Below are 72089 nucleotides of genomic sequence, written 5' to 3'. Positions count from 1 at the left end.
ACAGCTGTCCAGACCTGCATCCCACCACAACAACCACTTCGGAGTAATCCCTGGCGAATGCTATCCTCCTCAGTAACACAGTGACTGGCTACGCGCCCCCTTCTGCTCTGAGGATATGTACTCTTCTAAGAGTGATGCTCAAACTGTTGGGGTGCAGCTGTGGGACCCTATTTTCAGAGATGATGTCCTCCACCCAAGTCTCAATAGCTGAAAGGGTCTTCAGGAGAGGTGGGTAGTCGAACTAGGCTATCAGACGGTCACCTCTGTAGCTGTAGTGTCATCCTTCCTATGGTTCCATTCAGGGGTGGACAGGGGCGGACATGTTGTTGTTACAACTTGTGCAACTGCACACGGGCCAAGAGTTAAGGGTACCAATTTCCACTTCCAAAGCTGATGAAGCTGTGCGTTATGATGAGTCATTGGGCTGATCATTAGCATAAAGACAGAATCTAAAATTTATCCACAACAAGACCATTAATATGAGGCATACAGGTAGGACTAGCTTAACATTTCTATTACCTGTATGCTCATATTAATAGGCCATATGCGTCTCGCGGGGGGGTGACAGATTCTATTTAAAGCATAAACAGACATATATAAATTCTTATCTATCTAATTGGATGACGACAGCTGTCCAGACCTGCATCCCACCACAACAACCACTCCGGAGTAATCCCTGGCGAATGCTATCCTCCTCAGTAACACAGTGACTGGCTACGCGCCCCCTTCTGCTCTGAGGGTATGTACTCATCTAAAAGTGATGCTAAAACTGTTGGGGTGCAGCTGTGGGACCCTATTTTCAGAGATGATGTCCTCCACCCAAGTCTCAAAAGCTGAAAGGGTCTTCAGGAGAGGTGGGTAGTCGAGCTAGGCTATCAGACGGTCACCTCTGTAGCTGTAGTGTCATCCTTCCTATGGTTCCATTCAGGGGTGGACAGGGGCGGACATGTTGTTGGTACAACTTGTGCAACTGCACACGGGCGATGTGGTACATATATTAATCCTTATCTATCTAATAGGATGACGACAGCTGTCCAGACCTGCATCCCACCACAACCACCACTCCGGAGTAATCCCTGGCGAATGCTATCCTCCTCAGTGACACAGTGAGAGGCTACGCGCCCCCTTCTGCTCTGAGGGTATGTACTCATCTAAAAGTGATGCTCAAACTGTTGGGGTGCAGCTGTGGGACCCTATTTTCAGAGATGATGTCCTCCACCCAAGTCTCAAAAGCTGAAAGGGTCTTCAGGAGAGGTGGGTAGTCGAGCTAGGCTATCAGACGGTCACCTCTGTAGCTGTAGTGTCATCCTTCCTATGGTTCCATTCAGGGGTTGACAGGGGCGGACATGTTGTTGGTACAACTTGTGCAACTGCACACGGGCGATGAGGTACATATATTAATTCTTATCTATCTATCTAATAGGATGACGACAGCTGTCCAGACCTGCATCCCACCACAACCACCACTCCGGAGTAATCCCTGGCGAATGCTATGCTCCTCAGTGACACAGTGAGGGGCTACGCGCCCCCTTCTGCTCTGAGGGTATGTACTCATCTAAAAGTGATGGTCAAACTGTTGGGGTGCAGCTGTTGGACCCTATTTTCAGAGATGATGTCCTCCACCCAAGTCTCAAAAGCTGAAAGGGTCTTCAGGAGAGGTGGGTAGTCGAGCTAGGCTATCAGACGGTCACCTCTGTAGCTGTAGTGTCATCCTTCCTATGGTTCCATTCAGGGGTGGACAGGGGCGGACATGTTGTTGGTACAACTTGTGCAACTGCACACGGGCCAAGAGTTAAGGTTACCAATTTCCACTTCCAAAGCTGAAGAAGCTTTGCGTTATGATGAGTCATTGGGCTGATCATTAGCATAAAGACAGAATCTAAAATTTATCCACAACAAGACCATTAATATGAGGCATACAGGTAGGACTAGCTTAACATTTCTATTACCTGTATGCTCATATTAATAGGCCATATACGTCTCGCGGGGGGGGGGGGTGACAGATTCTATTTAAAGCATAAACAGACATATATAAATTCTTATCTATCTAATTGGATGACGACAGCTGTCCAGACCTGCATCCCACCACAACAACCACTCCGGAGTAATCCCTGGCGAATGCTATCCTCCTCAGTAACACAGTGACTGGCTACGCGCCCCCTTCTGCTCTGAGGGTATGTACTCATCTAAGAGTGATGCTAAAACTGTTGGGGTGCAGCTGTGGGACCCTATTTTCAGAGATGATGTCCTCCACCCAAGTCTCAAAAGCTGAAAGGGTCTACAGGAGAGGTGGGTAGTCGAGCTACGCTATAAGACGGTCACCTCTGTAGCTGTAGTGTCATCCTTCCTATGGTTCCATTCAGGGGTGGACAGGGGCGGACATGTTGTTGGTACAACTTGTGCAACTGCACACGGGCGATGAGGTACATATATTAATCCTTATCTATCTATCTAATAGGATGACGACAGCTGTCCAGACCTGCATCCCACCACAACAACCACTCCGGAGTAATCCCTGGCGAATGCTATCCTCCTCAGTGAGACAGTAAATGGCTACGCACCCCCTTCTGCTCTGAGGGTATGTACTCATCTAAGAGTGATGCTCAAACTGTTGGGGTGCAGCTGTGGGACCCTATTTTCAGAGATGATGTCCTCCACCCAAGTCTCAAAAGCTGAAAGGGTCTTCAGGAGTGGTGCGTAGTCGAGCTAGGCTATCAGACGGTCACCTCTGTAGCTGTAGTGTCATCCTTCCTATGGTTCCATTCAGGGGTGGACAGGGGCGGACATGTTGTTGGTACAACTTGTGCAACTGCACACGGGCGATGAGGTACATATATTAATCCTTATCTATCTATCTAATAGGATGACGACAGCTGTCCAGACCTGCATCCCACCACAACAACCACTCCGGAGTAATCCCTGGCGAATGCTATCCTCCTCAGTGAGACAGTAAATGGCTACGCGCCCCCTTCTGCTCTGAGGGTATGTACTCATCTAAGAGTGATGCTCAAACTGTTGGGGTGCAGCTGTGGGACCCTATTTTCAGAGATGATGTCCTCCACCCAAGTCTCAAAAGCTGAAAGGGTCTTCAGGAGAGGTGGGTAGTCGAGCTAGGCTATCAGACGGTCACCTCTGTAGCTGTAGTGTAATCCTTCCTATGGTTCCATTCAGGGGTGGACAGGGGTGGACATGTTGTTTTTACAACTTGTGCAACTGCACACGGGCGATGAGGTACATATATTAATCCTTATCTATCTATCTAATAGGATGATGACAGCTGTCCAGACCTGCATCCCACCACAACAACCACTCTGGAGTAATCCCTGGCGAATGCTATCCTCCTCAGTGAGACAGTAAATGGCTACGCGCCCCCTTCTGCTCTGAGGATATGTACTCTTCTAAGAGTGATGCTCAAACTGTTGGGGTGCAGCTGTGGGACCCTATTTTCAGAGATGATGTCCTCCACCCAAGTCTCAAAAGCTGAAAGGGTCTTCAGGAGAGGTGGGTAGTCGAGCTAGGCTATCAAACGGTCACCTCTGTAGCTGTAGTGTCATCCTTCCTATGGTTCCATTCAGGGGTGGACAGGGGCGGACATGTTATTGGTACAACTTGTGGAACTGCACACGGGCGATGAGGTACATATATTAATCCTTATCTATCTATCTAAAAGGATAACGACAGCTGTCCAGACCTGCATCCCACCACAACCACCACTCCGGAGTAATCCCTGGCGAATGCTATCCTCCTCAGTGACACAGTGAGGGGCTACGTGCCCCCTTCTGCTCTGAGGGTATGTACTCATCTAAGAGTGATGCTCAAACTGTTGGGGTGCAGCTGTGGGACCCTATTTTCAGAGATGATGTCCTCCACCCAAGTCTCAAAAGCTGAAAGGGTCTTCAGGAGAGGTGGGTAGTCGAGCTAGGCTATCAGACGGTCACCTCTGTAGCTGTAGTGTCATCCTTCCTATGGTTCCATTCAGGGGTGGACAGGGGCGGACATGTTTTGGTACAACTTGTGCAACTGCACACGGGCCAAGAGTTAAGGGTACCAATTTCCACTTCCAAAGCTGATGAAGCTGTGCGTTATGATGAGTCATTGGGCTGATCATTAGCATAAAGACAGAATCTAAAATTTATCCACAACAAGACCATTAATATGAGGCATACAGGTAGGACTAGCTTAACATTTCTATTACCTGTATGCTCATATTAATAGGCCATATACGTCTCGCGGGGAGGGTGACAGATTCTATTTAAAGCATAAACAGACATATATAAATTCTTATCTATCTAATTGGATGACGACAGCTGTCCAGACCTGCATCCCACCACAACAACCACTCCGGAGTAATCCCTGGCGAATGCTATCCTCCTCAGTAACACAGTGACTGACTACGCTCCCCCTTCTGCTCTGAGGGTATGTACTCATCTAAGAGTGATGCTAAAACTGTTGGGGTGCAGCTGTGGGACCCTATTTTCAGAGATGATGTCCTCCACCCTAGTCTCAAAAGCTGAAAGGGTCTTCAAGAGTGGTGGGTAGTCGAGCTAGGCTATCAGACGGTCACCTCTGTAGCTGTAGTGTCATCCTTCCTATGGTTCCATTCAGGGGTGGACAGGGGCGGACATGTTGTTGGTACAACTTGTGCAACTGCACACGGGCGATGAGGTACATATATTAATCCTTATCTATCTATCTAATAGGATGACGACAGCTGTCCAGACCTGCATCCCACCACAACAACCACTCCGGAGTAATCCCTGGCGAATGCTATCCTCCTCAGTGAGACAGTAAATGGCTACGCGCCCCCTTCTGCTCTGAGGGTATGTACTCATCTAAGAGTGATGCTCAAACTGTTGGGGTGCAGCTGTGGGACCCTATTTTCAGAGATGATGTCCTCCACCCAAGTCTCAAAAGCTGAAAGGGTCTTCAGGAGAGGTGGGTAGTCGAGCTAGGCTATCAGACGGTCACCTCTGTAGCTGTAGTGTCATCCTTCCTATGGTTCCATTCAGGGGTGGACAGGGGTGGACATGTTGTTTTTACAACTTGTGCAACTGCACACGGGCGATGAGGTACATATATTAATCCTTATCTATCTATCTATCTATCTAATAGGATGACGACAGCTGTCCAGACATGCATCCCACCACAACAACCACTCCGGAGTAATCCCTGGCGAATGCTATCCTCCTCAGTAACACAGTGACTGGCTACGCGCCCCCTTCTGCTCTGAGGGTATGTACTCATCTAAGAGTGATGCTCAAACTGTTGGGGTGCAGCTGTGGGACCCTATTTTCAGAGATGATGTCCTCCACCCAAGTCTCAAAAGCTGAAAGGGTCTTCAGGAGAGGAGGGTAGTCGAGCTAGGCTATCAGACGGTCACCTCTGTAGCTGTAGTGTCATCCTTCCTATGGTTCCATTCAGGAGTGGACAGGGGTGGACATGTTGTTTTTACAACTTGTGCAACTGCACAAGGGCGATGAGGTACATATATTAATTATTATCTATCTATCTAATAGGATGACGACAGCTGTCCAGACCTGCATCCCACCACAACCACCACTCCGGAAAAATCCCTGGCGAATGCTTTCCTCCTCAGTGACACAGTGAGGGGCTACGCGCCCCCTTCTGCTCTGAGGGTATGTACTCTTCTAAAAGTGATGCTCAAACTGTTGGGGTGCAGCTGTGGGACCCTATTTTCAGAGATGATGTCCTCCACCCAAGTCTCAAAAGCTGAAAGGGTCTTCACGAGAGGTGGGTAGTCGAGCTAGGCTATCAGACGGTCACCTCTGTAGCTGTAGTGTCATCCTTCCTATGGTTCCATTCAGGGGTGGACAGGGGCGGACATTTTGTTGGTATAACTTGTGCAACTGCACACGGGCGATGAGGTACATATATTAATCCTCATCTATCTATCTAATAGGATGACGACAGCTGTCCAGACCTGCATCCCACCACAACAACCACTCCGGAGTAATCCATGGCGAATGCTATCCTCCTCAGTGAGACAGCAAATGGCTACGCACCCCCTTCTGCTCTGAGGGTATGTACTCATCTAAGAGTGATGCTCAAACTGTTGGGGTGCAGCTGTGGGACCCTATTTTCAGAGATGATGTCCTCCACCCAAGTCTCAAAAGCTGAAAGGGTCTTCAGGAGAGGTGGGTAGTCGAGCTAGGCAATCAGACGGTCACCTCTGTAGCTGTAGTGTCATCCTTCCTATGGTTCCATTCAGGAGTGGACAGGGGTGGACATGTTGTTTTTACAACTTGTGCAACTGCACAAGGGCGATGAGGTACATATATTAATTATTATCTATCTATCTAATAGGATGACGACAGCTGTCCAGACCTGCATCCCACCACAACCACCACTCCGGAAAAATCCCTGGCGAATGCTTTCCTCCTCAGTGACACAGTGAGGGGCTACGCGCCCCCTTCTGCTCTGAGGGTATGTACTCTTCTAAAAGTGATGCTCAAACTGTTGGGGTGCAGCTGTGGGACCCTATTTTCAGAGATGATGTCCTCCACCCAAGTCTCAAAAGCTGAAAGGGTCTTCACGAGAGGTGGGTAGTCGAGCTAGGCTATCAGACGGTCACCTCTGTAGCTGTAGTGTCATCCTTCCTATGGTTCCATTCAGGGGTGGACAGGGGCGGACATTTTGTTGGTATAACTTGTGCAACTGCACACGGGCGATGAGGTACATATATTAATCCTCATCTATCTATCTAATAGGATGACGACAGCTGTCCAGACCTGCATCCCACCACAACAACCACTCCGGAGTAATCCATGGCGAATGCTATCCTCCTCAGTGAGACAGCAAATGGCTACGCACCCCCTTCTGCTCTGAGGGTATGTACTCATCTAAGAGTGATGCTCAAACTGTTGGGGTGCAGCTGTGGGACCCTATTTTCAGAGATGATGTCCTCCACCCAAGTCTCAAAAGCTGAAAGGGTCTTCAGGAGAGGTGGGTAGTCGAGCTAGGCAATCAGACGGTCACCTCTGTAGCTGTAGTGTCATCCTTCCTATGGTTCCATTCAGGAGTGGACAGGGGTGGACATGTTGTTTTTACAACTTGTGCAACTGCACAAGGGCGATGAGGTACATATATTAATCCTTATCTATCTATCTAATAGGATGACGACAGCTGTCCAGACCTGCATCCCACCACAACAACCACTCCAGAGTAATCCCTGGCGAATCCTATCCTCCTCAGTAACACAGTGACTGGCTACGCGCCCCCTTCTGCTCTGAGGGTATGTACTCTTCTAAGAGTGATGCTCAAACTATTGGGGTGCAGCTGTGGGACCCTATTTTCAGAGATGATGTCCTCCACCCAAGTCTCAAAAGCTTAAATGGTCTTAAGGAGAGGTGAGTAGTCGAGCTAGGCTATCAGACGGTCACCTCTGTAGCTGTAGTGTCATCCTTCCTATGGTTCCATTCAGGGGTGGACATGTTGTTGGTACAACTTGTGCAACTGCACACGGGCGATGAGGTACATATATTAATCCTTATCTATCTATCTAATAGGATGACGACAGCTGTCCAGACCTGCATCCCACCACAACAACCACTCCGGAGTAATCCCTGGCGAATGCTATCCTCCTCAGTGACACAGTGAGGGGCTACGCGCCCCCTTCTGCTCTGAGGGTATGTACTCATCTAAAAGTGATGGTCAAACTGTTGGGGTGCAGCTGTGGGACCCTATTTTCAGAGATGATGTCCTCCACCCAAGTCTCAAAAGCTGAAAGGGTCTTCAGGAGAGGTGGGTAGTCGAGCTAGGCTATCAGACGGTCACCTCTGTAGCTGTAGTGTCATCCTTCCTATGGTTCCATTCAGGGGTGGACAGGGGCGGACATGTTGTTGGTTCAACTTGTGCAACTGCACACGGGCCAAGAGTTAAGGGTACCAATTTCCACTTCCAAAGCTGATGAAGCTTTGCGTTATGATGAGTCATTGGGCAGATCATTAGCATAAAGACAGAATCTAAAATTTATCCACAACAAGACCATTAATATGAGGCATACAGGTAGGACTAGCTTAACATTTCTATTACCTGTATGCTCATATTAATAGGCCATATACGTCTCGCGGGGGGGGTGACAGATTCTATTTAAAGCATAAACAGACATATATAAATTCTTATCTATCTAATTGGATGATGACAGCTGTCCAGACCTGCATCCCACCACAACAACCACTCCGGAGTAATCCCTGGCGAATGCTATCCTCCTCAGTAACACAGTGACTGGCTACGCGCCCCCCTCTGCTCTGAGGGTATGTACTCATCTAAGAGTGATGCTAAAACTGTTGGGGTGCAGCTGTGGGACCCTATTTTCAGAGATGATGTCCTCCACCCAAGTCTCAAAAGCTGAAAGGGTCTTCAGGAGAGGTGGGTAGTCGAGCTACGCTATAAGACGGTCACCTCTGTAGCTGTAGTGTCATCCTTCCTATGGTTCCATTCAGGGGTGGACAGGGGCGGACATGTTGTTGGTACAACTTGTGCAACTGCACACGGGCGATGAGGTACATGTATTAATCCTTATCTATCTATCTAATAGGATGACGACAGCTGTCCAGACCTGCATCCCACCACAACAACCACTCCGGAGTAATCCCTGGCGAATGCTATCCTCCTCAGTGAGACAGTAAATGGCTACGCACCCCCTTCTGCTCTGAGGGTATGTACTCATCTAAGAGTGATGCTCAAACTGTTGGGGTGCAGCTGTGGGACCCTATTTTCAGAGATGATGTCCTCCACCCAAGTCTCAAAAGCTGAAAGGGTCTTCAGGAGAGGTGGGTAGTCGAGCTAGGCTATCAGACGGTCACCTCTGTAGCTGTAGTGTCATCCTTCCTATGGTTCCATTCAGGAGTGGACAGGGGTGGACATGTTGTTTTTACAACTTGTGCAACTGCACACGGGCGATGAGGTACATATATTAATCCTTATCTATCTATCTAATAGGATGACGACAGCTGTCCAGACCTGCATCCCACCACAACAACCACTCCGGAGTAATCCCTGGCGAATGCTATCCTCCTCAGTAACACAGTGACTGGCTACGCGCCCCCTTCTGCTCTGAGGGTATGTACTCTTCTATGAGTGATGCTGAAACTGTTGGGGTGCAGCTGTGGGACCCTATTTTCAGAGAAGATGTCCTCCACCCAAGTCTCAAAAGCTGAAAGGGTCTTCAGGAGAGGTGGGTAGTCGAGCTAGGCTATCAGACGGTCACCTCTGTAGCTGTAGTGTCATCCTTCCTATGGTTCCATTCAGGGGTGGACAGGGGCGGACATGTTGTTGGTACAACTTGTGGAACTGCACACGGGCGATGAGGTACATATATTAATTCTTATCTATCTATCTAATAGGATGACGACAGCTGTCCACACCTGCATCCCACCACAACCACCACTCCGGAGTAATCCCTGGCGAATGCTATCCTCCTCAGTGACACAGTGAGGGGCTACGCGCCCCCTTCTGCTCTGAGGGTATGTACTCATCTAAGAGTGATGCTCAAACTGTTGGGGTTCAGCTGTGGGACCCTATTTTCAGAGATGATGTCCTCCACCCAAGTCTCAAAAGCTGAAAGGGTCTTCAGGAGAGGTGGGTAGTCGAGCTAGGCTATCAGACGGTCACCTCTGTAGCTGTAGTGTCATCCTTCCTATGGTTCCATTCAGGGGTGGACAGGGGCGGACATGTTGTTGGTACAACTTGTGGAACTGCACACGGGCGATGAGGTACATATATTAATTCTTATCTATCTATCTAATAGGATGACGACAGCTGTCCAGACCTGCATCCCACCACAACCACCACTCCGGAGTAATCCCTGGCGAATGCTATCCTCCTCAGTGACACAGTGAGGGGCTACGCGCCCCCTTCTGCTCTGAGGGTATGTACTCATCTAAGAGTGATGCTCAAACTGTTGGGGTGCAGCTGTGGGACCCTATTTTCAGAGATGATGTCCTCCACCCAAGTCTCAAAAGCTGAAAGGGTCTTCAGGAGAGGTGGGTAGTCGAGCTAGGCTATCAGACGGTCACCTCTGTAGCTGTAGTGTCATCCTTCCTATGGTTCCATTCAGGGGTTGACAGGGGCGGACATGTTGTTGGTACAACTTGTGGAACTGCACACGGGCGATGAGGTACATACAGTGGGGCAAAAAAGTATTTAGTCAGTCAGCAATAGTGCAAGTTCCACCACTTAAAAAGATGAGAGGCGTCTGTAATTTACATCATAGGTAGACCTCAACTATGGGAGACAAACTGAGAAAAAAAAATCCAGAAAATCACATTGTCTGTTTTTTTTTCCTTTTATTTGCATATTATGGTGGAAAATAAGTATTTGGTCAGAAACAAGCAATCAAGATTTGTGGCTCTCACAGACCTGTAACTTCTTCTTTAAGAGTCTCCTCTTTCCTCCACTCATTACCTGTAGTAATGGCACCTGTTTAAACTTGTTATCAGTATAAAAAGACACCTGTGCACACCCTCAAACAGTCTGACTCCAAACTCCACTATGTAGAAGACCAAAGAGCTGTCAAAGGACACCAGAAACAAAATTGTAGCCCTGCACCAGGCTGGGAAGACTGAATCTGCAATAGCCAACCAGCTTGGAGTGAAGAAATCAACTGTGGGAGCAATAATTAGAAAATGGAAGACATACAAGACCACTGATAATCTCCCTCGATCTGGTGCTCCACGCAAAATCCCACCCCGTGGGGTCAGAATGATCACAAGAACGGTGAGCAAAAATCCCAGAACCACGCGGGGGGACCTAGTGAATGAACTGCAGAGAGCTGGGACCAATGTAACAAGGCCTACCATAAGTAACACACTACGCCACCATGGACTCAGATCCTGCAGTGCCAGACGTGTCCCACTGCTTAAGCCTGTACATGTCCGGGCCCGTCTGAAGTTTGCTAGAGAGCATTTGGATGATCCAGAGGAGTTTTGGGAGAATGTCCTATGGTCTGATGAAACCAAACTGGAACTGTTTGGTAGAAACACAACTTGTCGTGTTTGGAGGAAAAAGAATACTGAGTTGCATCCATCAAACACCATACCTACTGTAAAGCATGGTGGTGGAAACATCATGCTTTGGGGCTGTTTCTCTGCAAAGGGGCCAGGACGACTGATCCGGGTACATGAAAGAATGAATGGGGCCATGTATCGTGAGATTTTGAGTGCAAACCTCCTTCCATCAGCAAGGGCATTGATGATGAAACGTGGCTGGGTCTTTCAACATGACAATGATCCAAAGCACACCGCCAGGGCAACGAAGGAGTGGCTTCGTAAGAAGCATTTCAAGGTCCTGGAGTGGCCTAGCCAGTCTCCAGATCTCAACCCTATAGAAAACCTTTTTGGAGGGAGTTGAAAGTCCGTGTTGCCAAGCGAAAAGCCAAAAACATCACTGCTCTAGAGGAGATCTGCATGGAGGAATGGGCCAACATACCAACAACAGTGTGTTGCAACCTTGTGAAGACTTACAGAAAACGTTTGACCTCTGTCATTGCCAACAAAGGATATATCACAAAGTATTGAGATGAAATTTTGTTTCTGACCAAATACTTATTTTCCACTATAAAATGCAAATAAAAGGAAAAAAAAACAGACAATGTGATTTTCTGGATTTTTTTTTTCTCAGTTTGTCTCCCATAGTTGAGGTCTACCTATGATGTAAATTACAGACGCCTCTCATCTTTTTAAGTGGTGGAACTTGCACTATTGCTGACTGACTAAATACTTTTTTGCCCCACTGTATATTAATTCTTATCTATCTATCTAATAGGATGACGACAGCTGTCCAGACCTGCATCCCACCACAACCACCACTCCGGAGTAATCCCTGGCGAATGCTATCCTCCTCAGTGACACAGTGAGGGGCTACGCGCCCCCTTCTGCTCTGAGGGTATGTACTCATCTAAGAGTGATGCTCAAACTGTTGGGGTGCAGCTGTGGGACCCTATTTTCAGAGATGATGTCCTCCACCCAAGTCTCAAAAGCTGAAAGGGTCTTCAGGAGAGGTGGGTAGTCGAGCTAGGCTATCAGACGGTCACCTCTGTAGCTGTAGTGTCATCCTTCCTATGGTTCCATTCAGGGGTGGACAGGGGCGGACATGTTGTTGGTACAACTTGTGGAACTGCACACGGGCGATGAGGTACATATATTAATTCTTATCTATCTATCTAATAGGATGACGACAGCTGTCCAGACCTGCATCCCACCACAACCACCACTCCGGAGTAATCCCTGGCGAATGCTATCCTCCTCAGTGACACAGTGAGGGGCTACGCGCCCCCTTCTGCTCTGAGGGTATGTACTCATCTAAGAGTGATGCTCAAACTGTTGGGGTGCAGCTGTGGGACCCTATTTTCAGAGATGATGTCCTCCACCCAAGTCTCAAAAGCTGAAAGGGTCTTCAGGAGAGGTGGGTAGTCGAGCTAGGCTATCAGACGGTCACCTCTGTAGCTGTAGTGTCATCCTTCCTATGGTTCCATTCAGGGGTGGACAGGGGCGGACATGTTGTTGGTACAACTTGTGGAACTGCACACGGGCGATGAGGTACATATATTAATTCTTATCTATCTATCTAATAGGATGACGACAGCTGTCCAGACCTGCATCCCACCACAACCACCACTCCGGAGTAATCCCTGGCGAATGCTATCCTCCTCAGTGACACAGTGAGGGGCTACGCTCCCCCTTCTGCTCTGAGGGTATGTACTCATCTAAGAGTGATGCTCAAACTGTTGGGGCGCAGCTGTGGGACCCTATTTTCAGAGATGATGTTCTCCACCCAAGTCTCAAAAGCTGAAAGGGTCTTCAGGAGAGGTGGGTAGTCGAGCTAGGCTATCAGACGGTCACCTCTGTAGCTGTAGTGTCATCCTTCCTATGGTTCCATTCAGGGGCGGACATGTTTTGGTACAACTTGTGCAACTGCACATGGGCCAAGAGTTAAGGGTACCAATTTCCACTTCCAAAGCTGATGAAGCTGTGCGTTATGATGAGTCATTGGGCTGATCATTAGCATAAAGACAGATTCTAAAATTTATCCACAACAAGACCATTAATATGAGGCATACAGGTAGGACTAGCTTAACATTTCTATTACATGTATGCTCATATTAATAGGCCATATACGTCTCGCGGGGGGGTGACAGATTCTATTTAAAGCATAAACAGACATATATAAATTCTTATCTATCTAATTGGATGACGATAGCTGTCCAGACCTGCATCCCACCACAACAACCACTCCGGAGTAATCCCTGGCGAATGCTATCCTCCTCAGTAACACAGTGACTGACTACGCGCCCCCTTCTGCTCTGAGGGTATGTACTCATCTAAGAGTGATGCTAAAACTGTTGGGGTACAGCTGTGGGACCCTATTTTCAGAGATGATGTCCTCCACCCAAGTCTCAAAAGCTGAAAGGGTCTTCAGGAGAGGTGGGTAGTCGAGCTAGGCTATCAGACGGTCACCTCTGTAGCTGTAGTGTCATCCTTCCTATGGTTCCATTCAGGGCTAGACAGGGGCGGACATGTTGTTGGTACAACTTGTGCAACTGCACACGGGCGATGAGGTACATATATTAATCCTTATCTATCTATCTAATAGGATGACGACAGCTGTCCAGACCTGCATCCCACCACAACAACCACTCCGGAGTAATCCCTGGCGAATGCTATCCTCCTCAGTAACACAGTGACTGGCTACGCGCCCCCTTCTGCTCTGAGGGTATGTACTCTTCTATGAGTGATGCTCAAACTGTTGGGGTGCAGCTGTGGGACCCTATTTTCAGAGATGATGTCCTCCAACCAAGTCTCAAAAGCTGAAAGGGTCTTCAGGAGAGGTGGGTAGTCGAGCTAGGCTATCAGACTGTCACCTCTGTAGCTGTAGTGTCATCCTTCCTATGGTTCCATTCAGGGGTGGACAGGGGCGGACATGTTGTTGGTACAACTTGTGCAACTGCACACGGGCGATGAGGTACATATATTAATCCTTATCTATCTATCTATCTAATAGGATGACGACAGTTGTCCAGACCTGCATCCCACCACAACAACCACTCCTGAGTAATCCCTGGCGAATGCTGTCCTCCTCAGTAACACAGTGACTGGCTACGCGCCCCCTTCTGCTCTGAGGGTATGTACTCTTCTAAGAGTGATGCTCAAACTGTTGGGGTGCAGCTGTGGGATCCTATTTTCAGAGATAATGTCCTCCACCCAAGTCTCAAAAGCTGAAAGGGTCTTCAGGAGAGGTGAGTAGTCGAGCTAGGCTATCAGACGGTCACCTCTGTAGCTGTAGTGTCATCCTTCCTATGGTTCCATTCAGGGGTGGACAGGGGCGGACATGTTTTGGTACAACTTGTGCAACTGCACACGGGCCAAGAGTTAAGGGTACCAATTTCCACTTCCAAAGCTGATGAAGCTGTGCGTTATGATGAGTCATTGGGCTGATCATTAGCATAAAGACAGAATCTAAAATTTATCCACAACAAGACCATTAATATGAGGCATACAGGTAGGACTAGCTTAACATTTCTATTACCTGTATGCTGATATTAATAGGCCATATACGTCTCGCGGGGTGGGTGACAGATTCTATTTAAAGCATAAACAGACATATATAAATTCTTATCTATCTAATTGGATGACGACAGCTGTCCAGACCTGCATCCCACCACAACAACCACTCCTGAGTAATCCCTGGCGAATGCTATCCTCCTCAGTAACACAGTGACTGGCTACGCGCCCCCTTCTGCTCTGAGGGTATGTACTCATCTAAGAGTGATGCTAAAACTGTTGGGGTGCAGCTGTGGGACCCTATTTTCAGAGATGATGTCCTCCACCCAAGTCTCAAATGCTGAAAGGGTCTTCAGGAGAGGTGGGTAGTCGAGCTAGGCTATCAGACGGTCACCTCTGTAGCTGTAGTGTCATCCTTCCTATGGTTCCATTCAGGAGTGGACAGGGGTGGACATGTTGTTTTTACAACTTGTGCAACTGCACACGGGCGATGAGGTACATATATTAATCCTTATCTATCTATCTAATAGGATGACGACAGCTGTCCAGACCTGCATCCCACCACAACAACCACTCCGGAGTAATCCCTGGCGAATGCTATCCTCCTCAGTGAGACATTAAATGGCTACGCGCCCCCTTCTGCTCTGAGGGTATGTACTCATCTAAGAGTGATGCTCAAACTGTTGGGGTGCAGCTGTGGGACCCTATTTTCAGAGATGATGTCCTCCACCCAAGTCTCAAAAGCTGAAAGGGTCTTCAGGAGAGGTGGGTAGTCGAGCTAGGCTATCAGACGGTCACCTCTGTAGCTGTACTGTCATCCTTCCTATGGTTCCATTCAGGGGTGGACAGGGGCGGACATGTTGTTGGTACAACTTGTGCAACTGCACACAGGCGATGAGGTACATATATTAATCCTTATCTATCTATCTAATAGGATGACGACAGCTGTCCAGACCTGCATCCCACCACAACAACCACTCCGGAGTAATCCCTGGCGAATGCTATCCTCCTCAGTAACACACTGACTGGCTACGCGCCCCCTTCTGCTCTGAGGGTATGTACTCATCTAAGAGTGATGCTCAAACTGTTGGGGTGCAGCTGTGGGACCCTATTTTCAGAGATGATGTCCTCCACCCAAGTCTCAAAAGCTGAAAGGTACTTCAGGAGAGGTGGGTAGTCGAGCTAGGCTATCAGACGGTCACCTCTGTAGCTGTAGTGTCATCCTTCCTATGGTTCCATTCAGGGGTGGACAGGGGCGGACATGTTGTTGGTACAACTTGTGCAACTGCACACGGGCGATGAGGTACATATATTAATTCTTATCTATCTATCTAATAGGATGACGACAGCTGTCCAGACCTGCATCCCACCACAACCACCACTCCGGAGTAATCCCTGGCGAATGCTATCCTCCTCAGTGACACAGTGAGGGGCTACGCGCCTCCTTCTGCTCTGAGGGTATGTACTCATCTAAGAGTGATGCTCAAACTGTTGGGGTGCAGCTGTGGGACCCTATTTTCAGAGATGATGTCCTCCACCCAAGTCTCAAAAGCTGAAAGGTACTTCAGGAGAGGTGGGTAGTCGAGCTAGGCTATCAGACGGTCACCTCTGTAGCTGTAGTGTCATCCTTCCTATGGTTCCATTCAGGAGTGGACAGGGGTGGACATGTTGTTTTTACAACTTGTGCAACTGCACACGGGCGATGAGGTGCATATATTAATCCTTATCTATCTATCTAATAGGATGACGACAGCTGTCCAGACCTGCATCCCACCACAACAACCACTCCGGAGTAATCCCTGGCGAATGCTATCCTCAGTGAGACAGTAAATGGCTACGCTCCCCCTTCTGCTCTGAGGGTATGTACTCATCTAAGAGTGATGCTCAAACTGTTGGGGTGCAGCTGTGGGACCCTATTTTCAGAGATGATGTCCTCCACCCAAGTCTCAAAAGCTGAAAGGGTCTTCAGGAGAGGTGGGTAGTCGAGCTAGGCTATCAGACGGTCACCTCTGTAGCTGTAGTGTCATCCTTCCTATTGTTCCATTCAGGGGTGAACAAGGGCAGACATGTTGTTGATGCAACTGCACACGGGCCAAGAGGTAAGAGGACCAATTTCCACCTCCAAAGCAGATGATACTGTGCGTTATGATGAGTCATTGGGGTGATCATTAGCATAAAGACAGAATCTAAAATTTATCCACAACAAGACCATTAATATGAGGCATACAGGTAGGACTAGCTTAACATTTCTATTACCTGTATGCTCATATTAATAGGCCATATACGTCTCGCGGGGGGGGTGACAGATTCTATTTAAAGCATAAACAGACATATGTAAATTCTTATCTATCTAATTGGATGTCGACAGCTGTCCAGACCTGCATCCCACCACAACAACCACTCCGGAGTAATCCCTGGCGAATGCTATCCTCCTCAGTAACACAGTGACTGGCTACGCGCCCCCTTCTGCTCTGAGGGTATGTACTCATCTAAGAGTGATGCTAAAACTGTTGGGGTGCAGCTGTGGGACCCTATTTTCAGAGATGATGTCCTCCACCCAAGTCTCAAAAGCTGAAAGGGTCTTCAGGAGAGGTGGGTAGTCGAGCTAGGCTATCAGATGGTCACCTCTGTAGCTGTAGTGTCATCCTTCCTATGGTTCCATTCAGGGGTGGACAGAGGCGGACATGTTGTTGGTACAACTTGTGCAACTGCACACGGGCGATGAGGTACATATATTAATCCTTATCTATCTATCTAATAGGATGACGACAGCTGTCCAGACCTGCATCCCACCACAACCACCACTCCGGAGTAATCCCTGGCGAATGCTATCCACCTCAGTAACACAGTGACTGGCTACGCTCCCCCTTCTGCTCTGAGGGTATGTACTCATCTAAGAGTGATGCTAAAACTGTTGGGGTGCAGCTGTGGGACCCTATTTTCAGAGATGATGTCCTCCACCCAAGTCTCAACAGCTGAAAGGGTCTTCAGGAGAGGTGGGTAGTCGAGCTAGGCTATCAGACGGTCACCTCTGTAGCTGTAGTGTCATCCTTCCTATGGTTCCATTCAGGGGTGGACAGAGGCGGACATGTTGTTGGTACAACTTGTGCAACTGCACACGGGCGATGAGGTACATATATTAATCCTTATCTATCTATCTAATAGGATGACGACAGCTGTCCAGACCTGCATCCCACCACAACCACCACTCCGGAGTAATCCCTGGCGAATGCTATCCTCCTCAGTGACACAGTGAGGGGCTACGCGCCCCCTTCTGCTCTGAGGGTATGTACTTATCTAAGAGTGATGCTCAAACTGTTGGGGTGCAACTGTGGGACCCTATTTTCAGAGATGATGTCCTCCACCCAAGTCTCAAAAGCTGAAAGGGTCTTCAGGAGAGGTGGGTAGTCGAGCTAGGCTATCAGACGGTCACCTCTGTAGCTGTAGTGTCATCCTTCCTATGGTTCCATTCAGGGGTGGACAGGGGTGGACATGTTGTTGGTACAACTTGTGCAACTGCACACGGGCCAAGAGGTAAGGGTACCAATTTCCACTTCCAAAGCTGATGAAGCTGTACGTTATGATGAGTCATTGGGCTGATCATTAGCATAAAGACAGAATCTAAAATTTATCCTCAACAAGACCATTAATATGAGGCATACAGGTAGGAGTATCTTAACATTTATATTACCTGTATGCCCATATTAATAGGCCATAGACGTCTCACGGGGGATGACAGATTCTATTTAAAGCATAAACAGACATATATAAATTTTTATCTATCTACTAGGATGACGACAGCTGTCCAGACCTGCATCCCACCACAACCACCACTCCGGAGTAATCCCTAGCGAATGCTATCCTCCTCAGTGACACAGTGAGGGGCGATTCTCCGCCTTCTGCTCTGAGGGTATGTACTCTTCTAAGAGTGATGCTCAAACTGTTGGGGTGCAGCTGTGGGAACCTATTTTCAGAGATCATGTGCTCCACCCATGTCTGAAAAGCTGAAAGGGTCTTCGTGAGAAATGGATTGTCAAGCTAGGCTATCATACGGTCACCTCTGTAGCTGTAGTGTCATCCTTCCTATCTCTCCATTCAGGGGTGGACAGGGGCGGACATGTTGGTGCAACTTGTACAACTGCAGACAGGACAAGAGGTAAGGGGACCAATTTCCACCTAAAAAGCAGATGAAATTGTGCGTTATTATAAGTCTTTGGGGTGATCATTAGTATAAAGACAGAATGTAAAATTTATCCACAACAAGACCATTAATTTGAGGCATACAGGTAGGACTAGCTTAACATTTCTATTACTTTTATTCATTCAGTGACATCACTAGTAGAAGGTAATGGGGGTGAAACCAACAACCAAAACATTTAGTGACATCACAAGTAGTGTCTTATGGGGGCAAAGCTAACAACCAAAACATTCCGTGAAATGAAAAATAAGAGCTAATGTGGATGAAGCCAACAATCATAATCTTCCGTGACATCATATGACGCAGCTATTTGGGGTGGATCAACTATCCCATCACTCTAAGACAGTGTTCCCCAACTCCAGTCCTCAAGAGCCACCAATGGTTCATGTTTTCAGGATTTCATTCGTATTGCCCAGGTGATGGAATTTTTGCCTGTGCAGGTACTGCAATTATCACGTAGGCCATACTAAGGAAAGCCTGAAAACATGAATCCTTGGTGGCTCTTGAGGACTGGAGCTGGGGAACGCTGCTCTAAGACATAACAAGGAACAGCTAATGTGGGCAGAGCCAACAATTACCACATTCCGTGGCATCGCAAGTAGCAGCTAGTGGGTGCGGATCCAACAACCTCACTTCCACTGAAGTGCATTGTCCAATATATTAGAGATCAAACTATATGAATCCTAGCAATGTGGGGGAATATTTGAATAGTTTTACTACATATGGAGCTAATATGTATATACATCGGTGTTGTACAAGGATTTCCCAATATTGGTTGGATTTATATTTTTGACCTGGACTGTATTTTACTATGTGTCTCTATAACATCCGACAATTACATAATTATCTTCATGTTACATGTGTTCCCTTTACAGGATGTAACTTTAATCTCCCAGATTTGGATGATTCTATAACAATACATGGCCTAAAAATCAAGAAGTCGTCATGTTCCAGTTATGGCTGAGGGGATTCTCTTAATTATAACTAATCTATGGACCTGATGAGCAAGAAAGTCAGAAACCAGTAAAATGTGATGGATAATCGGTAAATCATTGTCATTTCTGTACTTGAAGATAAATCCCGTCACATCCTATGTATCTCTTTACTGTTGGAAGAAAGGCTGTAAAATTTGGACATCTCCTAATATGAGGGGTTCACTATTTATTTTGGACCTGCTTGTATTATAGAGAATAAAGACTCCTTAATGAATAAAAAATAAATGAGAAATAGATGATAGAAGAAAATGAAGGACACAACAAGAGATGACATAGCGCCGACTTATCTCTCTCCACCGTCTGCAACTGTCAGATGGAATGTTGGCTCTGCAGCTCTTTACACAATGTTTGTGTGTGATGTCATAATGCAAGGGGGCAGAGCCAGAAACCTCACCATTCTGTGACATCATCAGCAGGAGCAGCAGCTGTTTAAAGAGACCAGAGCAGGCCATACAACCAATTCATTACCATATACATGAAATGGACTCTAATTATCCACCTTGGCTTCTTAAAACTTTTATAAAATGCCACAATGTTACCATACACTGTAATTCCGGAGTAGTTCCTACTGATTTGAACAGTGATAAATCAATAATAATAACTCATATATCCCAGTATTATAGAAGATTAGATTATATGGATGGTTGGATGGGGAGGTGGACATGCTACTGTAGGATAATGTTACTATATACCAGGGTTGGGCTATTACTTATCCCAAGGGGCTACATGATAGACTGTAACATATTAATTACAATTATTATTTTATAGTAATAATAACTTTATAACTTAATATTGAGCAGAATTAAATATGCTGACACCCCATACATACCATATGAGCCCATATACAGCTCTCCTCTATACCTCTTTATTCTGTAAGAGCTCACACGTAGCTTCCTACATACTGTATGATTCCTCACATAGCCCCTCTATATACGTTGTCAGAACCCACGTAGCCTCTCTATATATAGTATGAGCCCCCACATAGCCTCTATATATAGTATGAGCCTCCACATAGCCACTCTGTATATAGTATGAGCCCCCAAATAGCCTCTATATATTCAATATGAGCCCTCACATAGCCTCTCTATATTCAATATGAGCCCTCACATAGCCTCTCTATATATAGTATGAGCCCTCACATAGCCCTTTGTATATAGTATGAGACCACACATAGCCACTCTATATATAGTATGAGCCCCCACATAGCCTCTATATATAGTATGAGCCCCCACATAGCCACTCTATATATAGTATGAGCCCCCACATAGCCTCTATATATAGTATGAGCCCCCACATAGCCACTCTATATATAGTATGAGCCCCCACATAGCCTCTATATATAGTATTAGCCCCACATAGCCTCTACATATAGTATGAGCCACCACATAGCCACTCTATATATAGTATGAGCCCCCACATAGCCTCTATATATAGTATGAGCCCCCACATAGCCACTCTTTATATAGTATGAGCCCCCACATAGCCTCTATATATAGTATGAGCCCCCACATAGCCTCTACATATAGTATGAGCCACCACATAGCCTCTCTATATTCAATATGAGCCCTCACATAGCCTCTCTATATTCAATATGAGCCCTCACATAGCCTCTCTATATATAGTATGAGCCCTCCCATAGCCCTTTGTATATAGTGTGAGACCACACATAGCCACTCTATATATAGTATGAGCCACCACATAGCCTCTCTATATTCAATATGAGCCCTCACATAGCCTCTCTATATATAGTATGAGCCACCACATAGCCACTCTATATATAGTATGAGCCCCCACATAGCCTCTATATAGTATGAGCCCCCACATAGCCACTCTATATATAGTATGAGCCCCCACATAGCCTCTATATATAGTATGAGCCCTCACATAGCCTCTCTATATTCAATATGAGCCCTCACATAGCCTCTCTATATATAGTATGAGCCCTCCCATAGCCCTTTGTATATAGTGTGAGACCACACATAGCCACTCTATATATAGTATGAGCCACCACATAGCCTCTCTATATTCAATATGAGCCCTCACATAGCCTCTCTATATATAGTATGAGCCACCACATAGCCACTCTATATATAGTATGAGCCCCCACATAGCCTCTATATAGTATGAGCCCCCATATAGCCACTCTATATATAGTATGAGCCCCCACATAGCCTCTATATATAATATGAGCCACCACATAGCCTCTCTATATTCAATATGAGCCCTCACATAGCACTTTGTATATAGTATGAGACCACACATAGCCACTCTATATATAGTATGAGCCCCCACATAGCCTCTATATATAGTATGATCCCCCACATAGCCTCTCTATATTCAATATGAGCCCTCACATAGCACTTTGTATATAGTATGAGACCACACATAGCCCCCTATATACAGTATGAGCCAGAGGTGTATCTAGAAGTGATGAGCAAGCCTGCTTGCCACTGCTCAATACTTGATCAAGCATCGCGGTCAGTGGCGTAGCGTGGGGGGGGCAGGGGGGGTGGTCCGCCCCAGGCGGCACGTGTGTGGGGGCAGCGCGGTAGCAGCCGCAGCAATTCCTCTCCTCTGTGGGAGAACTCATTTCCGCCCAGTCTCCCTGGCTGTGGATGGTGCAGCAGTGCTGGAGGTCTCCTCCTTCCTCCAGTTATGGGGGTGGCTGGGATTGCTGTAGGCCAGCCCAGTCTGATGTGTATACACTGGATCCAGGGCAGGGTTTGCTCCATGCTCTCACTCATGCTGAATGTGCCCGGGACAGGAGCTGTACAGCCTGGGAACCAAGTCCTCTGCCAGGCTGATGCCCACTCCTGCCCTGCAGGTAAGCTGCCCCCCTGCTGTGCTGGGGGCACTGTGTGGGTGAGGGGCTATAGAGTGCCAGGAAGCTCTGCTGCAGGGATCTGTGCCCCAGGCATGGGGGGAGAGCAGGGCAGCCCTGCTAATCCTATTAGTATGTGCAACTAGTAGAAAACTCATGAAGTTTTTTTTTTTTCTTTTTTTATTATTAATGGAAAAAACTGCTTCACCAGGCTGCATGCCCTCTGTATGTGTGATCCCTGCCAAGAGGTTCTGCAGCAGCAGCTCAGAGCTGATAATAGTGATGTGGTTATGCACAGATATAGCAGAGTTGGGTGTGTCATATAACTGCATGCTGTACAAGCAGTGAAGCAATTGCATTGTAAGCACTTTCCCATTCCACATCTTGTAGCCCAGTTTAGGAGCCTGAATTTTACGTACCCTTACGACTTGACTTTTTTACACCCCTTGTGCATGTCGTACAGCAGGCGGTTGACACAACTGATGAGAACTGAGGGGAAAAAAAAGAAAGATTGCCAGGGAATTGCTCACAATGCAATTGCTTGATATATAGTAGGACCCAAAGCAAAAACAATTGCCTTATTATGTGACAACTAGCTGGAGAGCTCGGCGCTGCCCGGGCATAGTTACTAACTGTGGTTAGTTATAACAAATTATAATTATCCGCCATCCCATAGTCCCGTGCCCATATACCCATCACACATCCTCCATCCCATAGTTCCGTGCCCATATACCTGTCATACATATTCTCCATCCCATAGTCCAGTGCCCATATACCCATCACACATCCTTCATCTCATAGTCCCGTGCCCATATACCCGTCATACATATCCTCCATCCCATAGTCCAGTGCCCATATACCCATCACACATCCTCCATCCCATAGTTCCGTGCCCATATACTCGTCATACATATCCTACATCCCATAGTCCAGTGCCCTTATACACATCACACATCCTCCATCCCATAGTTCCGTGCCCATATACTCGTCATACATATCCTCCATCCCATAGTCCAGTGCCCATATACACATCACACATCCTCCATCCCATAGTTCCGTGCCCATATACTCGTCATACATATCCTCCATCCCATAGTCCAGTGCCCATATACCCATCACACATCCTCCATCCCATAGTCCCGTGCCCATATACCCGTCATACATATCCTCCATCCCATAGTCCCGTGCCCATATACCCATCACACATCCTCCAACCCATAGTTCCATGCCCATATACCCATCACACATCCTCCATCTCGTAGTCCCGTGCCCATATACCCGTCATACATATCCTCCATCCCATAGTCCCGTGCCCATATACCCATCACACATCCTCCATCCCATAGTCCCGTGCCCCTATACCCATCACACATCCTCCATCCCATAGTCCCGTGCCCATTTACCCATCACACATCCTCCATCTCATAGTCCCGTGCCCATATACCCGTCATACATATCCTCCATCCCATAGTCCCGTGCCCATATACCCATTACACATCCTCCAACCCATAGTCCCGTGCCCATATACCCATCACACATCCTCCATCCCATAGTCCCGTGCCCATATACCCGTCATACATATCCACCATCCCATAGTCCAGTGCCCATATACCCATCACACATCCTCCATCCCATAGTCCCGTGCCCATATATCCATCATACATATCCACCATCCCATAGTCCCGTGCCCATATACCCATCACACATCCTCCATCCCATAGTCAACCATTATGACATCATAATGAGCGGAGGCAGGGCTTGCAACCTATGATGACATCAGCGTCGCCATGGCAACCATTGTGACATAATAATGAGGGGCGGGGCTTGATACGCACACACTGCTTCCCCAGGATGCAAATAGGGGCATTATTACATCATAATGAGGGGCGGGGCTTGACGCGCACACACTTTTTCCCCAGTATGTAGGCAGGGGCAAAATTGTTTGGTGAATTGGAACGCACAGGGTTAAAATTTCGCCTCACAACATAGCTTAAGACGCTCTCGGGGTCCAGACGTGTGACAGTGCCAAATTTTGTGGCTGTAGCTGCGACGGTGCGGATGCCAATCCCAGACATACACACACACACACACACATACATACATACATACATACATACATACATACATACAGTTGTGGACAAAAGTATTGACACCCCTGAAATTCTGTCAGATAATACTCAGTTTCTTCCTGAAAATCTTTGCAAACACAAATTCTTTGGTATTATTATCTTCGTTTAATTTATCTTAAATGAAAAAACACAAAAAGAATTGTCCTAAAGCCAAATTGGATATAATTCCACACCAAACATAAAAAAGAGGGTGGACAAAAGTATTGGCACTGTTGGAAAAATCATGTGATGCTTCTCTAATTTGTGTAATTAACAGCACCTGTAACTTACCTGTGGCACCTAACAGGTGTTGGCAATAACTAAATCACACTTGCAGCCAGTTGACATGGATTAAAGTTGACTCAACCTCTGTCCTGTGTCCTTGTGTGTACCACATTGAGCATAGAGAAAAGAAAGAAGACCAAAGAACGGTCTGAGGACTTGAGAAACCAAATTGTGAGGAAGCATGAGCAATCTCAAGGCTACAAGTCCATCTCCAAAGACCTGAATGTTCCTGTGTCTACCGTGCGCAGTGTCATCAAGAAGTTTAAAGCCCATGGCACTGTGGCTAATCTCCCTAGATGTGGACGGAAAAGAAAAATTGACAAGAGATTTCAACGCAAGATTGTGCAGATGTTGGATAAAGAACCTCGACTAACATCCAAACAAGTTCAAGCTGCCCTGCAGTCCGAGGGTACAACAGTGTCAACCCGTACTATCCGTCGGCATCTGAATGAAAAGGGACCGTATGGTAGGAGACCCAGGAAGACCCCACTTCTTACCTCGAGACATTAAAAAAGCCAGGCTTGTTGCGGAGGCTGCGGTGATACTCAACCCGACAGAGGAAACTAAAAACGCTTTGGAGAAGGCACAGGGGTCGCTCAGGGAAAACCTCATGTCGGCGGCAGCAAATAAACGTTATTTCCTCAAACAAAAATATTTTATAGAGGGGGAGGGAGTAGGACATTTATTGGCCACGGTCATTAGAGCACAGGACGGATCTTCATATATCAATAGGCTAAAAACGGACTCGGGTGGTCCTGTGACAGACAGTGCGGACATAGTGAGTGAGATAAGGAGGTATTATATGCGACTATACACATCAGATTGCAGTCTCACGGAGACTGAGATTGAGCAGTACCTGGATGCTCTCTCTCTCCCTGCATTGGCTGATAGCGATAGGGATTCATTGGATCGGGACATCCAGTTGGAGGAGGCGCTTGGTCAGATGCAAAATGAAAAGGCTCCAGGAATGGATGGCCTGCCTGTCGAGATTTACAAAACCTATGCACCCTTACTGCTACCTAAGCTACTTAAGGTATTTGAAGAGGCTGAAAGGCAGAGGGTCCTCCCGCCATCTATGAGGGAAGCTTTGATAGTTTTAATATTAAAGCCCGGAAAGGATCCAGAGGTTCCGGATTCATATCGCCCGATTTCCCTATTATCAACAGATGTTAAATTATTGGCCAAGGTACTCGCCAATAGGATGTCCCGAGTTTTCTCATCTGTTATACAGAAGGATCAGACGGGATTTATCCCAGGCAGAGCCACATCTATGAACCTTAGGAAACTATACTTGGGGATTCAACATAGTTCTGGGGAGTTGGGGGGAAGAGCAATTTTGTCCTTAGACGCCGCTAAGGCGTTCGATAGTTTGGAGTGGGGTTTTTTGTGGGCGGTACTTCGGAAAATGGGCTTTGGACACAGATTTATAAATTGGGTGAGGCTGTTGTATGGCTCGCCGGTGGCGAAGGTTGGGGCTAATGGCAGGGTCTCTGAGTCTTTTCCTCTTGGGAGAGGTACTAGACAGGGGTGCCCGCTCTCGCCCTTGCTATTTGCTACTGCGGTGGAGCCATTGGCAGTTGCAATTCGGAAGTCCAGAGAAATAATGGGATTCAGATGTGGAACTGTTGAGTTGAGGATATCATTGTACGCGGATGATTTACTTCTATATTTAGATAAGGTACATTCCTCGATTTTGCCGGCAATGGAGGTCATTCGAGAATTTGGGCTGAGGTCTGGTCTTCGGATTAATTGGTCCAAATCAGCTTTAATGCCGATAGACCCTCTCCCGGCGGATTTCTCAGATTTGCAGATACCGGTCCCTGTAGTTCGGAGGTTTAAGTATCTGGGTATAATTGTTAGTCCTGCCCCGAAGGATTTTCGGGCTCTGAATCTGGAGCCCCTGTTGCAGCGATTTAGAGCAAAAGTACATACTTGGTGTCGCCTGCCGTTGTCGAATATTGGTAGATCTAACTTAATCAAAATGGTAATGATGCCACAATTATTATATTTGATACATAATTCTCCGGTGTGGATCTGTAGGGACTTTTTTGCAAAAATAAATACATTATTCCGGGAATTAATTTGGAAGAAAAAACAGGCTAGGATTCGCTTGGAGATACTGCAGCGAGGGAAGGAGGAGGGAGGATTGGCGGTGCCAAACCCATTCATATACTTTATAGCCTCCCAGATGCAACATCTTAAGGGTTGGGGTAGAGACGGGGCGTGTGACAATGGTGGTGATATTGTGAGGGAAGGATCGGTATGGAAATATCCAGGGTGCCGGTTGGAGGTGGGAAGACGGCAGATAAATGGGGCACGGTACCCCACGTTGGCTATGATTTTCAAGGTGTGGGATAGGGGTAAGTCTCTTTTGAAGATAAATGGGCCTACGGAATTGTGGCCATTGTGGCGAAATCCGGATTTGCAAGAGATCAAAAAGCTGGTGGGGTTCGGAAGATGGGAAGATAAAGGGATTTATCTGGTGTCACAAATTTTGCAAAATAATACTCTTAAGAGTTTTGAACAATTGAGAACAGAATTTCACCTCCCGCACGTCTTCTTTTATCAGTACTTACAGCTAAGACATGCATTGGAAAAACAGAGAAGGACAAATCCTGTGATAGTGACACATAATCAAACACTACATATGCTACTTACATCTGAGTCTTCTAGGGGACTTATCTCTGAATTATATAAAAGATTATTGCCTGCCCATCTGGAGACATATCCACTGACTGCTGCTAAGAATAAGTGGGAACGGGACGTTGGCCCCCTGACGGAGGACCAGTGGTCCAATATTCTAGAACAGGTCCCTAAAATGGCGGTTTCTGAGTGCCAGCGGCTTTCGCAAATATATCTCATTCACAGGGTATATAAAACACCCAGCTTATTATTTAAAATGGGACTTAGGCCCAATACACAATGTGTTAGGTGTGGGCAGGATGATGCCCACTTGATGCATGTTATGTGGGAGTGCGGGCACATTGGGGATTTCTGGAGGCAGACCCTGGGACTCATAGCCCAAGTATACCATATCACAATACGACCGTCACCTCGTCTATGTTTGTTGAATTTGTGGGAGGAGGGGGTTGACCCGGACTCTGCAGTGGCCCTGGGAATAGCACGCATCCTGTATCAGGCAAGAAAGATACTTGCATATCATTGGTTGGATCCTATGCCACCAACATTGTCAGAGCTTAAAAATAAACTAAATAATGTCATCAGATTGGAAAGGGGGGCTTATTTAAAAAGAAATGCATTAAGAAAGTTTTACAAAATTTGGCAGCCATGGATGGAGTCACCGGGTCTCCCCTCGGGCGCACTGGTACGGGATGCGATGTTGGACCAGTTGCTGTTGTGCTTGCGATGAGGAGATGCTTGGGGGGTGAAAATAAAGTCTAGTGCCCTTTGTGGCGAAGTAGATTTTGAGTGGCGCGGTGGGAGGGGGCTGGGGTGGATTGGACCTGATATCCGTGGGGGGCGGGGCGAAATATGATGCGGAGTGGCGCGGCTGGCGGGGATGGTTTTCCCGCTGAAATGAGGCACTGATGTATAATTTTGATTTTTGTTTATTTGTGGAGCCATGTTGTTTATAGGCTCAATTTTATGCAAATATCTGTGTTTTCAGATTTCTTCTTTTTATTTATTCTTACACAGGAAGAGTTTTACCCTTTAAATAATATCTGCTCTCAATGTAATTTTTACTAGCTATTTAAGATGTCATATTCTTTCTGTATTGATTCCTGAATGTTTAATAAAAAAGATCTGATTCAAAAAAAAGCCAGGCTGGAGTTTGCCAAAACTTACCTGAAAAAGCCTAAAACGTTTTGAAAGAATGTTCTCTGGTCAGATGAGACAAAAGTAGAGCTTTTTGGGCAAAGGCATAAACATAGAGTTTACAGGAGAAAAAGAGAGGCATTCAAAGAAAAGAACACGGTCCCTACAGTCAAGCATGGTGGAGGTTCCCTGATATTTTGGGGTTGCTTTGCTGCCTCTGGCACTGGACTGCTTGACCGTGTGCATGGCATTATGAAGTCTGAAGACTACCAACAAATTTTGCAGCATAATGTAGGGCCCAGTGTGAGAAAGCTGGGTCTCCCTCAGAGGTCATGGGTCTTCCAGCAGGACAATGACCCAAAACACACACTTCAAAAAGCACTAGAAAATGGTTTGAGAGAAAGCACTGGAGACTTCTAAGATGGCCAGCAATGAGTCCAGACCTGAATCCCATAGAACACCTGTGGAGAGATCTAAAAATGGCAGTTTGGAGAAGGCACCCTTCTAATATCAGGGACCTGGAGCAGTTTGCCAAAGAAGAATGGTCTAAAATTCCAGCAGAGCATTGTAAGAAACGTATTGATGGTTACCGGAAGCGGTTGGTCGCAGTTATTTTGGCTAAAGGTTGTGCAACCAAGTATTAGGCTGAGGGTGCCAATACTTTTGTCTGGCCCATTTTTGGAGTTTTGTGTGAAATGATCAATGTTTTGCTTTTTGCTTCATTCTCTTTCGTGTTTTTTAATTTAAGACAAATTAAATGAAGATAATAATACCAAAGAATTTGTGTTTGCAATCATTTTCAGGAAGAAACTGAGTATTACCTGACAGAATTGCAGGGGTGTCAATACTTTTGGCCACAACTGTACATATATACATACACACTTTGAGCTTTATATATTAGATGAGTGAGTTATGCCAAATGACAAACATGGCTCTGCTACATCTGTAAGTAAGCTGAATTTAAGCAAAAGCATTATAAATGCAGAATGGTCAAATTGCTGGATGAGCTTTCTGGATGCCCTGGTGCCGGTGTTTGCGCTGTCACGCTACTGCACACCAGGACGTACAGCAACGCGACCAACAGGTTTTGGATTTATTATTTTCTTCTGTGATATTTTATTGGATTGTTTCATTGCAGACAGGGTTTCGCTGTTTTATCCACCTTTACTGGGGACGGGCAGATATTTGTGGTATTAATACACAAACATCTTTAATCCACACAGCTCTTGCTAATACATGGGGGTCCTGGGCAGGTGACCACCTCGCAATGACGGGTATACAGGGTTTATCTTCGTGAGACATTTATTTTGGTTTCCTTTCTTTGGTAGCATCATGGTTGGCACTTGCTATGTGGTGGGGGCCCTCTGTGTGACTGTGTTTGGTGGGGGTCCTCTGTGTGGCGCTGTTTGGTGGGGGCCCTCTGTGTGACGCTGTTTGGTGGGGGCCCTCTGTGTGGCGCTGTTTGGTGGGGGTCCTCTGTGTGACGCTGTTTGGTGGGGGCCCTCTGTGTGGCGCTGTTTGGTTGGGGCCCTCTGTGTGGCGCTGTTTGGTGGGGGCCCTCTGTGTGGCGCTGTTTGGTGGGGGCCCTCTGTGTGACGCTGTTTGGTGGGGGCCCTCTGTGTGGCGCTGTTTGGTGGGGGTCCTCTGTGTGGCGCTGTTTGGTGGGGACCCTCTGTGTGGCGCTGTTTGGTGGGGGCCCTCTGTCTGACGCTATAGGTGGGGCCCCTTATGTATTATCAACGACCAAAGGGGCGGCAAATTTTTCGACCGCCCCGGGCACCACAAACAGTGGCTACGCCACTGATCGTGGTGCTTGGTTACACTCGTTACTCGATTGAGTATCGCGGGTGCTCAAGTGCCATTCTCAAGTAGTTTTGGATTAGAGGCATACAGGCAGGATTTATTGCCTTACAGGCCTTCCATAGGTATACTGCTGCTGTAAGCTAAAAACAAAAGTCCTTTTCAAGGCAACATATTTTCTTTTACCTATTAATACCAGAAAATTTGCATGCATAAATTATATACGTAATTTAAAAAAGCACAAGGCGTGGGGTAAGGGACAGAGAAGTTTACGTGCTGCTGATGGTGCACGCAGAGGCCAAAGCCGTTGGCCAAGTGAAACTATGCATGCTTTGGGAACACAACAAACATGATCATCCATGAGATGTAGGTTCCTGTCCCATTTTGCAGAGGGTTGCAGGACACCACTCTTAAAGCCAGATCAGTGCAAACAGGTGGTTGGTTAAATGGCAGATAATGCTTCCAGTATTTCCCAGCACTACCTGTCTTCCACACGGTCCAGTCTCACTAGCCAGGAGTCTGGACCACAGAATCCTCACCCTGATCCTCTTTCCTCCCACCATGGCGAGTCCCAGGAGCAGTAACGGCGTTAGGGGCAGGCAGACCAGGCAGCTGCCTAGGTTCCCCGCTAACCCAGGGGCCCCCGGGTAGCGGCACATCACACATCCGCTATGGGGCCCGTGAGGCGGGGGGGCCCACCTGCCGCTAGTGGCGACTCCCCCCACCGCCGCCACATTGAACTATACCGGTGTCTGCATTAGTATAGAAGTTGAACCAAAGCAAATGCCGAAATTCTTAAGTGGATTCTATCACTGTGAACAAAAAAATCATACACCAATCAGATAGGAGAATGTATGCATATAAGATATGATTAATCAGAAGCTGTAAAGTGCATTTCTACAAGGACAGCTCCATGGTCTACTTCCATATTTTCACTTGCAGTACGATTAGAATATCACAATACTCCGAGCTCCTGCCCCACTGCTAAGCAGTTCAAATGCTTCATTGATTTTTTGCAGGGCTAGCTTCTTGCTTACTAAATGTTCCAGATTGTTCCTTTTGTTCATATAATCTGTAACCAGTTTTGGGATATCAGAACCCTTGTAGCCTCCAAATATAGATCCTTTCAAGGTACGCCCTGTGACAAGCAAACCTGGATGCAAACAAAGTGTGTCCTTGGGAGATGCCACACCCAACACAACAGCAACACCATTTCCACAGTAAGTACACTGGAGAGCAGTCAGCATGGTTTCAGTGCGTCCTGCACATTCAATGGCAAAATCCACTCCTCCGTTAGTTAGCTCCGTAATGACCTCATGGATGGGTTTATCATAATCCTTTGGGTTTAGGCACTCAGTGGCTCCCAGTTGTAGGGCTTTTGGATACTTATCCTTATGTGAACCTACGCCAATGATTCGTGTAGCGCTTGCATCCTTGCATCCTACAATTGCTGAACAACCAACTCCTCCCAAGCCAAAAACAGCACAACTAGAGCGCTTGGTCACCTTAGCAGTGTTGACAGCTGCACCATATCCAGTAGCAAATCCACAGCCTATAAGACAAACTTCAACAAGGGCACGGGCATCTGGGTCGCCCTCCAAGGGCTGTGGGGTACTCGGTACCGGGCCAGTGTAAGTGGGATAAGTCACAGCAGCTGTGACCCGGTCCGTGGCCCTGGGCGCCCAAATCAATGGTGGTTTGTAATATAGTTTATGTGATAGTTTGTGACGCCACCTGTGGTGTTTGGCAAGCAAGATGGTAAGCCAACGCTGCGTGCAGATCCTCTGGGGCTGATGGTGTGTTGCAGCATAGATGGTGTAGCTCCCCACAGGTGAAGCTGTAACCCCAGGGCAGTGTATAGGCGTAGGCGGTGTGAGGAATGTTGGTAGCCAGATGTAGCGGTGCTGACGGTGTTGGCGCACAAATGAATGGAAGACACCAGGGCTTGCAGTTCCAAAGCTTTACTCACAGTTCATGGTACACACTGGTGCCTGACTCCGGGGTAGAGACTCAATCAACCTCCCGGGCTAGTCAGGATTATCCTCTCCAACACTCTGCCAACATGTACCTTTCCTGAACGACTCCTCTATTGCGCCTTTTAGTGTGAAGAGCTCGAGCACCGTGGTACTCTGAAGTTCCTCCTGTCAGATGTTCCTAACAACTCTACTCGTATGGCAGACAGCTGTAGCCTCTCTTGGGGACTCCCTTCTCCGGAGTCCTGGCTCTCTATTCAGTTGCTGTTGTGCCCCAAGTCTTAGATGGGAGTAGTGCATTTACAGCCAACTACTCCACCGGTGTCTGCTGCAGAACCATAAGTGTCCATACAACCTCGGGGACCGGTCCCTGGCCTTGCGCTGAGAACCTATAGGCAGGGTTCCTCTTCCAACCCACAACTCCTCTCTGTTCTCCTACTCCTTCGTTCCGCACTGTTTCTTCTCTCTCTTATGGAAACTTAGGTTGCAGTTCTACGTCTTTCTCCTTCTGTTCCTTTTCCGTGCCAGATGGCTCAGGTCACTGAGGCAGCTGCAGCACTCCTTCCTCCATCCCTTCTTCCAGGGATCCCCACTCCTCCCGAGTGGCTCCCTTCCTTCCTTTCTGACCCTCTGTCAGACTGAACCTCCAGACTGATCTGTAATTCTAAACCTTCCCAACCTTTTATATATCTCAACTCCACCCACCTCCCAGCACATCTCGTGTTACGAAGCAAGGACCCACGAAAGGTGCGCTGCTACCCTCTAAGCATGGAGCCGCAATGTGGTCCTGCTGAACTATCCTGTGTGTGGGGTGCAGGTGTTGGAGTGTGGAAAGGAGTTCCCTACTTACCTAGGTGGTGGGGCACTACACCTTAGGAGAAGGTGCAGTACCTCTGTGGCGACTGAGCCTCAGGGGCGCCACACATCCACTTTGGCAACGCAAATGTCAGACACCACTGTGTATTCAGTAAATGTACTTGTGCATGCGTAATGATTAGTGTTGAGCTATACCACCCGATACTGAAAAATATCGTATCGGAATGGATCGGCCGATCTAAAAAAAAGTATCGGGTATCGCAGATTCCGATCCCGGAAGTCCCATTCAAGTGAATGGAACAGAAATATCGGAATTAAAAAAAACCCTTTCTTTCCCTGTAGGTTAATTCTACATGAAGAAAAACAACTAATAATAATGTAGAATGTATTGTGGGAGGTGTAGGAGACATTAAAGCCATAGAGGTTTAGCCCAATCAAATGGAATAGCAGGATTTTTTTTTTTTTTAAAGACGTTCGTAGTTACAAAGATATTGACTATGTTAAAGTCTTTAATTTTTTGTCAGATATGTATGTTTCACTACTTCCATGCTCTTTACCTTCTTTTTTACTTCTCCCACACTTTCTCCTTCATGATCCTCAGCAGCAGCATCTTTTTCATCAACTTCTTCTTTTTCTTCTTTTTTTTCTTCTTTTTCTTTTTTTTTTTACATTCTTCATATTCTTCTTATTCAACTATTACTCTTCTTCATATTCTACTTCATCTTCTTCCTATTCTTCTTCATCATATTCTTATTTGTGTCAGGCATTCCTGTAGTTGTTATCTATAAAAGTTTGAAGATTACACCTTCCGTTCAGCCTGTCACAAAAGATTTACAACAGGATTTGTCCGCGTTCAGTTTGTCCTGCAGCAGCAGGCCTTTTCCAGGGGCACCACGAGGAGGAACGGACACACCCCTGTTGTGAGTTCATTTTTCCCTTCACCGTCGCTGTCTGATGAACTCCCTCTTCTGGTGAAGGAAGGTAGTGAGGCTGATTACCAAACACCTGATCTGGTAGATGATGACTGGGTAACAGGAAATTCTGACTGGATATAAGGCAGCCGACGCCCTTCTGAGTCGCTGGTGATTTCTCTGATGGATTCTTGGAGACCAGTCTGATTCCTGCTTCCCAAAGATAAATTTTTGCTCTGCTATTGAACTTATTAGTTTTGTTTTGTTTACCTTGTTTTTTGGAGTTCAGCCATCCCCGGTCGGGGGTGTGCTGAGTTCCATTTTTGTCTCTTGGCTCTGTCTTCAGAATTTACCTGAGTGCTGATATAGCGACTTCAGGGCCTGTTTTTCCTATCAGACGGTTGGGACATTTTTTGGTAGGGTTTTTTACGGATTGCAGACAGCAGCTTTTCTATCCTGTCCTTTTTAGTTAGCTTGGGCCCCATCGTTTGCTCAACCTATCTTTCTATCTGTGTTAGTGTTTTCATCTTGCTTCACCGTCATTATTTGTTGGGGCTGCCTATTGCTTTGGGGTCTGCTCTGGGGCAGTTTAGATTTCCCCTTTCTTTCTTTAGGCCTATTTAGTTCTCTGGCTGTGATCGAGGGGTCTAGGGCATCGTAGGAACCCCCCACGGCTACTGTTAGTTGTTGTGGATAGGATCAGGGGTCTGCAATCTGATAGCTACCAACCTCTCCGGTTTTTCTGGACTTAGCTTGTATTTTTGTTTTTTCCTCCTTCGGTGACTCATTCATAACAGAATTACCAGCCATACCGCAGATCCTAGGGTACTCAATAGCAGGAAAGAATTGTAAAAAAAAAAAGAGAGTTTGTCAGAATGTTTTTTTGGTTTTTTTTGTGTATATTTCTTCCTCTATGTCTCTGAGGCCGTAGGGGGAATTTTATTTTTATTTCTCAATGGAGATGAAGCAATTGTCTGATCGTGTGGAGCAGCTCACTGCTGAAGTGCGGGGAATTTCCGCCTATCTTGCTCATTCACATGCTGCTGAACCAAAGAACCCTACTCCTGATGTGTTTTTGGGGATCGGTCTAAATTTTTGAATTTTAAGAATAATTGTAAATTATTTTTTGCCTTGAAGCCTAACTCGTCGGGGAGCTCCGCGCAGCAGGTTAAAATTGTCATCTCTTTGCTGCGCGGCGATCCCCAGGATTTCTTTGAAACCTGATGATCCTATTCTTACTAATGTGGACGCATTTTTTCAAGCCTTGGGGTTGTTGTATGATGAACCTAATGCTATTGATCAGGCTGAAAAGGCCCTGCTGGCATTGAGCCTGGGTCGGGATTCTGCAGAGTTGTACTGTCAAAAATTCCAAAAGTGGGCGGTCCTTACTACCTGGAATGATGGTGCCTTGGCAGCTCTCTTTCGGAAGCGTTTGTCAGAAACCGTAAAAGATACTATGGTGGTCTCTTGGCTCTGTCTTCAGAATTTACCTGAGTGCTGATATAGCGACTTCAGGGCCTGTTTTTCCTATCAGACGGTTGGGACATTTTTTGGTAGGGTTTTTGGTAGGGTTTTTTACGGATTGCAGACAGCAGCTTTTCTATCCTGTCCTTTTTAGTTAGCTTAGGCCCCATCGTTTGCTCAACCTATCTTTCTATCTGTGTTAGTGTTTTCATCTTGCTTCACCGTCATTATTTGTTGGGGGCTGCCTATTGCTTTGGGGTCTGCTCTGGGGCAGTTTAGATTTCACCTTTCTTTCTTTAGGCCTATTTTGTTCTCCGGCTGTGATCGAAGGGGTCTAGGGCATCGTAGGAACCCCCCACGGCTACTGTTAGTTGTTGTGGATAGGATCAGGGGTCTGCAATCCGATAGCTACCAACCTCTCCAGTTTTTCTGGACTTAGCTTGTATTTTTGTTTTTTCCTCCTTCGGTGACTCTTTCATAACACACCCCCATACACTGCTTAGTCTTCTTCTGCTAATAAATTTGATAATATCCTTTGCTCAGATTTTTAGTCTTATGCTTAATGTTCTTCTGCTTTTGTTTTTTATGCTTCTTGGTCTTCTGTCTCTTGTTGTTCTGCATCTTGGTGGTTGTCTTCCTGTTCTTTGTCCTCTTGGTCATCTTCTTCAGGGTCATCTTTTAGGTATTCTTCTGTGTGGTCTTCAGGGTATTTGTCTTCAGGGTCATTTTCATGGAGATCCAGAGTGAGAATCAAAAACCATTTCCACAAGCTTGAACTTGGAAAAGTAGCAGAAGTTACAAGAAGGCTGAGGAACTGTCGAGAACCAGCTGACGGTACTGGAACCCGGAGTGGCAGCAGAATGAACAAGAGCCAATGGCGCAACCGTGGACCAGCTGACTGTGCTGGAACACAGTTACTAAGCAGGAGGTACCTGTGCTCCAAAGCACTACCAAGGACCAGCAGACGTTGCTGGAACTCGGATACCAAGAAGGAGGCACCTAGGCCAAAGGCACTGCCGAAAACCAGCTGACGGTGCTGGAACCCGGATGGGTAGCAGAAGCTACAATACTCAATGGAACTACCGAGAACCAGCTGACGTTGCTGGAACCCGGATGGGTAGCAGAAGGTACCCATGATTAACAAAGTTTTGCATCCGCGAGCAGGCCGCAGTTACCGAAACCCACAGTCCTACAGGGGGTGCTTAGTCTTCTTCTGCTAATAAATTTGATAATATCCTTTGCTCAGATTTTTAGTCTTATGCTTAATGTTCTTCTGCTTTTGTTTTTTATGCTTCTTGGTCTTCTGTCTCTTGTTGTTCTGCATCTTGGTGGTTGTCTTCCAGTTCTTTGTCCTCTTGGTCATCTTCTTCAGAGTCATCTTTTAGGTATTCTTCTGTGTGGTCTTCAGGGTATTCGTCTTCAGGGTCATTTTCATGGAGATCCAGAGTGAGAATCAAAAACCATTTCCACAAGCTTGAACTTGGAAAAGTAGCAGAAGTTACAAGAAGGCTGAGGAACTGTCGAGAACCAGCTGACGGTACTGGAACCCGGAGTGGCAGCAGAATGAACAAGAGCCAATGGCACAACCGTGGACCAGCTGACTGTGCTGGAACACAGTTACTAAGCAGGAGGTACCTGTGCTCCAAAGCACTACCAAGGACCAGCAGACGTTGCTGGAACTCGGATACCAAGAAGGAGGCACCTAGGCAAAAGGCACTGCCGAAAACCAGCTGACGGTGCTGGAACCCGGATGGGTAGCAGAAGGAACAAGAGCCAATGGGACAACCGTGGAACAGCTGACGGTGCTGGAACACCGTTACTAAGCAGGAGGTACCTGTGCTCCAAAGCACTACCAAGGACCAGCAGACGTTGCTGGAACTCAGATACCGACAAGGAGGCACCTAGGCCAAAGGCTCTGCCGGGAACCAGCTGACGTTGCTGGAACCCGGATGGGTAGCAGAAGGTACCCATGATTAACAAAGTTTTGCATCCGCGAGCAGGCCGCAGTTACCGAAACCCACAGTCCTACAGGGGGTGCTTGTCCTATTGGCACTATGGAACCAGCCTTTTTTACCAGAACCCGCAGCCCAAATAGGAAGCACCGAAACTGCAGGCACCATAGACTCGGCTAACCCTACCGCAACACGACAGGACAACGTATCGGTGGCAAAGTGACGTTGACACTACCCGGAAACAGCAGGCGTGCTGTAACAAGGCTGGGCAGGAGGGAGTACCCGTGCCAAAGACACTGCCGAGAACCAGCTGACGGTACTGGAACCCGGATGGGTAGCAGAAGCTACAATACTCAATGGAACTACCGAGAACCAGCTGACGGTGCTGGAACCAGGAGGGGCAGCAGAAGGAACAAGAGCCAATGGCCCAACCGTGGACCAGCTGACGGTGCTGGAACACGGTTTCTAAGCAGGAGTTACATATGCTAAAAAGCACTACCAAGAACCAGCAGACGTTGCTGGAACTCGGATACCGACAAGGAGGCAACAATGCCAAAGGCTCTGCCGGGAACCAGCAGACGGTGCTGAAACCCGGATTGGTAGCAGAAGGTACCCATGATCAACAAAGTTGCAAGGCCGCGAGCAGGACGCAGTTTCCGAAACCCACAGTCCAACAGGGGGTGCTTGTCCTATTGGCACTACAGAACCAGCCTTTATTACCAGAACCCGCAGCCCACATAGAAAGCACCAAAACTGCAGGCACCATAGACTTGACAAACCCGACCGCAACACGACAGGACAACGTATCGGTGGCAAAGTTACATTGACACTACCCGGAAACAGCAGGCATGCTGGAACCAGGCTGGGCAGGAGGGAGTACCCGTGCCAAAGACACTGCCGAGAACCAGCTGACGGTGCTGGAACCCGGATGGGTAGCAGAAGCTACAAGAGTCAATGGAACTACCGAGAACCAACTGACGGTGCTGGAACCCAGAGGGGCAGCAGAAGGAACAAGAGCCAATGGCACAACCGTGGACCAACTGACGGTGCTGGGACACGGTTTCTAAGCAGGAGTTACCTGTGCTGAAAAGCACTACCAAGAACCAGCAGACATTGCTGGAACTCGGATACCGACAAGGAGGCAACAATGCCAAAGGCTCTGCCGGGAACCAGCAGACGGTGCTGGAACCCGGATGGGTAGCAGAAGGTACCCATGATCAACAAAGTTGCAAGGCCGCGAGCAGGACGCAGTTTCCGAAACCCACAGTCCAACAGGGGGTGCTTGTCCTATTGGCACTACAGAACCAGTCTTTATTACCAGAACCCGCAGCCCACATAGAAAGCACCAAAACTGCAGGCACCATAGACTCGGCAAACCCGACCGCAACACGACAGGACAACGTATCGGTGGCAAAGTTACGTTGACACTACCCGGAAACAGGCGTGCTGGAACCAGGCTGGGCAGGAGGGAGTACCCGTGCCAAAGACACTGCCGAGAACCAGCTGACGGTGCTGGAACCCGGATGGGTAGCAGAAGCTACAAGAGTCAATGGAACTACCGAGAACCTGCTGACGGTGCTGGAACCCAGAGGGGCAGCAGAAGGAACAAGAGCCAATGGCACAACCGTGGACCAGCTGACGGTGCTGGAACACGGTTTCTAAGCAGGAGGTACCTGTGCTAAAAAGCACTACCAAGGACCAGCAGACGTTGCTGGAACTCCGATACCAAGAAGGAGGCACATAGGCCAAAGGCTCTGCCGGGAACCAGCTGACGGTGCTGGAACCAGGCTGAGCAGGAGGGAGTACCCGTGCCAAAGACACTTCTGAGCTGCAACTGGCGATGTTGGAGCCCAGGGGTCAATCATGCAGCAGGCTGAGGCCTACTTCGAGCTAGTTTTATATTGGTTGTACACAACTACTGATTTTAACCGGGCTCCACTTGGGCCTCTGGTTCTACTGTCTCTAGTATTTCCCCTGGCCTACAACCCCGCCAGTCGCCGCTCTGAAGTGGCGTGTGCACAATCCACACTTGTTCCTGTGTGACTGGGGCTCAGTCACGTCAGTTGATCCACTAATGTGTGTCCGGCAAGGTCTCCTGCTCTGTCCACATTCCGACTACTAGTAATGGGAATGGGGACAGAGCGGCAGACATTGCCGGACACACATCAGTGAATCAACTGACGTGCCTGAGCCACAGTAACACAGGAACAAGTGTGGATTGTGCACACGCCACTTCAGAGCAGCGACTGGCGGGGTTGGAGGCCAGGGGAAATACTAGAGACAGTAGAGCCAGAGGCTTAAGTGGAGCACGGTGGAAAATCAGTAGTAGTGTGATTTTGGAGGCAGCAGGAGACTTTGCCATCCACATAGCAGGGGAACAGCAGGCGTTACTGAACCCCACAGACACAGGAGCGAGTGTTTGAATCTGTGCAGACAGCACTTCCAAGCTACAACTGGCTGTGTTGTAGCCCAGGATCAATGCTCCGAGCAGGCTGAGGCCTACTTGGAGCGAGGAGAAAATGCGTTGCAGTGTGAGTTTGGAGGCAGCAGGAGACATTGCCATTCACACAGCAGGGGAACAGCTGGCATTACTGAACCCCACTAACACAGGAGCTAGTGTGTTTTGCTCTGTGAAGATGGCACTTCTGAACACCAACTGGCGTTGTAGAAGCACAGGATGAGGCATGGAGCAGGCTGAGGTCTGATGTTGTTGGCATGTGGATGGAGCAGGAGACTTTGCCGTCTACACAGCAGGGGAACAGCTGGCATTACTGAACCCCACTAACACAGGAGCTAGTGTGTTTTGCTCTGTGAAGACGGCACTTCTGAACACCAACTGGCGTTGTTGGAGCACAGGATGAGGCATGGAGCAGGCTGAGGTCTGATGTTGTTGGCATGTGGATGGAGCAGGAGACTTTGCCGTCTACACAGCAGGGGAACAGCTGGCATTACTGAACCCCACTAACACAGGAGCTAGTGTGTTTTGCTCTGTGAAAACGGCACTTCTGAACACCAACTGGCGTTGTTGGAGCACAGGATGAGGCATGGAGCAGGCTGAGGTCTGATGTTGTTGGCATGTGGATGGAGCAGGAGACTTTGCTGTCTACACAGCAGGGGAACAGCTGGCATTACTGAATCCCACTAACACAGGAGCTAGTGTGTTTTGTTCTGTGAAGACGGCACTTCTGAACACCAACTGGCGTTGTTGGAGCCCAGGATGAAGCATGGAGCAGGCTGAGGCCAACTTGCAGCCTGTTTTATAGAGGTTGTAGACTACTACTGATTGTAACCGTGCTCCACTTATGCCTCAGGCTCCACTGTCTCTAGTATTTCCCCTGGCCTCCAACCCCACCAGTGACAGCTCTGAAGTGGCGTCAGCACAATCCACACTTGTTCCTATGTTACTTGGGCTCAGTCCTGTCAGTTGATCCCCTGATGTGTGTCCGGCAAGGTCTCCTGCTCTGTCCTCATTCATACTACTAGTAATGGGAATGTGGACAGACCAGGAGACTTTGCCGGACACACATCAGGGGATCAACTGACGTGACTGAGCCCCAGTAACTCAGGAAGAAGTGTGGATTGTGCAGACGCCACTTCAGAGCAGCAACTGGCGGGGTTGGAGGCCAGGGGAAATACTAGAGACAGTGGAGCCAGAGGCCTAAGTGAAGCACGGTTAAAAATCAGTAGTAGTTTGAATGTGGATGGAGCAGGAGACTTTGCAGTCCACACAGCAGGGGAGCAGCTGGCATTACTGAACCCCAATAACACAGGAGCTAGTGTTTTTCTCTGTGCAGACGACACATCTGAGCGACAACTGGCTGTGTTGAAGCCCAGGGATTATAGTTCAGGTGGTAGAAACATGAACACAACAGGAGACCTGGATACAGTTGCCAACCAATTATTTAGTCGGGAAGAGGACTGGCAAATTCTGGGGAGATCCAGGCCTTGTTCATTTTCAGAAAAGTAAGCCGGTCAACGTTATCGGAAGAAAGTCGCGTGCGACGGTCTGTTAGTACACCACCTGCGGCATTAAAGACGCGTTCCGATAATACACTGGCAGCAGGGCAAGCCAGCACCTCCAATGCATACTGGCTAAGCTCTGGCCATGTATCCAGCTTAGAGACCCAAAACTTGAAGGGGGAAGAGCCATCTGGGAGTACACTCACAGGGCAAGACATGTAGTCTGTCACCATCTGATGGAAACGTTGCCTCCTGCTGACTGGAGCCGTCAGTGATGGTGTAGACAATTGTGGCGGACACACAAAACTTTGCCACATTTGGGCCATAGTGGTCTTGCCTTGTGCTGAGGCTCTGCCTCTGCTCCCTCTTTGTGCCGAGTTTCCTCCACTGGCTCGACGCACAGAGGTGCTTTGTAAAGCACTAGCACCACTGCTGTCGGGTGGAATGGAAAACATGATGGACTGCACCAGTGTGTCTTGGTACTCCCGCAGTTTACACTCCCGGTTCAACGTTGGTGTGAGGGTTTGCAAGTTGTCCCGGTAGCGAGGATCTAGGAGGGTGTACACCCAATAATCAGCCGTATAGAGAATGTGGGCGATGCGACGGTCGTTTCTCAGGCACTGCAGCATGAAGTCAACCATGTGCTGAAGACTCCCAACTGCCAAAGAACCGCTGTCCCCTGCTTGAGGCGTGATCTCTGCCTGCTCTGCATCTCCCCACCCTCGCTGTACATACTGATTAGAGCTTTGTGTACCTCCCTCCTCTGGAGAGATGTCTTCCTCCTCCATCGACTCCTCCTCATCCACCTCACAAAGTGTCCCCTGCCTAGGCCTTTGTGAGGAAGCACGTGGCGCAGACTGTCCAGTAGCAGATGGCATTTGGGACTCCTCATCCTCCACCTCTTCCAAAACCTCATCCCTTAGTGCTTGCAGTGTTTTTTGAAGCAGACAGATAAGGGGGACAGTCATGCTGACTAGTGCATCATCTGCACTCGCCATCCGCGTGGAATCATCGAAGGCACGCAAAACGAGGCAGATGTCCTTCATAGAGGCCCAGTCAGTGGTGCTGAAGTGTGACCGGCGCACAGTGCGACTTGTTTGCGCCTGATGCAGCTGGTACTCCATGACTGCTGCCTGCTGCTCACACGACCGCTCCAACATATGTAACGTAGAATTCCACCTGGTGGGTAAGTCACATATGATGCGATGTTCCGGAAGGCGTAATCGGCGCTGCAGAGCAGCAAGGCGCGACCTTGCCGTGCTGGAACGCTGCAAGTGAGCGCACTATGCGGACCTTGTGCAGCAGTGCATCAAGATCCGGATAGTCGCTCAGAAAGCTCTGCACGACCAAGTTGAGCACATGTGCCAGACATGGGATGTGAGTGAGGTTGCAAAGGCCAAGAGCTGCCACCAGATTTCGGCCATTGTCACACACTACCAAGCCCGGCTGGAGATTCGCTGGCAGAAACCACACGTCGCTCTCCTGCTTGATGGCATTCCAGAGCTCCTGCGCTGTGTGGCTTCGATTCCCCAAAGAAATTAATTTCAGTACGGCCTGTTGACGTTTGGCCACGGCTGTGCTCATATTGGTCATAACAGGCTCCTGCTGCGCTGTTTCAGAGGAACTTGAATAGGAGGAGGAGTCAATGTGTACAGACTGGATTCCTGCAATCCGTGGAGTTGGCAGAACACGTACAGTGCCACTCTCCAGATCTGTACCCGGCTCAGCAACATTGACCCAATGGGCAGTGAGGGAAAGGTATCGTGTCCCTGTCCATGGTTACTGGTCCACGCATCGGTGGTCAGGTGGACCTTGCTACTGACGGCGTTTAGTAGCGCATGTTTTATGTTTGCCTCCACATGTTTCTGCAGGGCAGGGACGGCTCGCCTGCTGAAATAAAAGCGGCTGGGCACGGTGTATTGTGGGACCGCCAATGCCATGAAGTCCCGGAAGGTGTCAGTCTCCACCAGCCTGAATGACAGCATTTCAAGTGCCAGTAGTTTGGCAATGCCAGCATTCAGAGCCTGTGCTCGGGGATGGTTTGCCGAGTATGGTCACCTTTCTCCCATGCCTGTGCTACCGATGGCTGTCGAGTGGCCTGGGAGTGTGAGGATGACTTGGAATGTGGTGCTGTGGGTGGAATGTCACAGGGTCTCCGGACAACAGTGCCAGAGGTTCTTCCTTGGCGATCCTGTGAGGAAGCCGAACCAGCTGTGTGTGAGCTGGAGGAAGAGGCCCCAACACGAGCTGAAGAGGTGGTAGGTGGTGCTGTACGTTGGCCTACGTCTTCAGTGTGTCTGTGTAACTCCACCTCGTGCTTGGTCCGCACATGTTTCCACATATTAGTGGTATTGAGGTTGCTGACATTTTTCCCTCTTTTGACTCTCTGATGACACAGCTTGCATTTGACAAAGCAAATGTCATCTGCAACTGTGTCAAAAAAGGACCACGCACTGCAAGTCTTGGGAGCGCCCGTTTTGCCTTTACCGCAGCAGTGGGGTACGGTGAGGTCCTACAAAGCTGCGCATAAAGGACTGTTGCCTGCTAAAACTGGGGGATGCTGACTCACTGGTGCCAACAGCAGGCACAGACTCCCCACGTCCTCTCCCTGCAGAATCCCCACGTCCTCTCCCTGCAGAATCCCCACGTCCTCTCCCTGCTGAAACTCCACGCCCACGTGCCTTACTCCCTGCCTTCTTCATCTTGCTAGACTGAGAAAGATAGGCAGAAAAGTACAAAGGGGGGCCTTAGTGTGCTTATTCCTGAACAGCTGGTTACAGGTATAAGAAACACTAATTTTATGAAGTGTGTGTATCGACTACACTTTAATGGGAGCTAATGTGGCCTACACAACTTTCAACTGTAGTGTTTGGTGAACTTTGCTGTTTTTTTGGGGGGGGAAAAAAAATAAAATGATGTGATCAAAGATTTGAAAGTGAGAGTATCACCAACTTTCTGGAGCTATTACAATGCAGGCAGGTAACCTACAATGCAAAAGATGAGGCTCCAAAAAATTTGGGTAATACTAATCTGGCTGCAGCTGAAGGGCACAAGCCAGAAAAAAGGCTCCTCTACTCCTATATAGTGTTTGCAACCAACCAATGTAGATGGATATGGATGGATGCACACTAATAGGAGAAGAAAAAATGAGCTGCAATTAAAGAAAAATATGTGCAAGGCAGTGACGCACGCTGAGCAGCCTACAACCAGACGTAGCTGCCGGACACACTACTCAGCGTGAGCTGCACTCACACACAGTCAGAGACCTCTCAGACAGCCGTGAACAGTGCAGCTAAGTGGGCACTAGCACTGACAGGCTGCAGAAAGGCTCCGCTGTGTACTCCTAGAGTGTTTGCAACCACCATATATGGATACGGATGGATGCACACTAATAGGAGAAAAAATGAGCTGCAATAAAAGAAAAATGTGTGAGGCAGTGACACGCTGAGCAGCCTACAACCAGACGTAGCTGCAGGACACACTACTCAGCGTGAGCTGCACTCACACACAGTCAGAGACCTCTCAGACAGCCGTGAATAGTGCAGCTAAGTGGGCACTAGCACTGAAAGGCTGCAGAAAGGCTCCGCTGTCTACTACTAGTGTTTGCAACCAACGTATATTGATACGGATGGAAGCACACTAGATAGAATTTTTTAAAAATAAGCAGCTCAAAAAGAAAAATATGTATGAGGCAGTAGTGAGGCACGCTGGGCGGCCTACAACCAGACGTGGCTGCAGGACCCACTCCACAGCGTGAGCTGCACTCACACAGCCCTTGCAGACAGCTGTGAACACTGCTGCTAGGGAAAAGAAAGCTACAGTGGTGGTTTATGTAGCCTGGGTAAAGCACAATATTGTTTTGAGAATCGCTATTTCTAACTGTCCCTCACAGTCTTCAACAGCAGCCTGTCCCTAACTGAATTCACAGCCGAGTGACCAGAAATGGCGGCGGCTTTTATAGTGCATCATGACATCATTTCAGCAGCCAATCACAGCCATGCCAATAGTTTACATGCCTAACAGGATGTGCCCACACTTCTGAGGATTCCCATTGGCTGAATCAAAGCGAGCGGGCTGATAGCATTATGGGAACTTCCCATTCCGTTATCCGATACGAAAAAAGTATCGGAAGTCAGTATCGGAATTCCGATACAGCTAATATCGGCCGATACCCGATACTTGCGGTATCGGAAAGCTCAACACTAGTAATGATAAATCGCTTTCCCTTTACAGGTAAATCTGCTTGTACCATCATCCATCAGTCCTGATTGAGCTCCAAATGCAAACTCTAATTTTTTGCAGATGTTACTGTGTGGGCCATCGCAAGCTCTGCACGATTTCTTTTGACTTCATGAGCAAACAAGCAACACCATTTCCACAGTAAGTACACTGGAGAGCAGTCAGCATGGTTTCAGTGCGTCCTGCACATTCAACGGCAAAATCCACTCCTCCATTAGTTAGCTCAGTAATGACCTCATGAATGGGTTTATCGTAAACCTTTGGGTTTAGGCACTCAGTGGCTCCCAGTTGTAAGGCTTTTGGATACTTATCCTTATGTGAACCTACTCCAATGATTCGTGTAGCGCTTGCATCCTTGCATCCTACAATTGATGAAAAACCAACTCCTCCCAAGCCAAAAACAGCACAACTAGAGCGCTTGGTCACCTTAGCAGTGTTGACAGCTGCACCATATCCAGTAGAAAATCCACAGCCTATAAGACAAACTTCAACAAGGGCACCGTCATCCACTTTGGCAACGTAAATGTCAGACACCACAGTGTATTCAGTGAATGTACTTGTGCATGCGTAATGATAAATCGCTTTGCCTTTACAGGTAAATCTGCTTGCACCATCATCCATCAGTCCTGATTGAGCTCCAAATGCAAACTCTAATTTTTTGCAGATGTTACTGTGTTGGCCATCGCAAGCTCTGCACGATTTATTCTGACTTCATGAGCCTTTGGAGGAGCTACTTCAATATCTTCAATGCTGAGGGGCTTGCATGGTTCCCAGGCAATAGCGGCCTTGCATTTAATAGCCTTTCCTGCGGTGCTCATGGTGGTTCCGGTTCAACGCAATGATGGAGGAGAGAGCGTCAGCTGATGCCTCCTCTCCCATCATTCCCCTCTGCCTCTGACACTGCGGGTGTGTGATGACATCATCGCGCACTCACTGTGTGCCAGGCAGTGCAGCCGTTGAGACAGGAGCCCCCTGAGGAAGCGACGAAATATCAAGCGAAACGTGCGTTGGGGAACGTGGTCACAGCACGGGCAGTCATTATGGGTAATTAACCTCTTCATTCTTTACTTAGTCATGTAGCGGTCTTTGCATACGTAATGTATACATAAATATATTTATTGTTGATACTGTGGTAATTGCAGGTACGCAGGATGCAGTGACGAGTCGCGAGACAATTTGGTGCTTTCTATAATAACTTTTATAAGACTAGAGGGAACTTTCCTCAGTCACGGCTTGATCACCAAAAGCGGTAATGGAGCGCCGACACCAGGGCCTAGCGGGGTACTCGGTATCGGACCCGTTGATCTCAATGGGAGTGTCACGGAAGCTGTGACCCGGTCCGTGGCCCTGGGGCTCCATGGCAAAAAAGGGGGTGAATGAACAATGAAATAAAGTTTATGAATAGTTTGTGACGCCACCTGTGGTGTTCGGCAAGTGAGGTGTTAGACCGACGCTGCACGCAGATCCTCTGGGACTGGTGGTGGGTTGCAGCCAAGATGGTGAAGCTCCCCACAGGTGGAGCCGTAGTCCCAGGGCAGTGTAGATGTAGCAATGGAGGAGAGGCACAGGCGGTGTAGAGGCCGTTGCCCAGATGTAGCTTTGCAGGGTGTAGTGATGCGGGAATAAGTGGAGGACACCAGGGCATGTAGTTCCAAAGCTTTACTCACAGTCTGCAGTTCACACAGATGCCTGCCTCCGTGCTGTGTCCTCCGGGTCCTGGGCTCAGTCAACCTCCAGGCAAGATAGGATGCTCCCTTCGAACACTCCGCCAACATGTACCTTTCTGAATGTCGCCTCTATAGCGCCTTTTACTGAAGTACTTCTAGTACTGAGTTACACTGGAGTGCCTCCTGACAGATGTTCCCAAGAACTCTACTTGTACAGCAGACAGCTGTAGCCTGCTTCGGGGACGCCTTACTCCTGAGTCCCAGCTCACTATCCAAGTTGCTGTTGTGCCCCCAAGTCTTAGATGGGAGTAGCTCACTACTCCACCGGTGTCTGCTGCAGAGCCTTCAGTATCCATACAACCTCGGGGACCGGGCCCCGGCCTTGCGTTTAGAACTTCTAGGCAGGGTTCTCCTCTAACCAACGTCCTCTCTGTTCCATTTTTCTCCTTCATTCTGTACTAATCCCTCTCTCTCATAGAAGGTCAGGTTTCAGTCCAATGTCTTTCTCCTTCTTTCCTTTCCTGTGCCAGCTGGCTCAGATCACTGAGGCAGCTGCAGCACTCCTTCCTCCATCCCTCTTCCAGGAATCCTCACTCCTCTCCGAGTGACTCTCTCTCTCTCTCGCTGACTGACTGACTAACTAACTCTTCCTGCTCTTTATGTAGTCTAAACTCCACCCGCCTCCCAGCACGTTTCGTGTTCCAAGCAGGGAACCACCAAAGGTGCTCTGCTACCCTCTAAGCAAGGAGCCGCAATGTGGCTTTGCTGAACTACCATGTTGTGTGGGATGCGAGTGTTGCAGCGTGGTCAGGAGTTCTCACCTTGCCTGGATGGTGGGGCACCACACCTCAGGAGGAGGTGCAGTACCTCTGTGGCGACTGAAGCCTCAGGGGTGCCACAGTAACACGGGTTGCCCTCGCAGGGGCTCTAAAACAAGCAAACACAAACGGGTAGAACACGACTACTTCCGGCAATAGACGGTCACTATAGGGCCGCGGTATGGCTGACTACGGGTCCGTAAATATATAGTCAACTTAGCCGTCCAGGCGTCCCTCGCCATTCGGGATGGTGGTCTTTCGGCGTAGTAGTCGCTGGGCCCAGTTGCTGAGGCGTTGGCGTAGTCTTCGCACGCTCCAGCGCTCTGATGACACTGGAGCCCCACAGGCCCCGGCTGAGTCCTTGGACGGATGGGCCGCAGTTCCCAGACTGGGGCAAGTGGCAGCGATGTAGGGTGGCGAATCACAGACCACCCGCGCAGCTAACGGCTGCGACGGGGAGTCCACGGCCAGCAGAGGCTCGGCCCCTGCTGCGAACCGCTGCGGGACAGTGGTGGCCGGCGGCGGCACTGTACTTGCCGCGAACACTGGTGAGAGCAGGGCGACTGCGGGTGGCGGGTAACAGGTCGCTGCCGCGGGGTGGAGCGAGATGGCAGCGGCCGCGGGTAGGCTGCAGCCGCGGGCTGGAGCGGGGCAGCAAATCTCGGATGATCGCCCTGCCACCGTCCCTCTGGAGTCCTCAGTCGGCATCTTCCCTGGCACTGGTAGGTCGCTCTATCTTGCAGTCGCTCCCACAGTCTCCTGCTGCCTCTGTCACAGTCTGCTGACTCATCGTCCCGGGGATTCCCCGCCTCCTTTATATTGTTCCCTCCCCCAGCCCATCTGTCTGTCACAACAGCCTGTCCACGAACTCTGTCCCCCGGGGACAGTTTCCCCCGGACCCCAGATGATGACTCCCTTGGTTCCGGTCCGGACACTCGACGGGGGCCATTCCTCCCACACTACCATGGTGATGTTTATGATTTAGGGGCACTTGTTCAGCATACCATTGCACTGCATGGTTGGCTATATGAGCCTCCTGATACTGAGTGAATCAGCTGCCTGATGTTTACATTAACTCTTTCTATTACTATTGGTTTGACATAGGTTATTTTTTGCTCTGTCCTGCTATTATGTTCTGCTCATAGTCTGTGGCCATCAGTCTTGTGGATCATGTGTATTCATACATACTAATTGACTTGATATATTTTATTGTACATTTTACTATTTATGTAATTGATGAACTTCTGTATTAATAAATACTTATTTTTCGTTGTATATGGTAAACTCATTTTTTTCTCTGTATTTTCTGATATGTATCTGAGTTTATATACATGAAATTTTCTTGACTTTGTGCTGGTACTTTTTATGTTTATGTAGGAGCCAGACGGGAGCAGCGCATGGCACGAGGAGAGGTGAAAATTGTGGAGTTTTTTAATATATCAGTGAGTTCTGGACTGTGGGGCCATTCTCGGGGGGGGGGGGGGGGGGGGATGTGGACTGTGTTATATATTATGTGGGCTGTGTTATATTCTATGTGGCTGTGTTATATATTATGTGGCTGTGTTATATACTATGTGGACTATGTTATTTACTATGTGGGCTGTGTTATATATTATGTGGCCTGTGTTATATACTATGTGGCTGTGTTATATACTATGTGGCTGTGTTATATTCTATGTGGGCTGTGTTATATTCTATGTGGCTGTGTTATATACTATGTGGCTGTGTTATATACTATTTGGCTGTGTTATATACTATGTGGACTGTGTTATTTACTATGTGGACTGTGTTATATATTATGTGGCCTGTGTTATATACTATGTGGGCTGTGTTATATACTATGTGGCTGTGTTATATACCATGTGGCTGTGTTATATTCTATGTGGCTGTGTTATATACTTTGTGGCTGTGTTATATACTATGTGGCTGTGTTATATACTATGTGGGCTGTGTTATATACTATGTGGGCTGTGATATATACTATGTGGCTGTGTTATATACTATGTGGCTGTGTTATATACTATGTGGGAAGTGTTACATATTATGTGGACTGTGTTATATACTATGTGGGCTGTGTTATATACTATGTGGGCTGTGTTACATACTATGTGGACTGTGTTATATACTATGTGGACTGTGTTATATACTATGTGGGCTGTGTTATATACTATGTGGCCTGTGTTATATACTATGTGGGCTGTGTTATATACTATGTGGCCTGTGTTATATACTATGTGGGCTGTGTTATATACTATGTGGACTGTGTTATATACTATGTTGGCTGTGTTATATACTATGTGGCCTGTGTTATATACTATGTGGCCTGTGTTATATACTATGTGGCCTGTGTTATATACTATGTGGCTGTGTTATACACTATACTATGTGGCTGTGTTATATACTATGTGGGCTGTGTTTTATACTATGTGGCTGTGTTGTATACTATTTGGGCTGTGTTATATTCTATGTGGCCTGTGTTATATACTATGTGGCTGTATTATATACTATGTGGCTGTGTTATATACTATGTGGCTGTGTTTATATACTATGTGGGCTGTATTATATTCTATGTAGGCTGTATTATATTCTATGTGGGCTGTGTTATATACTATGTGGCTGTGTTATATACTATGTGGATTGTGCTATATACTATGTGGCTGTGTTATATACTATGTGGGCTGTGTTATATACTATGTGGCTGTGTTATATACTATGTGGGCTGTGTTATATATTATGTGGGCTGTATTATATTCTATGTGGGCTGTGTTATATTCTATGTGGCTGTGTTATATACTAAGTGGGCTGTGTTATATACTATGTGGACTGTGTTATATACTATGTGGACTGTGTTATATACTATGTGGTTGTGTTACATACTTTATAGGCTATGTTATATGTTATGTGGCCTGTGTTATATACTATGTGACTGTGTTATAAAGTATACTATGTTGGTGGGTTATATACTATGTGGCTGTGTTATATACTATGCGGACTGTGTTATATACTATGTGGCTGTGTTATATACTATGTGGGCTGTGTTATATACTATGTGGGCTGTGTTATATACTATGTGGACTGTGTTATATACTATGTGGCTGTGTTATATACTATGTGGACTGTGTTATATGGGATTTGGATGTTTCGCCCCCCGCAGTTCGCCCCCAGCAGTTCGCCCCCGCACATTTCGCCCCCAGCATTTTGCCCCCAGGGTGTTTCGACCCCGCACATTTCACCCCCGCACATTTCGCCCCATACCCAAGGAGCTGCAGCTGTGACAGGTAAGTATGTCAGTTTTTTTGTGTTCTAGGGTGATAATACTCCTTTAAGGCCAGCCAGATGAGACACTGGGTGAGCTGCTGAAAAGGCAGCCACAGGAATCCCCAGCAATTGGGGTCCTGTATATTTTACCCTCAGGTATGTTCAGCCCTAGATGTTTTGTTCCCTGCATGTTGACCCCAAAAGCTGAGGGTGAAACATCAGGGGTCAACATGCTAGGGGCGAAACATCAGATGGCGACCCATCCAGGGACAAAATGCTGTAGGTGAAACATCCGGGGGCGAAACATCCAGGGGCGAAACGCTGGGGGTGAAATGTGCGGTGGCGAAACATCCTGGGGGCCAAATGCTGGGGGCAAAATGTACCTGGGGCGAACTGCTGGAGGCAAATTGCTGGGGGCGAAGCTTCCTATAACCGCTCTTAATAGGGTGCATTTCCTGGAGTTGGACAATGCATTATTCTGCACATTGCTTCCTTCTAGAATTCCTGCCCATGATAAGGAGATTAAAGATTTTCTCTATTTCCTATTTTCAGTAACAAAACAAAGGTTCAGGAAGAAGATGAGCTGATAGAAATAATAAGTGATGACCCAGGTAAGTACAATAATGTGGGTCTATAAAAAAAAAGCAAATGAACTGCATATTTTTTTTTACTGCTTAAAGGGTAGGAGAACTTATTTTTTGGATAGAGGAAAAAACGATTGTACCGTGATGGAAAAAGCGGACACATTGACCAAAAATGGATGAAAATTTTCTCTTTGCATGCAAAAACAACCCCAAAACATCTGAATGAGGCCTAAAGGTACTGCCACACTTAGCGATGTACCAGCGATCCCGACCAGCGATATGACGCGGTCAGGATCGCTGGTGCATCGCTAAGTGGTCGCTAGTGAGCTGCCACACTGGCAGATCTCACCAGCGACATCGCTGGGGACGGGGGTCGCTACTTACCTGTCACACCAGGGGATCCTGCATCCTCCCGCCCGGCTCCACGCGTCGCTCGTCATCACAACAGGAAGCTGACGACGAGAAGCGGTCCTGAACGTTCTCGCGCGATCAGCGATAACCGGGGGGGAGCGGGTTGTAGGTAAGTATCACACACAGCGATATCGCTAGCAATATCACTATAACGTCACAAGTTATAGCGATATTGCTAGCGATATCGCTTAGTGTGACAGTACCTTTACTAATTTTGAGTTGGCCTCCTCCATTACACCCAAAGAAATAATTACATTATCTTCTCCTGTTTTTCACAAACAGAGCGTCCCTTCAATATCAGAAAAGAGGAAATAGTGGACTGGGTAAGGTCAGTGGAAGGCTGAAAGAGACGAAGAAAGAATACAATCAAGATTTATAGACAACATTATTATTATTATTATTATTATTATTATACAATTTATAGCGCCATTTATCCATGGTGCTTTACATGTGAAAAGGGGCAAATATAGACAAGTACAATAAACATGAGCAGTACAAGACACACATAAGTACAAAAGGAGAGAGGACCCTGCCCGCAAGGGCTCACAGTCTACAGGGTTGGGTGAGGATACACTAGGAGAGGGTAGAGCTGGTTGTGCGGCGGATCAGTAGACTGTGGGTCACTGCAGGTTATAGGTTTGTCGGAAGAGCTGGGTCTTCAGGTTCTTTTTGAAGGTTTCCATGGTAGGCGAGAGTCTGATGTGTAGGGGGAGGGAATTCCAGAGAATCGGGGAAGCACAGGAGAAGTCTTGTATGCGGTTGTGGGAAGAAGAGATAAGAGGAGAGTAGAGAAGGAGATCTTGAGAGGATCGAAGGTTGCATGCTGGTAGGTACCGGGAGACCATGTCACAGATGTAAGGAGGAGACAGGCTGTGGGTGGCTTTGTATATCATAGTTAGGGTTTTGAACTGGAACCTCTGCACAATAGGAAGCCAATGAAGGGCTTGGCATAGGGGAGAGGCTGGGGAATAATGGGGAGACAGGTGGATTAGTCGTGCAGCAGAATGTAGGATGGATTGGAGTGGTGCCAGAGTGCTAGAGGGGAGGCCAGAGAGTAGGAGGTTGCAGTAGTCAAGGCCGGAGATGATAAGGGCATGCACTAGTGTTTTTGCGGTGTCATGGTCAAGGAATGCACGGATCCGGGAAATATTTTTGAGATTGCGACAGCAGGAGGTTAGGGTTTGGATAAGTGGCTTGAAAGCGAGGGCAGAGTCGAGGATCACCCCGAGGCACCGAGCATGCGGGACTGGGGAAAGTGAGCAACCATTGACATTAATGGATAAGTCTGGTGGAGGGGTAGAGTGAGATGGGGGAAAGATTATGAATTCTGTTTTGTCCATGTTCAGTTTTAGAAAGCGAGCAGAGAAGAAAGCTGAAATAGCGGACAGACATTGTGGGATTTTGGTCAGTAAGGAGGTGAGGTCAGGTCCAGATAGGTAGATCTGCGTGTCATCGGCATAGAGATGATACTGCAAACTGTGGACTTCTATGAGCTGTCCCAGGCCAAAGTTGTAGATGGAGAAGAGTAGGGGTCCTAGAACTGAGCCTTGAGGAACACTGACAGAGAATGGGAAAGGTGAGGAGGTGGTGTGGGAGAGGGAGACACAGAATGATCAGTCTGTTAGATATGATGAGATCCAGGATAGGGCCAAGCCTGTGATGCCCAGAGATGAGAGAATCTGGAGCAGGAGGGAATGGTCCACAGTGTCGAAGGCAGAAGACAGGTCCAGGAGAAGAAGGACTGAGTATTGTCGCTTGCTCTTGGCGGTTAGTAGGTCGTTGGTGACTTTAGTTATGGCAGTTTCAGTTGAGTGGTGCAGTCGGAAGCCTGATTGTAAGCGGTCAAAGAGGGAGCAGGAGGAGAGGTGGGAGGACAGTTCAAGATGGACAACATCAACAATATCATCATTACCACCAGTGAGATCATCACTACCATCATCATCATTACCACCAGTGAGCTCATCACTACCATCATCATCATTACCACCAGTGAGATCATCACTACCATCATCATCAATACCACCAGTGAACGGTTTTGTCAGCAGATCGTCAGTATTCTCACAAATAAATCTAAAGAGAATAGAACATCAGAAAGTTTCCTGAATGCAAAAAACTTTCTTAAAAATAAAAGCAGAAAATGTGATAGTTTCACATTTATACCTGTACGTACTGTGACAAATGTTGTCTGTGTAATCATATTATAATATTTATTGCCCCCAATTTTTTTTAACTCTCAACTTTTTTTTTTATTTCAGTCTTTGACATATACCCTTCACTTTTCTACTGTTGGGATATGGGTATTTTTTCCTTAAAATTCATGTATTTGGGGCTAAAAATCATTTTTTCAACTAGGTTTTATTAATGAACTTTACACCAAATGAGATGTCCCTTTTCAGAGATTCCTTGACGAGGTGGGTTGGGTTGATCTTTGAGGGATGCGTCCGCCATGCAGGGTCGGTTTTAGACAAAGTGGGGCCCTTGGCAAAAGCTTAAAGTGGGTCTGCAAATGCTCACATATCGCTCCATCACTCAGAAACATTTCTGTTGTATTTACTTGCGCTGAGTTCAGGCCGCTAAACGAGCCCGATCGACAATATTGAAGTCATTCAACGCTTGTTTCCTGGAATTTTTAGGGTATCTGCACACGTTCAGTAATTGGCAGCGATTTGTATGCAGCGCATGTCCGCTACGTCCATAGTGTTGCCAGCTATTGAATGCAGGTGATTCTGAATGTGTCCATTGAACTGTGCGGAATTAAACCTTCAAATACATTGTACGGGTGAGATTTATCTTACGGAGGCTTGTGTCTCTGCAAGATAAATAGACATGCTGCGAACTGGAGAGACACGCCACATGTCCATCTCTGGGTGATCCGTGGGCATCGGTGCACGCACAGTAGGCATGGGATTTCTTGAAATCCCATCCGCTATGCTGTAACATCTGGATGCTGCACAGGTACGCAGCATCCAACCCACATCATTTACTGACCGTATGCACCTACCCTTACTCTGGCTGAGGGAGAATGATTGGTGCAGATAGTCCTTGATACTGTATAATGCAGGTCCCATATAGTACATATAGTAAAATGCGCTCCCATGGTCCTTGATAGAGTATACTGCAACCCCCCTCAGAGTATAAAGCAGCCCCTCAGAGTATAATGCGGCCCCCCACAAACACACACACATAGTGCAGCCCTCACACACAGTATAATGCAGAACCCACACCCACAGTATTATGCAGCCCCTTCAGAGAATAATGCAGCTCCCTCAGAGTATAATGCAGCCCTTTCAGATTATAATACAGCCCCCCCACACACACAGTATAATGTATACCCCCAGAGTATAAAGCAGCCCCCTCAGAGTATAATGCAGCCCCACACACACAGTATAATTCATCCCCCCACAAACACACACAAAGTATAGTGCAGCCCCCACACACAGTATAATGCAGCCCCCCACACAGTATAATGCAGCCCCCACACACAGTTTAATGCAGCCCCCACACATACAAAGTATAGTGCAGTCCCCCAAACACACAGTATAGTGCAGTCCCCCCACACACACAGAATAGTGCAGACACACAAAAAAACAGTATAGTGCATTCTCCCCACACACAGTATAATGCAGACAACACAGTATAGTGCAGTCCCCCACACACAGTATAGTACAGCAGACAAACACACACCAAAGTATAGTGCAGTTCCCTCATACACATTATAGTGCAGCAGACATACACAACACAGTATAGTGCAGCCCCCTACACACAGTATAGTGCAGACAACACAGTATTGTGCAGTCAACCCCACACACAGTATTGTACAGCAGATATACACACTCCAAAGTATAGTGCAGTCCCTCCATACACACTATAGTGCAGCAGACATACACAACACAGTATAGTGGAGGCCCCCCCACACACAGTATAGTGCAGACAACACACTATAGTGCAGTCCCCCCACACACAGTATAGTACAGCAGACACACACACACACCAAAGTATAGTGCAGTCCCCCCATACACACTATAGTTCAGCAGACATACACAACACAGTATAGTGCAGTCCCCCCATACACACTATAGTTCAGCAGACATACACAACACAGTATAGTGCAGTCCCCCCATACACAGAATAGTACAGCAGACACACACACACAGTACTTACCTGCTGCTCTCGCTTCTGCATACTGCAGAGCTTCTCAGCTTCAAATCAGCTCCCCTGTTGGTACATGCTGAGTCAGAGGCGAGTGATGGGAGAGGGAGCATCACATGATGCTCTCTCCTTCATTACTGCTTTCAACTGTATCGGCATCTATAATTTGATATGATTATTAACAGGTTGGCTTAAGATTATTTCAAGGTTTTCTATGGGTCTGATCACTTTGATAATGGCTACAGTAACGAGGCTTACGGAGCGGAGTCGCATGTGTACGAGGTGTACGGAGCGGAGCCACGTATGTATGAGGTGGATGGAGCGGAGCCGTGTGTGTACGAGGTGTATTAAGTTTGAAAGGAATGGCGCCCGCCAGCTCAAATTTTTTTTATGTGCGGCACATTTACTCTGCCGAGTTTGAGACCTCTGCTGTAAAGTGTCAGATCACTGATCTGACACTTTGCAGTGCACTGTGTAAGATCAGCGATCTGACATGTACTGCAGGAGGCGTTCTCAACGCCTAATCTCAGCAGGCACTGAGAAATCCACCTCCCTGCAGGACCCCGAAGGCCCCCGCGGCCATCTTGGATCCGGGGGCCTGCACTGTTCCCTGCGTGATTCTTCCCTATGCCCATGTTTGATCGCAGTGTGCCAGGGGTTAATGTGCCGGGGGCAGTCCGTGACCGCCTCTGGCACATAGTGCCGGGTGTCAGCTGTGATAATCAGCTGAGACCCGGCCACTATCAGCGGCGCTCCCCCCGTGAGCGCTGCTGATCGCTATGACGTACTATCCCGTCCATGGGAATTAAGTCCCAGGTCACATGGACGGGATAGTACATCATATGACAGAAAGGGGTTAATATGGAGCATCTTATAGGGCCACCATTAACCTTTGTGCAGCATTATATGGGGCATATATTAATATGGAGCATCTTATGGGGCCACCATTTTACTTTTATTAGTATCTATTTTTATTTTTGAAATTTACCAGTAGCTGCTGCATTTTCCACCCTCGGCTTATACTCAAGTCAATAAATTTTCCTAGTTTTTTGTGACGAAATTAGGGGCCTCGGGTGATGCTCAGGTCGGCTTATACTCGAGTATATATGGTATGTCAAATTGGTAGCTAGACCCTAGTGGGTCTTGCACAGTGTCATTTTTACTACAGTCCACAGATGTAATTTAGATCCCTAATCTCACCTCTGCTTTACAAGCATGATGAATTAATAGGAAAAACACATGGTATTGATGGAGCTGTTGTTTTCCTGCCAAAGAAACTCAATAAGATCAATGAGGTGGTTAGCCGCACACGGAATGGAGAAATAGTAAAGATGACAATTAGTTTCACATTTGAGTTAAAACTCTCTTCACCAATTTGCTTTCACTTTTACAACATTATATTCCGAAGCCTTGAAGAAAAAGATGAATATATTGTGAAGCAAATAGGTGTGAATAATTATCACCCAATTGATGTTACATAAGTCAAATCAATCCTATAAAGAGAGCACGACACTCAGGAATAGCTTGGTTGTTGGTGCTCAAGTCGGGTATCCAACCCATCAATCAAAAAATGACAAAAATCTTTGCAGTCAATATGTGAAATATTCAGACACTTTTATTTTGTGCATCCAGACAGAAAGGTTTAAACGTTTTCGGTCCAGCATAGGACATTCATCAGAAAAATCTCGTTTACTGAAATAAATAAATCCTTGCAATGGTAGCCAAAAGAAGGACAAAGTAGAGAGTCTGGATGGCCAGTGGAAATGTTAAATGGCTGGCGTCTGGAAAGCGTATGTGGACTGAGCCGTCCAAAGTCATAAGTCAAAACATACACAACCTAACAATGGGGAATTGATTTACCACCAAAATTTTGAAGTATGAGACTAAGATAAGATAAGATAATCCTTTAATCGTCCCACCAAGGGGAAATTCAGAGCATTACAGCAGCAAGGCAGGAACAAGTACAGATACAGATGCATAAAGGTACATATACGAAAAAAAAAAAAAAAAGATGTAACCGGACTATCACAACTTTGGATCTATCAGTTCACTGTTTGGGTCGTTCTCCATTTTGGACAGTGCTGGTTATACAGCCTAACTGCAGCAGGAAGGAAGGACTTTCGATAGCGCTCCCTCTCACATTTAGGATGAAGTAGCCGGTCACTGACAGTACTGCACATCTTTGTCACGGTCTCATGCATGGGATGGGAATCATTCTGCACCATGTAGCTCACCTTGGCCAGTATCCTCCTGTCGCCTACTTCCTGAACTGGATCAAGGGGGCATCCCAAGACAGAGCTGACCCTTCTAATCAGTTTGTCCAGCCTATTTCTGTCCCTGGTTGATATGCCACTACCCCAGCACGCCACACCAAAGAAGATGACTGATGCCACAACAGAATTGGAGAAGGATGCAAGGAGTGCCCCTCTAACTCCGAAGGCCCTCAGCCTTCAGAGCAGATAAAGCCTACTTTGGCCCTTCCTGTACACTGCATCCAAGTGATGGGCCCAGTCAAGCTTATTATTGAGGATCACACCAAGGTACTTATAGGTGTCGACTATCTCAATGTCATTTCCCTGAATGTTCACCACTACTGGTGGATTTTTTCCCTTGCGAAACTCCACCACCAATTCCTTGGTCTTCACGGAATTAATCCTAAGGTGGTTCCTCTGACACCACTCCACAAAAGCTTGGTTAGTATCTCTGTACTCTCTTTCATCTCCTCCTGAGATGAGGCCTACTATTGCAGAGTCATCAGAATACTTCTGCAAGTAGCAGCTAGAAGAGTTGCACTTAAAATCCGCAGTGTACAGTGTGAAGAGAAAAGGGGCAAGAACTGTACCTTGAGGTGCCCCTGTATTGCAGATCACTGTGTCTGACACAATGTCCTGAACCTTTACAAACTGAGGTCGGTTCGTGAGGTAGTTAAGGATCCAGGTGGAGAGTTGGAGGTCCACGCCAACAAGGCCCAGTTTGTCTCTCAGTAGAGCTGGCTGTATGGTATTAAAAGCGCTAGAGAAATCGAAGAACATTCTCACAGTGTTCCCAGGTTTCTCCAGGTGAGAGAGAGTCCTATCTAGAAGGTGGATAATGGCATCATCCACACCAATGCCCGGCCTGTAGGCAAACTGGAGAGGGTCCATATCCGAGCTCACTAGAGGACGGAGACGTGTGAGAACCAATCTCTCTAGTACCTTCATCAGGTGTGATGTCAATGCTAGAGGTCTATAGTCATTAAGGTCTTTCGGATAAGGTTTCTTCGGAACTGGTACCACACAGGATAATTTCCACAATTGTGGTACTATACCTATTCTCAGGCTCATATTGAACAGATATGTAATGATCTCACTCAGCTGGTGCCCGCAGGTTTTGATTAGCCTTGCACTGATGCCGTTGTGAAGTACAGTATTCAGATGTACAGGACATCTTGTTCTCCGGGATCCATTTTTGTGCTTGCGACGCCATTTTGCTGTTTACGAGTTAAATTTTGTAACTTAACTAGATGAAAGTTCATGGCTGTTATGAAGCCAGACTGTTCCAGCTTGTACAAGATATGAGATATGAGATGAGACCCTAAAAGAATGTGCTATTGTTCTATATTCTATGTCACGCAGCTAGGGACATATTCTGATTCTCTTGCAATACTATTGGCTTACATGTATTACGATTCTATTGGTTGCTGTATACTTTGCATAATTAAGCAGAATGCTATGTAATGTGAGATTCAGTAAAGGGGCTCAGTGATCTGCCTCGATCCTCCCGTACAGAGACCCCCGTCTCCGTGTGGTCATTCCCAGTTGCTAGCAACGCCCTGTGAATTAATTTGGAAATCACTGGCTCAACCGTGAAGGGTTAATTTAGCCCTACCTCAACACCGTCAGGACCTGCAGCCTTCAAAACTTTGATCTTATCCAGTTCTTTTGCAACCTGGGTACTTGTGAAGAACAGACCCTGGCTCAGTTGACAAGTTGCAGCAGGGGGTGAGGTTATTGTAGCAGAGAGGTGTGAATGATATGCAGGGGCAGGAGCAGCCAGTGTGTGATTAAATCTGTTAAAGAATAGATTAAGTTCATTAAGCCCCTCTTTATCTACAACCATCCTGGCGACAGTCTGTCTATGCCCAGACATAGGCTTTAGACCCTCCCAGACTTCATGAATCCTTTTCTGTGACAATTTCAGTTCAATCTTTGTCTTATAATTAGCCTTTCCCTGCCTGATTAGATTCTTCAGATCTTTCTGCACCTCTCTCAGCCTGCCCTTGTCACCTGATCTGAAGGCCATCTTCTCTTTGAAAAGAGCCTTTATTCCGGGGCTGATCCCTGGTTTATTGTTAGAGAAGCACCTCACTACTTTTGTGGGTACCATGTTGTCTACACAGAAATTAATGTAGTCTGTTATACAGTGTGTGAGACCATCCATGTCATCACCATATGAATCTTGCAGCACTTCCCAAGTGGTTGTTTCAAAGCAGTCTCTCAGAGCATCATCACTCTCCTCAGTCCATATCCTCACTGTGCGAGTGACAGCAGGTTCTCTGTACAAGTGGCTTGTACACGGGTTGGAGGTGCTCTAGGTTGTGATCCGATCTTCCAAGGGGCGGTAGGGCTGACGAGGCATATGCCCCTCTCACATTGGCAAAGAACAAGTCCATTGTTTTGTTGTCTCTAGTGAGGCAGGTAACATACTGTGTGCAACTGGGTAGTATGGATGCTGGAGACTAGGAGACAAGATGACTAGTGTCATCTTGTGGATTGATATGAGCCACAAAGTCCTTCAAAATGAAACTGTTCTGGATGTAATGATGCTTGCATTAAAGAACTGATTGGCCAGATATGTACGGGGTCAGGATGACCGGGCTGCCGGTACATGTGCTGCATCGGGTCCGGAATTGTCAAGGCTGCGTCCCCTATTTCCCAGGGGAAGGAATAGGGGAACGGACAGACCCCATTACCCAGGAAGAGGGGGCATGTTTAGACAGGGAACCTGTCCGGAAGCTGAGGAAAAAAATGCAAAGTAGGAGTGAGTCCCCAGCTGTGAGCGTGTGAGCAGCAAGGGGGCCAGTGCACTACGCACCCAAAGTGCCAACGCCGCGTCAAACTGTAGCAGACGGACAGACCCAGTGACCTAGAGGCAGGGGGCCAGCTTAAGAGAAAGCGGGCATGACAGCAGAGATTTTTGGCGTGGACAAGCAGCGCATAGGAGGCTGAGCAGTGTGCTCCATCCTTAGAGCACTGGCGCTGCAAAGGGCTGTTCCCGTTGGCTCCCGCCACTAAAAGTGATACTGCCAGAGAGCGAGGCGCTGTGTGCCCACTGACCACCAGAGAGCGAGGCGCTGTGCGTTCCTTGACCATGAGTACCATGCACGTGCGCAGTAGAGAGAGCAAGTTCATGCCACGTGTTCAGCGTGGATAACCAATAATTATAAGGCACAGAGGAATGACAGAGGACGTTGGTGCGGTTAGCAAGGTACTCCCTCAGCATTTTCCCAAACTTTGCACTCTTTGTGAGAGTCCCCCGTGCCTCGGGGTCAGGGCGATGGGATGGTCTGAGAAAACTCTCCCCGAACTTTGCCAGTGTACCACTGCGTCTGCTGGATTGGAGTTGTGTCTCTCTCACCTGTACTCCTTGCTTCGCCAATGAACTGAGACCTCTGCTGTCAGCGTTTTCATATGGGAATTTTTTTAATAATTCCGCAAGAAGGGCCCTCTGGTCCTCCAACATTTTAGTACACCTGTCTGCCTCTGGAATAAGAGATATAAAGTTCTCCTTGTAGCGTGGGTCTATAAGTGTCACCAATCAGTATTGCCCATCAAGCAAAATTTTGAAAATGCAAGGGTGACGGGAAAAGCAGCGTAACATAAACTCAGCCATGCGTGTAAGACTGCTAACAGTCAATACTTCCGTGTCCTTACCAAGAGTACGACTGACCATGATCTCCTCCTCCTTGTCCTCAGGCCTCCACGACTTTCGACTAACCTCAGTAATATCATTGTAAAAACATCATCTTATATATAAAGCTCAAAGTGTGTATGTATGTATGTGTGTGTGTGTATGTCCGGGATAGGCATCCGCACCATCGCAGCTACAGCCACAAAATTTGGCACAGTCACATGTCTGGACCCCGAGAGCGTCCTAAGCTATGTTGTGAGGTGAAATTTTAACCCTGCGCATTCCAATTTACCAAATAATTGTGCCCCTATCTACATAATGTGGAAAAAGAGTGTGCGTGTCAAGCCTCGCCCCTCATTATGATGTCATAATGCCCCTATCTACATAATGGGGAAAGAGTGTGTGCGTGTCAAGCCCCGCCCCTCATTATGATGTCATAATGGTTGCCATGGCGACGCTGATGTCATCATAGGTTGCAAGCCCTGCCGCTCATTATGATGTCAAAATGGTTGACTATGGGATGGAGGATGTGTGATGGGTATATGGGCACTGGACTATGGGATGGAGGATATGTATGACGGGTATATGGGCACGGGACTATGGGATGGAGGATGTGTGATGTGTATATGGGCACTGGACTATGGGATGGAGGATATGTATGACGGGTATATGGGCACGGGACTATGGGATGGAGGATGTGTGATGGGTATATGGGCACTGGACTATGGGATGGAGGATATGTACTACAGGTATATGGGCACAGGCCTATGGGATAGTGGTTATGTATGATGGGTATATGGGCACGGGACTATGGGATGGAGGATAATTATAATTTGCTATAACTAACCACAGTTAGTAACTATGCCCAGGCAGCGCCGGGCTCTTCAGCTAGTTGTAAATACATTCTTGTAAATATACCCCTGTAGTTTTTATCTCCCCCACCTCATTGTAAATTGTAAGTTGTCACGAGCAGGATTGCATTTTTGAGGGTTAATTATTGATATCGTTGTTACTTAGTGTAGAATGCAAGCTGTCACGAGCAGAGTCATTTTATTTTGGTTTAATTATTGTAATATTGTTGTCGTTATTACTTAGGACTGTTGTGCTTGAAACTGTTAAACTGCAAATATGTTTGCTCTATATAAATAACCACCAACTTGGTGGATTCCTCAAAGTTTTGGAGGATGGCACATATGTCTGAAATCCATGTCCACTCCTGAGATCTTATGTGTGAAGTCAGAACTGATTGCCGACAACCTTGTTGATGCTGGTAGATTAGTCACCAAATGCCCTCTTCTGCTCACAAATCCTTTCCAACATCTGCAGTGTAGAGTTCCATCCCCTGAGGACATCACACACCAGTCAGTGAGCCAGAAGCTGCAAGCGCCGCTGAGGTACAGCAAGGGCGGATGAAGATGGAGATGACTTTCAAAATGGGTACGCAGAGAGTTGTACTTTTCTAGCAGATCTGTCAGCTGTGTCGCTTTTCAGAAAACATTGACTAATGAGATTAAGCGCATGAGCCAGCCATGGCACATGTGTGAGCTCGCATCGCCACAGACCAGCCACCAGGTTCCAGCCATTGTCACACACAACCATGCCAGGCTGTGGGTTCAGCGGTGTCAGCCACAGATCTATTTCAATGCGAAGCGAAAAAAGGAGAAATATGCAGCACTCACCGATATAGCTGAAAAACTGTGCGTCTTTATTTCACATAAATTCCATCAATAGTTAAGTGGACATGCAGGATGTTAGAGGAATGCTAGGGGAGGGAGGTGCCGGACAACGGCCATTTCGCGATTACTCGCTTCTACTGGTCCAAGACTGGAGTGCTGCATATTTCTCTTTTTTTCGCTTCACATTGAAATATTCATGTTTTCCATTTCGTCCCTCTGGACAACACCATGGAGGAAGTCCTCCCTTGACCTATAGCGGGACAGGATCACAGAGAGGTTAAAAGGTCCCTCCAGCCTCCAGTGTTTTTCATGTCCCAAAGGGGACGGTCGTAGAAGAGGTTGCTCCAGGAGGAGTGAAGATAGAAGGTGAACGTTTGACGGGGCCCAGGGGGATCGGGCGGCTGGGCCAAACCTTCCCCCTGTCAAGCAGCCCGGGGCTGAAACCCTCCTAGGGGGGTCCCTCAGCCACAGAGACCAGGGTGCGGACGAGGCTCCTGGGTAGAGCCGCTTCCTCCCACAGTCGAGGCTCTCGGCTCTGATGCCGGCCTGCAAGCCACTGCTACTTACGGAAATCGGGGGAGAAGAAGGCGTCGCTCCTCCGGTAATGCCAGAGCAGGTCGGCGTGCGTTCCGCTGTAGAACGCGGTTGTGCAGAACGAGACAGGCAACGGGCGAGTTTCCTGGATCTCGTGGGGCACAGGAGAAGAAATCATTGGCAGTAATGCAGCATGCCTGACGGGACGCCGCTTCCCTCCATGGTGGGCACTCGGCATTACCAGCTCCCCCTGTTTTCTAGCAGGTATGGAGCCAGCACAGGTAAGTGCACGGTGGAATGCTGTTGATGGCCTAGGCCTCTGGACGGATGCTAGTCTCATGTCTTTGTGCTGAAAGCTGCTCAGGTGATGAGGTATTTGTTCACATATATGCAGCTAAGACTTGCACCTCTAGGCTATAATAAGGCCATATGTCCAGGTTACATCTCATGGTTCGACTTAACTACTCTATCCATAGGAGGACACAGGGGGTTAATGCAGCACAGTGTCTCCATGAAGGCCCTCCAGCTGCAGCTCAGTAATTAGCTCCTTCGGGTGGGGTCAGGCTGACAAATGAGATGTTCCGTTCAGAGTGGCAGCTCATGGCCCTAGCCGTAGAGACACAGAGGGAAAGGAAAAGAAAGAAAATCACACCACTCAACAGGATTGAGAGCAACGGTTGGGTCTACGGATTATATTGAGCATCTATGCTTTAGATTGCATTATAGCGTTTCCATGCTTTATATTGTGGGCATCTGTACATCATATTGCATCAGACTGCCTCTATGCATTACATTGAGTGTTTCTCTGCACCATATGGCTTCTATGCAATATATTGGGTGCCTCTATGCTTCATATCGCATTAGAGTGGTTTTATGTTTTATATTGAGGGCCTCTGTCCATCATATTGCATAGTGCCTCTATGCATGGCACTGAGTATCTCTATGCATCATGTTGCTTCTTTGCATTGAGTGCCTCTATGCTTCATATTGCATTATAGTGCTTTTATACTTTATATGGAGTGCCTCTGGACATCATATTGCATCATACTGCCTCTACGCATTACATTGAGTATCTCTATGCATCAGGTTGCTTCTATGCATTGAGTGCCTCTATGCTTCATATCGCATTATAGTGCTTTTATGCTTTATATGGACGTGTCTCTGTGCATATCATTTCAACATAGCATCACATTGAGTATCTCTATGCATCATATTGCCTCTATGCGCTATATTGAGTGCCTCTATGCTTCATATTGCATTATAATGCTTCAATGCTTTATATTGAGTGCCTCTATGGATCATATTGCTTCAGGATGCCTCTGCAACATATTACATCATAGTGCATCATATTGCATCCATAGTGCCCGGGGCATCAGATGGCATCATAATGCCTCTGTACATAATTACATCATAGTGCCTCTATGCATTATATGGAGTGCATCACGTTGCACCAGATTGCATCATAGTACCTCTGTCATACTGCCTCTAGGCATTATATTGAGTACATCAGGTTGCACCATATGGCATAGTGCTTCATAGTGCCTCTGCATATTGAACCATAGTACTTCTCAGTAATTCGACATCATATTGCATCAGAGTGTTTCACAGCAACGCTGCATCATATCGCATTATAGTGCATCATATTGCCTTTAGGCATCATAGTGCTTCATAGGCCTCTGTGTATATTGCAGCATACTGCTTCACAGTGCCCCTCATCATATTACTTCATATTGCTTCATATTGCATCATAGTGCTTCATAGGCCTCATGCCCCTCATCATATTACTTCATATTGCAACATAGTACCTTTTTGCATCATATTGCATCAGTGTTTCAGGGTGCATTTGTGCATCATATTGCATCATAGCGCTTCATAAGTGCCTTTTTTCATATGGCATCATAGTGCTTCATAGCGTCTCTATACATCATATTGCGTCATAATGCTTTGGTGCATCATATGGCATCATAGTGCTTTGGTGCCCCTGTGCCTCAGGGTGTATCACTAGTGTTTCATAGTGCTTCATGGTACATCATGGTGCCTCATAGTACTTCGGGTGTTGTGGCTTTGTGCCGCTGGCTGTGGGCCTCTGGCTTAGACCATCTGACTTGGGCCTTGTTGTGTGGCCGCACCCTGTTTTGTTGGCCTACCACTTCACGTTTTATCTCAGGCCCAGAGTCCTTCAGTTTGGACCCAGATCCAACTTTTGTTGCTTCTTTCTTGGCATCCGAGCTTAGCCAAAAAAAAAAAACCACCTATGCTTGAATTGGCCTAGTAAAGTAGCATTTCTTCCGTCTGGAACAGAACTCTCAAGGAGCTACTGCCTTGAGTGCTAAGGGCAAGTCTCTTGCATAATTAGCTTTAAAGGGAGATATACATCTTTGGGTTCATCCTACAAAGGACATACTATGGTCCTGGGAGCAGTAAATCCCATGAGGTGGAAGGAGAGAATCTTTCCCAGCTCCACATACGGCAATCAGACTAGTTGCCTTGATCAACATCCAGTAGACAGATTTTTGTCACATAAGTCTGTTGTATTATGTTTACCAGGAACTGCATCATTGCCTTTGTAAAAACAAAAGAGAACATTCAGCTCACCCCCGAGATATAATTCCAAGCACAAGAAGGAGCACGGCTTCCTCACTGCTGCACAGCCTCCAAGGCAATAGGGAAAATAGAAGTGGATCCAGCCCACTCACAAGGCTTATTTAAAAATTAAAAAAAAAAAAAATTTTATTGGATGATCCTTAAAAAATTCAAAATGACAAAACAGACATCTCAGATGGCACAGCAATGACAGGGGGTGGTGTGTAATGAGACCATATGCGTTTCGAGCAACACGGCTCTTAAACACTGTTTTTTTCATTACCTTGTGGCGAAACAGCAGCACTGCGTCAGGTGGCAGAGGATACCACACACACTGTCCTTACAGCAGTCAGGGCTCCTGAGATAAAGAATCTGTAACCTGGACGCTTAGAGTTGAGAACCCATAGTCCCATTGCCTCACAGTAGGTAATCCCCCTCTGTGATGGGGAGAAAACTACTCTCTCTAGCTATAGGGTATGGTTACTCCCACCATGGCAGTCTGGGTGTATAAATATCACTGAGAAAATTGCCTTTTAGGCTACGCGTGTATATATGTGTGTATATATAGATAGATAGATAAGTTGACTTATATATAATGTCCGGACTAATGACTCGTATAGAGGCAGTTCGAAATAATCTCTCGTATTACAGGTTTTTTACCAACAACCCCCCCACCAACACCACTTTCATCGATTCCAGAGTCCAGACTCCCTGTATCTAACATACTGTAGGTAAAACAGGCGTGATCCCCGTTTCCCTTTCAGTGCTTCTAATAAGAAGCCCTATGTGGGTAATGGCAGGAGATATTACCTGGCAGATAGCATATTTCCTTAGCTTCAATAATAATCAACCCTTAGGCCGGGGTCACACTGGCGAGGAATACGGCCGAGTGAGAGGCGCTAAAAGCACGCATTAGACACGGACCAATGATTCTCTATGGGGTCCCTCGCACCAGGCGTATATTACTCATCCGTATTCTAGGCTCCGTGCCAATCGCAGCATGCTGAGATTGTCAGCGTACTACGGCCGTAGTACGCCAATGCAAGTCTATGGGTGCGCAAAAAATACGGATTACGCACGGACCACACATGTGACTTGCGAGAAATACACACCCGGTGTCTTTTAGCAAAGCCGACAATTCAGTGCGCTTTACAGTAAACTCACACTGACAGTTTTAATAAAGAAACGAATGAATAGATATATACACATAGAATACATATACCGTATATATATATAATATATATGCATTCTATGTGTCTATATCTATTCTTTGGTTTCTGTTATAAACCCTGTCATAGGGCTCCATTATATGTCCATTTTGCAAGCCGGCGAGAAAATCTCAGCATACGGATGCCATACGGATTACATACGGATGCTGACATGCGCAAAATACGCGACCACATCTTGCTTACGGATGACATACGGAGCACTCTTTAGGGGTAATTCATCCGTATTACGCATGTAAAATACGGACTGTGTTTTGCGTCGGTTAGTGTGACCCCGGCCTTACTTGGGGGTTTAGACATCAAAGGGTTCGGAATAGATGTGATCTCCTGGATGAGTAGTGTATGTGCATCCCAATGCTCTGCCCATTATCCATGTACTAACTTATTGGTTTGATCTTCCCGCAGTCCAGGGTCTCTGTCTTGCAGGTTTCCTTGTACTATGGTAAGCTGATCTCTAACCAGGGTTTAACCTTAGCCCAGGAGGACCAACGAAGGAACAACCTTTTGTCGTTAACCACATGCAGCGGATTACTGGTCTGTACAGTCCTCATTGTGTTGTGGCTGCGGCTATCACCATACTTTGCTGGGCAATAAGGTTTTTAAACCTATTCTGTGGCTGCGGTGTTTTTTAAGTATCTATCACAACAACTATAATTCACGGCTGTTGGTTATTGGTATTGGGGGTACGGCGGGTGTGTTTCACTCTGTTTCTGCTGCATACCTTGTTTACCACATTCATACTGAAATTGGAGATTATAGACATAGATCAGACACTCACTACGGTGTTTATCTTTGCGCTTTTCTTTAGACATCTATATTTCTTTGATCTTGCAGATCATATCTATATCTGGCCTGGTTCTTGCCTGGGACTTTGGTCCTTGGGTTTCTGTACCCACCCTGGGATCTTTCCTTTGGTATTCTCCATGGTGCTGTCCGGAGGGACGAAATGGAAAAAGGGAATTAGACCTACCGGTAATTCTGTTTCCAGTAATCCCTTAGGACAGCACCCTTAATTCCCTCCCTTATGTTTGTCTTTAGGCTTGCACGGAATCAATCTTCCGGCAGATCGTTCGTCCGTCAGGTCGCCATGGCTCCAGACTAAGATGAAGTTATTAAATGGTCTCTTATAGATGCGTTTGTAAGGGCGCGTTTGGACCATTTCCATCCATCCTCGGTGGTACTTTGAAAAAACACTGGAGGGTGGAGGGACCTTTTAACCTCTCTGTGATCCTGTCCCGCTATAGGTCAAGGGAGGACTTCCTCCATGGTGCTGTCCTGAGGGACTACTGGAAACAGAATTAACGGTAGGTCTAATTCCCTTTTTTTCATGCAAGCACCTCCGTTTTTTGACTGAAATATATACCGTAATACTTCAGATAAATAGCTCTGTCTGTTAATGTGGTGATTTGTGTGCTCTAGTATGCCTTTCATATGTTTGCTCTTTGCTGGGATCAGCCACAGATCTGCCTGCTCTTTTACAGCTGTCCACAACTCTTCATCATTTTGCGGTTTGTCACCTAAGCATATTAGCTTCAGCACAGCCTGTTGCCGCTTGGATGAGGCAGTGCCTCAGTAGTTCCAGCTTGTGACTGATGTGCTACTTTTGGAGATGGAAGCTGAAGAGGTGGCGAAGGAGGAGGAGGTGCAGGAGCTGTAGACTGTGTGGGCAACCCAGATTGATGTAGGATCCGCAATACTCGGGGTTGGGAGGATGTGCACGATACCAAAGTCGGAGTGGGTCCCGGCTTCCACTATGTTAATCCAGTGTGCCTCAGTGAGATGTACCGTCCCTGACCACAAGCACTTGTCCACGTGTTTGTGGTTAGGTGGACTTTCCCAGTAACAGCATTATGGAGAGCACGGGTAATGTTATGGGACACGTACCTGTGTAATGCCGGGAAGGCACACCGGGACAAATAGTCCCACATGTTTGTGGCCTCGGTTTGATCCTCGACTCTGCCCTCTCTTTCAAGCTACAAATCCAAGCCCTTGCCTCCTCCTGTCCACTACAACTCAAAAACATTTCCTGGATCTGTACATTCCAAGAAACTTCAGAATGTTTGTGCACGCCCTCATGATCTCCCGCCTCAACTATTGCAACCTTCTACTCGCTGGCCTCCCCTCTAGCACTCTTGAACCACTCATATCTATCCTATCTGCTGCCAAAGTAATCCAACTGTCCCTCTGTTATTCCCCAGCCTCTCCTCTGCCGGGCCCTTCACTGCCTTCCTATTGCCCATAGGCTACAGTTCAAAATCTTAACTATGACATACAAACCCTTCCACAACCTGTCTCCTCCATACATCTGTGACATAGTCTCCCAATGTCCATCTGGGTCATGACTTCTTCTACGGTAACCCAGTGTGCCATCAGCGAGATGTACTGTCACTGCCGAAAAGCACTTGTCCAGGTGTCTGTGGTTAGGTGCACTTTCCTTGTAACAGCATTGTTGAGGGCCCGGGTAATGTTGTGGAACACGTGCTTGCTTGTGTAATGTCATGACGGCAGACCGGGAGAAAATGTGGTGGGTGGGGACCAAGTACCTTGTGACGGTCACCACCATCAGGTTGCGGAAAGCTTCCGTCTCCCATGAGCCTAAAATGCAACATTTCAAGTGCAAGCAGATGAGAAATGTGTGAATTAAGTTCTGTGGAGTTGGCTGCGTAATTACGCTTGCATTCCAAGGACTGGGGTATGGAAGACTGAATGCTGCGTTGGGACAAGGACGTGGATGTGCTTGTTAATGGTGCTAGTTGAGTTTGTGTGCAACTACAGATGCAGGGCAGGAGGCATCTTTGCATGCACCATGGGCAGGGGATTGGCTTGCACGCACAACAGTGGAAGAAGCAGTGGTATCACCCGTAGACACTGTTCATGGAGCCTGATGTTCAACCAACAGTCGGGTGCTTTGCTGCCATGTGCCTGATCATGCTGGTGGTAAGGCTGGTAGTTTTGCTACCCTTGCTGATGCGGCATGGCCGGTGGTGCAAATGGCCTTTTAGGGGTTATCGGCAGAGTCTTTAAAAAACAACAAGACTGTTAGGGGGACATTCATTTTCTCCCTCTCCCACACCACCTCCTCACCTCGACACCTGTCTTTCGGTGTTCCCCAAGGCTCAGTTCTAGGATCCCTACTCTTCTCCATCTAAACCTTTTGCCTGGGACAGCTGATGTAATGTCACGGTTTGCAATATCATCACTACGCCGATGACACACACATCTACCTATCTGTACCTGACATCACCTTCTTGCTGACCAAAATCACATGTCTTCAGGCTGTATCATCCTTCTTTTCTGCTCGCTTTAAAAAGTGGACATGGACAAATCAGAACACATCATCTTTCAAGCATCTCACGCTGAGTAGACATGAGAGCTTTGTATGCATCATTCAGTACCACTTTAGTAAGAGGGAAACTTTGCCCAAGAGAAAATGATTTTCCAAACATTCACGGACTTTTTTGCACATTTTTTTGCAG

General features: G+C 47.3%; 1 protein-coding gene across 1 annotated transcript; it reads right to left on the bottom strand.

The window, feature by feature from the left end:
• Window positions 1–31450: 31450 nt before the first annotated feature.
• LOC141088164 (NADP-dependent alcohol dehydrogenase-like) lies at window positions 31451–56738 on the bottom strand. The gene is made up of 6 exons (XM_073574089.1): window positions 56718–56738; window positions 52811–52896; window positions 45968–46509; window positions 45797–45852; window positions 33407–33475; window positions 31451–32098 (listed from the first exon to the last, which is right to left on the bottom strand). The coding sequence occupies exons 1-6, from the start codon at window positions 56736–56738 to the stop codon at window positions 31451–31453; spliced, it is 1422 nt and encodes a 473-aa protein (XP_073430190.1).
• Between the last annotated feature and the right edge of the window lie 15351 nt (window positions 56739–72089).

Source organism: Dendrobates tinctorius, unplaced genomic scaffold (assembly GCF_039654945.1).
Source record: "Dendrobates tinctorius isolate UK_male_01 unplaced genomic scaffold, ASM3965494v1 ptg000038l, whole genome shotgun sequence".
In the NCBI taxonomy this organism is placed as follows: Eukaryota; Metazoa; Chordata; class Amphibia; order Anura; family Dendrobatidae; genus Dendrobates; species Dendrobates tinctorius.
This window is presented reverse-complemented; position numbering and strand designations above follow the sequence as displayed.

What these genes read in the sequence shown, in the direction of transcription:
- LOC141088164 (XM_073574089.1), bottom strand. Translation starts at nt 56,738, where the DNA reads ATGCAGAAGCGAGAGCAGCAG. An exon ending in GAAAAACAGGAGAAGATAAT is followed by an intron (nt 46,510 to 52,810) that starts GTAATTATTTCT and finishes TAAATCGTGCAG; the next exon opens with AGCTTGCGATGGCCAACACA. An exon ending in TTACCTGTAAAGGGAAAGCG is followed by an intron (nt 33,476 to 45,796) that starts ATTTATCATTAC and finishes GTATAGCTCAAC; the next exon opens with ACTAATCATTACGCATGCAC.